The 54,419-nt window shown below is 34.1% G+C and overlaps 6 protein-coding genes across 6 annotated transcripts; 2 read left to right on the forward strand and 4 right to left on the reverse strand.

Moving 5' to 3' along the window:
• Positions 1–6,570: 6,570 nt before the first annotated feature.
• Positions 6,571–12,570, reverse strand: TRIADDRAFT_32131 (uncharacterized protein; the record flags this gene model as incomplete). Its single annotated transcript, XM_002117245.1, has 11 exons — positions 6,571–6,669; positions 6,823–6,873; positions 6,996–7,064; positions 7,134–7,238; positions 7,639–7,723; positions 7,892–7,947; positions 8,089–8,166; positions 8,325–8,371; positions 8,466–8,582; positions 8,744–8,829; positions 12,476–12,570. The coding sequence occupies 11 exons, from the start codon at positions 12,568–12,570 to the stop codon at positions 6,571–6,573; spliced, it is 888 nt and encodes a 295-aa protein (XP_002117281.1).
• A 512-nt stretch (positions 12,571–13,082) lies between these two features.
• TRIADDRAFT_61298 (uncharacterized protein) lies at positions 13,083–16,165 on the forward strand (the record flags this gene model as incomplete). The annotated part of the gene is made up of 7 exons (XM_002117192.1): positions 13,083–13,123; positions 13,361–13,400; positions 13,898–13,993; positions 14,471–14,586; positions 15,056–15,186; positions 15,693–15,891; positions 15,997–16,165. The coding sequence occupies 7 exons, from the start codon at positions 13,083–13,085 to the stop codon at positions 16,163–16,165; spliced, it is 792 nt and encodes a 263-aa protein (XP_002117228.1).
• Positions 16,166–21,904: 5,739 nt separating this feature from the next.
• On the reverse strand, positions 21,905–26,142 carry TRIADDRAFT_32243 (uncharacterized protein; the record flags this gene model as incomplete). The annotated part of the gene is made up of 7 exons (XM_002117246.1): positions 21,905–22,196; positions 22,375–22,480; positions 22,605–22,760; positions 22,868–22,996; positions 23,346–23,534; positions 23,710–24,265; positions 25,828–26,142. The coding sequence occupies 7 exons, from the start codon at positions 26,140–26,142 to the stop codon at positions 21,905–21,907; spliced, it is 1,743 nt and encodes a 580-aa protein (XP_002117282.1).
• Positions 26,143–27,004: 862 nt separating this feature from the next.
• On the reverse strand, positions 27,005–30,649 carry TRIADDRAFT_61300 (uncharacterized protein; the record flags this gene model as incomplete). The annotated part of the gene is made up of 12 exons (XM_002117247.1): positions 27,005–27,120; positions 27,278–27,322; positions 27,494–27,581; positions 27,697–27,779; positions 27,900–27,999; positions 28,090–28,206; positions 28,363–28,443; positions 28,712–28,825; positions 28,923–29,020; positions 29,179–29,253; positions 29,991–30,139; positions 30,612–30,649. 12 exons carry the CDS (start codon positions 30,647–30,649, stop codon positions 27,005–27,007), a joined length of 1,104 nt encoding a protein of 367 aa, XP_002117283.1.
• A 2,440-nt stretch (positions 30,650–33,089) lies between these two features.
• TRIADDRAFT_38408 (expressed hypothetical protein) lies at positions 33,090–36,030 on the forward strand (the record flags this gene model as incomplete). Its single annotated transcript, XM_002117193.1, has 9 exons — positions 33,090–33,203; positions 34,238–34,310; positions 34,512–34,614; positions 34,738–34,831; positions 34,954–35,025; positions 35,283–35,309; positions 35,396–35,469; positions 35,593–35,704; positions 35,825–36,030. 9 exons carry the CDS (start codon positions 33,090–33,092, stop codon positions 35,969–35,971), a joined length of 816 nt encoding a protein of 271 aa, XP_002117229.1. The 3' UTR covers positions 35,972–36,030.
• Positions 36,031–36,939: 909 nt separating this feature from the next.
• On the reverse strand, positions 36,940–38,592 carry TRIADDRAFT_51036 (uncharacterized protein; the record flags this gene model as incomplete). Its single annotated transcript, XM_002117248.1, has 2 exons — positions 36,940–37,101; positions 37,222–38,592. 2 exons carry the CDS (start codon positions 38,590–38,592, stop codon positions 36,940–36,942), a joined length of 1,533 nt encoding a protein of 510 aa, XP_002117284.1.
• Positions 38,593–54,419: the final 15,827 nt, after the last annotated feature.

Genomic DNA, 54,419 nt, shown 5'->3' on the forward strand with positions numbered 1-54,419 from the left:
TTGGGTAGGCATCCATTTCACCATTCCCTCATACTCATCCATATTTGTAGGCACATTGTCAATCAGATTATCACATAAACGGTATCCAAATTAAAGCTTTGAATACGTCCTACATGGTATTTTAATCACTACAAGGCCATACCTTCCTTTGTCGTCTTTGATGTATCCGACTGGTTGAGTCCAAGCTTGGAAAGGCGGCTTACAAATGATAGCCGTATCTCCTATGGAGTGTAGAGTATAGTATACAGACGACGATCCAGTCGATAGGCTGTAGTTTGTAGACTATCTTCTATACAAGATTCCAACAAAATTCAAGTGAAAGACAACAATTTCAAGCTGGAATTCAATCTTTCTCTATCCAATAGACACGATGCGCCAAAGCTTCCAGTAATAATCAATCTATCTCCACCGGCAGCTTGGAAAAAATAAAATGCGACTTTGTTTTCCACTGCTACACTACAAGCTGTAATGTATACTTTAAGCACTGACACGATTGGCGTCGGCAATGGATACCGTACCGTTCCAGTAGTGGAATAAGAGTGGTGCGATCGTTGTACGACGTCAGATCGTAGCATACAGTACTGTACTGTACAGTAAACAGGAGTTTGTATGGTCCATGCTACAGTACTGTGCACTGTACGACCGTGGATTCAAAGTACTGTACAGCGCGTCAGCTCTTGTACCACGTACTGTACTGTCAGAATACGGCGATAGAGAGAGAGTGTATAGGAGAGAATGTTCCCTGTGGTAGAGGATGAAATGCTTGCACTCGCCATACTAACGCCGTAGTTTAGCAGGCCTCCATCATACCTAATCCTAGTGGTAAAGTGGACATTGATCGACTAGAAGCAATTGCTCATCAATTCAAAATAGAGTCATTAATTAATTTATTGTAGATTCAATTTGGCAGTTTGCAAAGGTAAAAAGGGACAAATAGACACTACAGTAATCCACTCAATTGCCAACCTTGAAATTGATTCTCTTCATAGTGAGCCATAATCCACTGGCAGAGGGTTAGTGAGTCACTGAGTGAGTGGGAGGCTCTATCACCATTACCACTATGGTCCTCCCCCCCACCCCCCAGTCTTCAAAATAGTCGATTCGATTAACTTACAAAGATGCAATTATAATTTTGCAATGACAGTCATCAACTATTTTTCCATCGTCAATTTACAATCTTTCATCCTATTTAGCAGTAATGGCTGACTGGTTTGATCCATCATGTTGCCTTGTATCCAAGACAGCCAGCCAGTAAGCCACAGTCAACACAAAGTATAGCTAGGCAATTTTTTTTCTCTCTCCTTCGTTGTAGTTTTTACCGTCTGCTGGATGGACTACATGCGAGTACAAAGGCTTTATTCATGTCTGTAGTCAAAAGGAGCCTGTTCTTTTGGTGCTCAATATGGCCACGAAAGTGCACTGCAATACTATATACTGTCCATTCAATTGAATGTACAGTGGACAGTAGAGCACTAATATCAGCCAGCAAAGTAATCGTACAACGCCGTCGAATTCATCTTACTTCTCAAAACAAATATTATTCTATAGCAATAATCACTATGTACACAAAAATAACTCTTCATTCACAGACTTTAGGGTCTCCTTATAGCTGTAAACGACATTGTCAATGGTATATCGTTCAGTGTACAGTATCACGGTAACTCAATGTCTAGAACAGTTTGTTAGATTATTCTTTAGGGGGGGGGCAACAATGGCTTGCTACCGAGTCAAAAATAAGCGAGTTGAGCGTAAGGACTCGTGTACTAAATAGTAGAGCAATGAAAGAGTATAGTATACCATGCTGTCCTTCAAAAATCGAGCATAGTATCCTATCCTAATCATGAAAGAGTACTTTTTCATCCCTATACACAATGGGATAAAGTAGAAAAGTTTCATTTTCCCCCTAATTGATGCGTTAAAGTCCGATATCAACACAATTTTCCTCATCCTATTTGCTAAGTAGCGGCAATGGATGGATAACTAACATATTGATCACGCTTTGGATGGTTACTATCTAGTTCATAACAGTAATAACGTAGTCAATTTAAAAAGCAAGAGTTGATACGGTAGTAATATTGGGGTTTCCATATTCGCATCCTGAGCTTGCAACAATACACACAAAAATGTTATCGATAAAAATAAAGCCCTAAAACAGATGCGGATATTGTAAAAATGGATTACGGTATCAGCGAATCAAATAAGTGAGAGAAACAATTCAATTATGTAATATCTTGCCAATAGATGTTTAAATTATTTATCCACTAATTGTATATTTAGCTACCGTACAGTGAGATTTAGCTACTGTTTGATTATTATTCTACGCCATAATGCTGTACATGATGAGCATTTTTTCCTTTTTTTTTTGAACCATGTTATGGTATAGCATCACGGATGAGAAAGCCATAGACAGCTTTGAAATTCCATAGAAGAAAAATAGATTATAGTAGACACAAACAATAGTATAGACGGAAGGATAGGTTAAAGCCGACTTTATATATAGAACTGCATATAATAGTCTAGTAGCAATTGAAAAGTTAGCTATGGGTATATCGATAGGTGTATCTTCTATCATCGATTGTATAGTTATACATGCATACAGTATTGTAAACGGGACAATCTCAACGATCAAGAAAGCCAATAATAACAGACTATCCAGTTTTCTATCGTTTATTATTACCGTTAAAATGAATTATTTTTAGCATTATAATTGCTGGAATACACCTGGAATTTTAGGCTTGTGATTTGTAATAGATAATTTCAAATTTGGTTAATACCATTAATACTAAAATTATCCTTAACTTGATTGGGTTATAATGATAAAGATAACAGTAGCGCTTATTAGTAGTGGACCCAGGTTATAAAATGTCAATAAAGGATAGAAAAATGGAAACTTTTCATCGCTGACTTATCTCCTAAGAGTGTCCGATACCTACAAAAGCAATCCCGTAATTCTAAATGTTTATTAGGATTCGTCATAATCAATTTTTTCTTAATCCTATTATCATGTCAATTAAAATCAAGAAAATAATAGCCAATGACTTAACTAGAAGAACAATTCGTATCAATGTTTAGATCCAATAGAATGTTTTAGAAATTATAAGAAAATTAAAATATAATATTTTACCCATATTACACCTTACACCGTCTTAGAAGACATTGATCTACAGTACAACTGTAATGACCAAGAAATTAGAAATCGAAAGATTTTTTTCAATGAAATGAATTATTCCAACAATATGTTTTGTAGATAATATAATCAGGAGTCTCGTTAAAAAGAGAATCAAAATATTAATTGCCACTGCTTAGGCACTATGGAGTAACTTTGTCTAAATACAAAATAAAAAATGAGCTGATTTACATTATTTGCTTTACAGACTAATACCATCTGTACTTAAAAAGTCGTCGAAATAGAAGGAAAAAATTTGAAAAAATGATGGATAAATTGAACTTTTTTATCGCTATTAATATAAAAATTAAAATAGGCTATTTGACCAATAGGAGATAGATCGAGTATATACTTTTAATCTAATATAAACTATTGATGCAATTTATAAAATGATGCTTCCTTTCCTTCATTATTTGCCCTATTACTCCTAGACTGCTGAAAAAATTTTCACTTTGGGGAAGAGGGATGCACCAAATTTTTAGAAATTTTATTCATTTATGCAATTGTACATCTTATAACAAAGAGATTAAAGAAACCGAAATATCCTGTTATTAATGATTGACATCTGCAGCATCAGCTAGCAATAAATGACAGACTGTTAGCGAAAGATATTTTCTTGGTCTATAAATCATTTCAATTGTTCTACGAAATATCCTACTGTTATACATTATGTCTAAATACAGTATACGCGTATATCTGCATAAGTTTAAATGGAAAAGCGATAATTGGTCAACAAAATACGATACCAAAACTTCCTACTATAATTTCATTATGGAAATAAATGACGTAACTTAATACTACAGATGCCAACTGTTCCTTGCCTAATAGAATCCATACCAGTGATAATTGAATCAAGTTTAGAGCATTGACACTATATTCTACATTATTTTCCTCTTTTCCATTCACTTATAGTAGGCCCAATTGGTTGCATAATAGAATTGAACAACTATGGTAATATTCATCTTCTGAATAAGAGTTTTGACTCAATTGTGGAAGTACATGGTAAAGTATATATCTGCATATTTTTAAATACAAAAGCGATAATCAGTCTACAAAATATGACAGTAGAATTTCCTTCTATAAATTTATTATGAAAAATAAGTAACGTGACTCTGTGCTATCGATACTAGTTTTTCTTGCCTGATAGAATCCATATCAGTGATAATTAAATCAAGTAGAGCATTGACACTCCATTCTATATTATTTTCCATCACTTTCCATCCCTTTCCAATTGATTGCGTAATACGCATTATTAAGCATCTATGGTAATATGCATAATCTTCTACTTAAGACGTTCCTGCTCATTTGCTGAAGTTTACGTGATGCATACCCGTAGTTTTTCCAAGCGACTATTTTGATGAAGCAAAGATAATCCTTTGTACATACTACTCTAGACTGGTATGCAAATTGCATACAACAAGATTGATCATGAATAGATTAATAAATTTGTAACGAAAAAAAATGAGTAATAGAATTCGATATACTTCAACCAATTGAAGATCTTAATTGCATCCATATCGAATTATACAGCAACTGCTAGTTGCAATTAGTCTTTAACAGTGAATGAAGTACGATAAATACCCTACTATGGCTCATTTTACTCAAAACAGTGTGTTAGACGTTAAAATAATTAAACGTCAGAAGTGACTAGTTGCTAATTACAACACATGTTTACATCAATAGCTTCGAAATTTTTGTTACGCTGTCCTATCTCACTATATATATACATACTGATATAATCAATAGTTCTTACCAAGCCCAAATGATGTAAATGAGCAAAAATGTTGCAAGCATTTTTACTGTATTGTACAAGATGCACCATTTTGGCAAGAAAGAGGTAATAATATAGTTATAATTGACGAAATTGAAACGATAACCGCCATAGCCTAATAAAGTATCATGAAATAATTGTTATAAAATAATTATTATCATTTTTGACGTCATTTCCTAATAAATGATTTGATAATTTTCTCTTTAGTATTGTCTGTCAATGCCATCTTTTCATACTTATCGTCCAGTTACGTCAAATAGCGATTATGTAATATATAAAATTTATCACTAATCGGTTTATTCGTTTTAATAGACTCATCATAAAATTTATGCATTCGATATACGAAGATGCATAAAAAAGTACGTCATATACTTGTCAATTAAAGAGTTTTCATTTATTATATGAAATTCTACAACTAGCCAATGTATTCACATTAATACAAATTAATCACGAAATTTACAGATCTGATGAGCGAATACAAGCACAAATTACGACATAAATTTATCCATTATCAGAATGATAATTATAACATTGTGAGAGTCTCCATTCGTTCTATAAAAATTTTCATTACTAAGTTGTTTTTTCCATTTTAACACAAGTTGAAGGTGAAATTTATAGATCTGATGAGTCAATGTAGAGAAAAAGTACAGCATAAGGTAGATATGTTATTATTTTGATGATGATGCTAGGTAAGACCCTTCATTTATCTTTTTAGATACTAGACGCATCTGTACTATCGATAAATAATGACCTTATATTCGATAAAAAAAAAAACGCCGTAATCACAACAAAAAGACGATAAACTTTTGTAAGATCGTAAGGAAATTGAAGATACTTACGCGTCTATTGCACACCCTAAGATCGTCGATTTATTGAAAATCTAGTACAAAGCAGTCGCTATTAACTGTTAATAAAATCTTAAGAAATATCAGCTGATATTGCAATAGCCACATTTAGTAACTTAATTGGTTTTTAAACTATTTAAATAATCAAATTCTGTTGCAAAATTATTATAACTCTCTTTTATGATGTAGTAGTGATTTTATTTATTTACTGTTATACCTGTCGTGCAGTATGTCTATGTACAGCATTTACGCTAAATGCTTCAATCTTTTCGAAGCATTTTGCAATACCTTATATAAACATAAGAATAACACTTGTGGTATAGGCATGCATCATGATACTTTAGTCAGGCATTTGAAGACGAGAACAGAGCAATAGACAAAGTAGATAGAATGCATTATACTGTTGACAGGAAAATAATTATACGTATATAATTAATTACTGTTAATAAGCCTCAATACAAGAAATACATTCAAAAACCCTTTATTGATTATACGTATCGATCTGTAATAAGTTTACATAATACGACAAAAACAAATGATCCAAGAGAACGATAGCGATATCGATATTTGATTATAGAGTCTATTTAATCCTTTAACATATCTGAGATAAAAGTATCAGGAAAGATTTGTTACATGACTGTGTTAGCGTAACTGTATTCTCTACATTAAAAATTGTAATTATTATCATCGCCTTCTAAAATCATCCTCACTAACAAGTTATTGCAAACCAAGAATCGGATATATATTTTTGGTTGCTAAAATTTAAAGATTAATATGGATTAATTAAATTAATTTAACTCAGGTTCTTCGCCTAATCGCTTTTTGATCCGTAATAGTAATGTCGTGGTCCATTGGTCAAGGCGTGATATTTTATCATAATCTTTGATCTGTAAAGAGCGGTATTACATTTGACAGTTAGCAGCTTAGCAAAAAGCAATTTATTGATATAAAGTTATCAAGTGTTAAGGATTGTAAGTAGCTGATACGACAAAAAAGCCCTTTTGCATACCATGTTGCGTTAGACAGTAATAATTACTTACGTGATCAGTAAATTCATCAACATTTTCTTCTTCACCAGCACAAATAAGTTTCTTTGATAAATTAGATAACAAAATTAACTATTAGCATAAATCAGGTGGATTAATCCGGGACATTAAAAGACAGAAATTGGTAGCTTTTCTTCATTCCATCATTTTTTGCCGAGCATACCAACCTCAATTAATTTGCATTCTCTAGAGTCTTGAAACGCTGGATACATTCCACAATATTTTTCAGCCGCATGCTATGTAAAATGTAATTTTGAATTTTAACCAGTACGTACAGACAGTAGTTATAACGAATTGCTTCCTACCTTAGCATCCAGAAAATCTTGGCACATATGACATAAGGAGGCTTTGAAGAAGTACTCCTTGCAGCTATATTTTAATAAAGTATTTTCCAGGCTAGCAGCCGCTACCTATGATTGAAACTTGAAATTATTACGATGATATCTAACACAATACATGATATGCCATTTCGACATTCAGAACTAATGATGTCTTGTACAGTAGTTTATGATAATAAATCAACCGTAAATATGCTCAACATTTCTTAAGGTAAGATGAATAATTTAAAAATAAGCCATACAAATCGTAATAATCTTCAAAATTTTATACACTACTACACCAAATAATAACGGATTAATAAACCATGGTTACAATATCTATAAATTATCGTTGATAACGATTAAATTAATTAGCCTTTTATCAAATATCATACTAATTCAATTAGATTTATATCTCAATACAACCACACATCCATTAAAAGTATGTGCGATAACAGGAACTACAGCTTTTTATTATATCAAAATTACTGACCTCTTCGTATATCTCAATAGCCTTTCGATAATCTTCTAATTGAGCTGCATACATAGCTACGCGAAGTAGGCACTTGTTTGCTGAACTAGTCGTTATGATATTTCAACATGGGTATTAATTTATTATAGAATTTACACCGAGTCTTTACTGTACTCAGGCAGTTGTATTAAAAATGCTGTTTGTCTAGTTTTAAACGGTTTTCGATAGGTACATGGTTAGAAACATACATCGCTTGACAACGAGAGATACACACCTGGTTGAATCTTCTCCTCTGTAATAATCTGCTGCTTTTTCATAATTTGCCATTGCCTACGAAAGCATGGTTATTTACTAACAAATCGTATATATTGCGCTATGACATAGATGGTTGATGACTTCGAATTAGCATAAGTTCATATCTATTTTGAAAATTACGTAGCGAAAATAAGTTATGGCAACGCGAAATCAAACCTTGTCTACTTCCGTTAGTTCATTTTCGTAAATCTCAGCAATTGATATGTGATGCTTTGCAGCGATACTGAATCTTCCCTGGATGCCATATAGTGAACAAATATTTATTATACTGCGGGGTATACGATGATATGTTGTACATACTACTGATATTATTTATAATTACTATGATTTGAATGATAATTTTCTTATTGCTTTCGCTTTCTGTTGCAATTATTATAAATAATATTATTTACCATGTCCGTAAAGATTTCGACGGCTTTATTAAGAGATTCGATAGCCTCTGTTGGAAGATAATCAACATAAGATCGTACGTATGTTATGAGAAAGGTATTTGCAATATAGCTGTAGATAACAAATTAGCCAAGCGTACATACTTTCAGGTTCAGATTTCTTAAAACATGTTGCAGCATCTACGAAGAAGGATGCAGCCTCATGCCGACTTTGAAGATGGATTTTGAGCCGTGCAGCTTCGCAAAATGCTCCAGCGGCCTCTGTAAAGGTAATATTACCAAGCACATAGAGGTTATATATCTCTAGTGACTTTAGTGCCATATAGATTCAATCAGGTTGCATAGCAAAATATTGTATTACTGATGTAATTTGATCTAGCAGAAACAATTTAATATAGATGAGCATATTTTGCCAGGCTTACCGCTCCATTTCTTGGCCATTTTGAATGAATTGCCAGCGCGTTGATATAAGTCACAGGCATCTTCCAATTTTGAAGTAGCTCCTCCTCTGTATTTGAAATGAAGTTGAAGACATTAATGATAGAGCCCAGTGAAAAGCAGTAAGCACATATGTTGTATTTTAAAATTAAGATTTATAAGTGGATTTGAAGGATTTAACGGTAAAAATGCTTTTAAAACTGAGAGAATGACAGTTTAACTTTAAGAATAGAGGCTGAGATGGAAAAGCTGATGTAGATGTTTAATTTTCAGCAAATTACATTTCTATAGTTAAGTTTGTAATAATAAATACTGTACCAGTAGTTATTTTAACGCAAAGAATAATATCTATGCTGTGTTGAAGTTAGCAAAACTGTCCTTCTGCCATTGTAGCGAATACGCATAATTTAAATAAGGTATGAGTATAGTAAGTACGCAAATAACGCTCTCAAAGTTTTACCAGCCTATATTTACTTCGTTATACTCGCATAATGCCAATGAAAATGTTATAGCATCATTAATCATTTCACCTTTCATTTATATTTGATGAATAGAGTATCAACCTTTAACAAGCAAGTATACGTGACAATGAATTAAGAAATACTTGTACTGTCAATTGTGCTGCATATATTAACTTGTTAGCAACGGTAAGTTCATATGGGCGGCGAAAACCCAGCGTCGAATCAAGAACTAGACCTATTTGGTCAAATCCTTTCCAAAACTCGACGCTGGTCTCCCAAAATATAAAATTTAAGCAAAACCTTGTGTGTAAATATATTAGATCATTTCGTATTATTCTTTTAATAAAATAAGATTAAAGAGTCTAATGTCATTAAGGAAAATCATCCATTCACAAAATCTACTTGCAATTTTAATTGACAGTGTGGTTGTCCTGTTCAATATCTGAAATTTTCCTCTTGAGCTAATGTTATGTTATGCTTACAAATGCGAAATATTTGTGCAATAATAGTCACGCACAGCATTCGAAAGGGAGTTTTCTAATCTTACATAATAATATATAAGTCCTCAATATCATTAGTAATTAGTAGGATACCTGCTACAAAACACGCAGTTATTCGTCGTTTACACCGTTGCAGTACACTTGTACAGAATCATTTTAATCACGTTAGCCAAAAGCTTACCTATGGCATTAAAATTTAGGAACAATAGCATGATAATTGCACGCATCCAATTAAGAATCAAGAAGAAGGTGGCATTAAAATAAAGCGACAAGCCGGTTACCCCCTGGAGTAAAAGACTATGGCTAATAAACTCTAGTACAAAATTGAGTATCTATCATAATTAATTGGTAAGTTAATGGCAGTCATTAGTCAATCCTAATTACCCTATGTCGTAAGGACATAAAATATCAATATTCAGATTTTATTGAAAAAGTAGCTTAGCGACTCTATCCGGAGCAGAATTGTTGGCATCCCAAGTTAGAAATGTGATTGATCGCTAAGCTTCTTGAACTGTGCCGTCCGTAAACGTAATCATAACTCAAAATATACTATACAACTTGAATATTGTCTTTACTAAAGGAAGATAAACTAGATTGGAGTCTAAGAGGGTGCAATTATTCCATCACTGCGAGGGTATACACTTTAAAAGATCGATTGATGATGATATAGCTAGTTCTATTTTCACGGTCAACAAACAGGGTGTACAGTTGCAAGCTACTTATTATTCGTTGGAGGCAAGACAGTAGAATGAATACAGTAATCAAAAGATTAGGTCGCAAAAAGAAGGACATAAATGGGTTTAAGTTACCTGGTAAACAAGCAATATAATTCAAAATTATTCATCAACATTGAATCCGCAGTGACTTTTTTCAATGCAGTGTGACTACCGTATACGGGACTAAATTACGGTCAATTATAAAACTCTTGATGAAGGGTAACAAGGAATTAAGGTACGTTGACCATCATCTATTCATTGTTAAAGTTGGAAAACTTTTCTACGAATTACCTGGACTACAAAATAGCTTGAAAAGTCCACTAACAATCGCTATTTTAATGATTGCCCGTGAATGCACGTAGTCAATTGTAAATTGGATAATGTACGCTACCCTATGCAATGATAAACGCCTACCAGAAACTAGCGTTATTTGGGTTTTCAAATTGTACGGTAGCTATATGAAATGATCATCTCTAATTCTCAATACAAGGATAAGCTTGATTCCAACATCATAGGCTATATACTACAGCTTCATGAAATTTTATGCCATGATGTCTAGCGAATCTTGTTGTGTTCACAAGCTGAGGATAGTTTTACGATCTATTGTCCTATGTATCGAATGCTTACTTCAATAACGAGAATGAAATTGCCGTCAGTGTTTGTTTTAAAGAGTCTCGATGGAATCGGTAGAAAGACTGTGTAGGGTGGAATAACGTTTTACGATCTATCGTCGTATTTATGGAATACTAATTTTCATAGTAAGAATGAAATGATCGATAGTGTTTATGTTTTCAAGAGCGTAAATGGAATTGGTCGAAAGCCTGCGTCGAGCCAAATGATGATTTACGATCTGTTGTCCTTCTTTTTATCCAATGCTTCTTTCCATAACGAGAATGATGATCGATAGCGCTTATGTTTTAAAGAGTCTCGATGGAATCGGTAGAAAGCTTGTGTAGAAGAGTAGAGCCGAATGATGTTTTACAATCGATCGTCCTATTTATCCAATGCTTATTTCCATCATGAGAATGAAATGATGGATGGTGTTTATGTTTTACAAGAGTCTATATAGAGTCGGCAGAGAGCCTGTGTCGAACAGTAGAGCCGATGTTTACAATCGATCGTCCTATTTAGCTAATGGTTATTTCCATAACAAGAATGAAATCAGCATCGATGGTGTGTACTCGTATGTTGGAAAGGAATGGAAATGGAATCGGTCGAAAGTTTGTGTTGTGCAGTCGAGTCAAATGATGGAAAGTAGCACCCAGTTTAGAAGATTGTTCCATCAGCAATAAGAATCTTAGCGAACGGATGATGATCGTTTTGTAGAGTACAACTCTATTCGAGTCAAGCCGTCAAGTATCCAAGAAAATGGTCATAACTCTATTGCATGGAAGACCATTTCTAAACGACTACAACGACTAGACATTTATGCAATCGTTTCCCGTGTTGTTTTGTTCGATCGCTCGACTAGCTCATCTGCCATTTTATTGGAAAGCAAGTTAGTGACATTGAAAAGACTAGAATCATTCATTACACAATTATGATGGCCGTTGTAGTTACATGAATAATTCAAAATTCAAAATGGATACATGATGAAGAAGATGCTCTCCCGTTGTACATGACTGTAGTTTTGTTTAACTTGTAGTACAGTGAAGAAAGTGCTACGATACCGCTTGTATTTACATAAGAAAAACTAGGAAGAAATGTTGTAAAATGGAATAAATTATGATCATGTTGACGATGTATGACGGTCAGACAAGATACAAGTAGAAATAGACGATTGGAATGCGTTCGATACTATTATCCCTGTTACTTGCATGACTTTTATGTAGAGAGCAATTTATCCTTTCTTTACAAAAGCATCCAATCTACTCATAATCCATCCAAGTTTGACATGATATGAGTAGAAATGAACGTGGAGAAGGAGTTTTTGAATGATGATGATACCTATCTCCATTCGTCTTTGCGTACAACTAGCCAAATAACACGTTCAACACGTATAAATCTCTATCCAATGAACAGTAAGACGCTATCATTACCCGAAAATGCTGCCAAAAAATCCTTGCGAAGACTTCTCTCTCTTTTGAGCTTGAGCAACAAACTCGAAACCCTTTTGCTCATTGACATCAGCCATTTTGGAAAAGATTGCAGTCAAAACCTGTCCACTCTTGTGGTAGTGTTGGAGGTTAATTGGAGTCAGATCCTGGTTTGCTGGTGCTTGATTGCCACCGCTGGAAACGTTATACTGAATCTTGTTTGTATCGCGGTGTATGGGAAGGTGGATAGAGAGAGTACATCACGCGTACTGTAGCACTGGTTAGCTACTGTAGGCTTTGTCGTAATATGGTCGCATTCAGTACTTTATAGCCTATAATAATCCATTTCATTTCTACACCATGTTGATTTAGTACCAACTGCATACAGTGCATGGACCGAGGACGACCGATTGATATTGTAGACAATGTACTGTAGAACAAGAAGGATTGGACGATCCATTGGTCAAGACTACACCGCAGTCAGTAGCGAATGCTCTATACTGTCTCTATAAAATTCAACGACGACGTGGGTCAAGACGAAAAAGCAACATGATTTTGGGGTTAATTTCGTGGAAATCTTGTCCATTTCCTCCTTTAGCCAGGCAAAAAGATGAAAAAGATCAAGCAATATCCCTACTATACGCTGTTTAGGTTATTCTATTGTAGATTGGGCATGTTTTAATGTACCTTAGATACTGTAGAAAGGGTAAAAACAAGACTAAAATGAAGGTTGCTAGCTCTGTTATTAGCCATCGTTGCTAACCAGGTTGCCATGATGTCATATTCTACATCATACCGAAAGACTGATGCTGTCATATTCTATTTTTATAATCTCGTCAAGATCAAGCAATATCCCTACTATACGCTATTTAGGTTATTCTATTGTAGGTTGGGCATGTTTCAATGTACCTTAGATACTGTAGAAAGGGTAAAAACAAGACTAAAATGAAGGTTGCTAGCTCTGTTATTAGTCATCGTTGCTAGCCAGGTTGCCATGATATCCTATTCTACATCATACGGAATTAACTGATGCTGTCATATTCTACAGTATTTTTAGAATCTCGTCTACAGTAGTGGGCAAATGGATGCCAAGCCATCTAGTCCCGATTAATACACCATCGCTAGCGCATGAATGACAGCACTGATCGAAAGGGAATCGATACGATTGATTGATTCTAGTACAAATTATGATGAAATTGGATTGATGAGACTACAATAACTGTTACGGAATGCTCAATGCGATGACATAGAAGTGGATAGAACTTGATATTCAAGCCAAGCTGGTTTGCATAAATTAAATCCAGACTCTAAGGAAGTGTCTACAATACTGTATAACAGCATAATATGCTCTCCATAGGGTCCTTGGAATAGCCGATGGACAGTAAAATGAATATAAACCAGCATACTGGTACTACTATACTGTAGTACTATAGTGTACTGGACTGTAATGATGATGACTGGGCTGGTGCAAAAGTTCTCATACTCACTGCAATTAATTTTGATGCACGACGAGAGCTCCAGGTATGGAGCTCGATTTTAACCAATTGTCTATCCGGGAAGCCAAGGATATCATTGAAAAGCTCAAAAAGGAATGCAATAAACTGGATCAACATTTACAATTGGTAATACATCTACTAGGCGATGCAGTATATCGTGCCATTGCTCTACTCTACTCATCATGACCGTCATATAGCTGTACTCCACAGCCAGTCAGCTACAGCTTACTACCCGGATTTTAGAAATTGCAACAGTGTAACCTTAGTCACTGGTCGATGATCGTATGTTATCCTGCAGAGTAGTCCACAACTGTGCCTTGATGCATCCTTATCAAGGAATAAACTCTAGCTTCGTTGCTATAACTTAATACAACATAGTACTATCACTGATGAAAATAATTGTAAACAAGTCGTCGTAATACGAGTGATTGATTAGCGATGAAATTGCGTTTTGAATAATATGTTGCTGTAATAACGCTTCTAATTTATACCATAATTACAGCTAACTTGGGTAGAAGATTGCTATCAAGAGAAGAAACGAATCATCAGCAAAGAGAACCAATCTCTACATACACAACTTCTATCAAACACTGCAATAAACGATGATGATAATGAAAGGTGCATTATCCCTTGCTTGACGTCAAAAGATATTCAGCCTTTCAATAAACACTAGATAGTTTCGTCAATGTTAATAGTAACTCCTCTATGATAGCAGCTTAAATGAATTCTGTCGTAATATAATATATATACAGTCCATGATACAGTACTGTACATCAAAAATAAGATCAAATTTTTGTTTCCCTTGCAAAATGCATTAACACCTGAAATGGGACATAGCCTACCACTACTGAGTAGTTAGCTGTAGAATGCAACCTTGATACGCGTAGTACTGTTGCAGTCCTTCAACGAAGGTTTGTAATCTCTGCTAGAGTCAAACACTCAATATTAGATGGATACTTGCAAGCGCTAGAAATTTTAATTACAGTTAGGTTATAGTCATCATGTTGGATGCAAATAGATATATCTACACTAGACAATATATCTATGCGGATATCAATTTTAAGATAGGCTATCTATGCGTATATAGGTTGCGTGAAATATATGATGTTATGGTTCGAAATTATCGTCTGGAACAAACGGTATCGGAGATGAAAAAGGTCTTAATTCATTCTCAATTGAGTAAGGAAATTTCATTGTTAGGTCAAGCGATGAAGGAAAGTAAGTAAATAAATAAATACTTTTAATACGACCTCACGTAGAATTTATTGGTCCAATAGTAAATGATTTTCAATCAATAGACACGCTTTGCTGTATATCATTAACATTCCATTCTACATAATCGATATACGTATACTCAATACGGTAATAATATACTCGTATTTCATATTATGAACGCTATTTTTAATAATACACGAGATCAAAGCTGCTAGTTTACAAATGACTTCTTGCTATCATGAATAAATGATGTCATAACTTAGCTTTAGCTTACATGCGGTACATCCTATCAATCCTTAGCTACAGAGACTTTTTCTATGGGGGAAATGAACGCTATGACCTTGTTGCAATCGTGGTATTGGATGATAATAGCATATGATCGTGGCCAACATGACATTGGTCAGTTCGTAGTATAAACGTAGTGAATAGTCTATGGATACTCTGTTCTTATTGCGAGTGTTTTTATGATGTGCGAGATGACTTATGCAAGTGCTATTCGGTTGATTTAGTATCAGATTCACCAAGTGGCAATTCCACTATACAAGACAAATTGTTTTATTACGTCAGCCACCATGTGCAAAGTAAACCTTTACAAAGCGATAGAACGATGCGAAGCGAAACTTCACCCTTTCTTAGCGAGCTGTCTTTCACTACTAGGCGAAATGGAATTTGCATAGGTATAACATTGCGATGCCCAAATTTACCAAGGTAACAAATTAGTATTTATGTATATTATACAGCACTTGATACATTTACTCGAAAACAAGAGGTGATACAAGACAACTAATACTAACTCATCTTTTCGTATTATAGACAGGCAATAACTGCTGATCATGAAGGATTTATATCTGTATCTTCTGACCTTCCTGTACCAAATATTGGCGAACAAGGAAAGGCATATTTATTAGCAGGAAAAAATCCGGCAACCTTTATACAAGACATTATCTGGGATTGGATTGATAAAGTGAAAATGACTACTTAAATAATTAATTGAACAAATAGCCTTCTGTTGATCTCCAACCTATACTTTACTTATCATGACGAAGGAATGTAGTCTACTCGTTGGATTGAAACATAAGTTGATTATCTTCCAGTGCAACATAAAACGGTATGCAGTTTTATTCTCTTCGATATACCGATTCTTGCATGCCTTCTAACGGAAGACAAAGGTATAAAGCATGTATGTAACAATACCAGATAGGCCACGAGTTATTTTTGTGCTCATGGCTGATACATGTATCATGATGCAGAGTTAAAACAGAGAATAAGAAAAAATATCATAACAAGTACAATTGTACATCAGGTTTACATTGCTAATGTGATAACGTCAAGGTAAAGGAAATATACCATTATTACGGCATTGCTATTAGAGATTTGCTAAATCGTCATGCATTGAGAGGAATTGATGTCAATATATGGAGTATATTCGTATGTATAACATAATTAGAGTTGTACCATGGACTACTAGTTATAGTCCATGGTTGTACATAGGTGTGCATAGATACACAACTCTTTTAATAATTTCGACAATAAAATGACTTCATTTCCTTTGCTTTATAGAAACACTACACAATATTATATAAAATAAAAAATTAAACTCAAAATTCAGTTGGTCAATTGATAACTGCATTTCATTACGTGAGATTTCAATACGTATAGTCACTCCATTACAGTATATGAGTATTAATACGTACACCTCTCCTTATCTAATTACAATATAGTCATAAATTGAACAACATTGGAAAATATTAAATGCTGAAGGAATGTTTGATTCATAAACTTATTGCACAGGATTCCATCAATTAAACATATTTAAAGTAGCATTTGCATAAATATCACTATAAACATTATATCATTCAGGGTCATCATACTTTACATAAGGTACCTCTGTACCTCATAACGGGATACTCAAACTAAAGATACGCAATACAACGTTCAGCAGTCGTAATCGTCGTCTTCATCATAACCGGTGTTGCTAGTAAGCCCAGGAAGCACCATATGTAGCGGCTCTTCTCTAGAAACATTATTACATAATTTGAGAGTGTTTACTAACTAGTGTACAAGCATGCCAACCATATAAAGTCTAAAGTCTAATTGAAAAGACGGAACATGCTATAATACGTATTTGCTAATTACTCACTCAGCATCGTAATCATCATCATCTTCAACCTTTCTTTCATTTAATGCCACTGGAAATTCATCGGTTTTCCCCTTTCTACTAATATGTATTTTAGGTTTCGCTGTGGGTTTTGCAAAAGTTTCAGTTTGTTTACTATCGGCTACTGGCCAGTCATCAACCTCACTTCCATCCTATAATAATTTATGAAGATACGAAAGTCACTAAAGAATTCATATCAATCATCATTAGGTGCACTACAGTAGCCAACTCATGAAACTTAAAACCTCAATTCAAAAAACGCTTTCTATTTACAGTGTAGTTTGGAAAATTTTTTTCTTTACGAGGTCTACCACGCTTTTTCGGTTGTTGATATTCGCCCTGAGAACTCTGCTGAGAAGGAAGTTTACGTTTCTTTGTATTTTCTTGCGAATTTGCAGAAATTTTCTTGGCAGTTGTTATGGGTGCTTTCCTAGTAGCATTACATTCAAAAACGTAAAATACTTCAAACCTCAGTTTGTATCATAACTTATTAATGGCTTTAAGTGTATAGTAGCCATTAATCGGTCCATTCAAGCATTAGAAAAATTGCGCTATTTTGAGATCCTTCAACAGTATCTCCAAACCTTATCGTAAAAGATTTCCTAGATTTATTAGCATCTACGTTTCCGTTATCGCTTGCTAACGACGGAACATTTGCTACGAATTTTTGTCCAAAATGGAATTTAGTGTAAGATTCTACACATTGTTTCCTGCGTGATAAATTGAGAAACAAAGATTTCATTTTCGATATATCCTCTAAATACCTCGGAGAAAAGGGGAAAATGTGTATCCACACATGTATACTGCTTATAACAACGACAAATTATTACTATAATAAGACATACACATGCGAGGCGGTTAACATCCTGACCGAAAATCCTTCAGTACAGGACTCCAGCAGATCTCGTGCCATCATATCAAGTGCTTTAGCTAATAATATAATCAAGTTTCAAGATACAAGATAAATACAATTATTTGATCAATCATTTAAATGTATTGATAAGAGAGAAATGGTTATGATCCAATTGGTATATCTACGTAAGCAGTAGTACACAAGACATTCTTCCAAAATATCAAATATTTGACTTTAATAACTGGGTAGTATACTGTATGAAATACTATAGTTTAGCGAAGGCAAAGGTCTCGCTTTAGCATACCTATTAGTACAGGTACCGAATTGGCAATTTTTGGTATATCCTCATTGCTCTGCATCATTCTTTTGATTTTAGCCTGTAAAGATATGAATATAATATTTATCATTGGTCCATTATATTTCGTCTTCCAATCTAGATAGCAATGTAGATGGATATTTACTGAAGTTAACTTGATATACTATCGATTAGCGCATATCATCTATCGTCGTTGCGCTTCTTACTACGCTGTCCACTTTCGATAAAAGTATCAAGTTGCAGCCATGCAATTGAGATAATCTGATGTAGCGATTCTTTTTTTCATCTAGCAAGTATTGTAATTAATACTGTTTATCATCAATTTATGGATTACATGGTATTAACGAGAAGAGTGTCATGATGTTAAAATTTTAATTGAATTAAGACTGGTGATTACGTCTGTTCGACATTTAGAGGGTAAATGTTTGCAAGGCAAGAACAACATCTTGCATACGAGCATACCCCTGTAGCATTGACTAATAGGAGCTTTGCATACCAAAGTGACCCTTCACTTGATGATGATATTGCAATAGGGTGATGATATGTGAAGATTAGAACATTCCCTTTGGATATTGCGTTGAAGCAACTGTATTTGTACATTGCTGTACTGGATAGCATTACATTTATGCCATCTTGACTGTAGTAGCCGTCTTGTTGGTCAACTCCTTACTGTATGACTTTATTGTTGCTGGCGTATTCAAATTTCAATATCATTTCTCCGGGTAGCATTCAGCAGTAGTAAAGTATTGTAATCGTACTTGATCCTATCAGTTTAGCAACTCGATACTCGACATTTCCATTTTCAATTCGAAATTTCTCCGGTGAATCGGGATACCCCAAAATTACAAATAAAGAAAGATCTCTGATAACCTACTACATAATCTATTTATAAAGCTCCAACTCGAGCCATAGAAAAGCATGTATTCCGTTGATGTTGCAATAGTATCGGCGAGCATACAACGTCTATTATTCAATTGATTGAATTAATTGTAATCTAAGCTATTCTATCCCATGGTATTATTGACTACTTCAAGGCTAGTTACTCGCTAACATTAGCAGTTGCTAAATAGGGCAAGCCTGTACAAGTAATAGCTGACGAAGGCCATTTCCTGCTGTCACTGATGATTGTGGGCCAGACGAATGAATTAATCAATATGACACAGTAGAGTATCGTATACGTTTCCTGCGACGTCGACAGCTGCAAATGGTATGCTACACCTGTCATTGCTTGACTGCATCATACAATTTTAAAGGGTAAAATTGCCTTTTACCAGCTTTTTTCCATGGTAAACCTATCCAGTATCCTCTATACTTCATTGTAGACACTATATGTAGACTAGGAGAGTGGCAAACTCATTGATATCCTAAGCGACTATCCACGTCTTTCATCCTCATCCTACTTCAGTCCACAGTCGTACAAGTCGTCATTGCTTACCGAGGAGAAATGAGAGCCAGACTTTTTCTTGGGCGGCATTTTCAAAGATTAGACGTACAAGACAAGGATCAATTTTCTTCAATACTTTCCTTCAGCAATAGAATAGAGTAGGATTAAATAATAATTCATCGATTACCCTGGCGTGGCAACTTTCCAAATCAATTTTGAAAGAGTGAAAGTTGGCCAAGGAACAACATGGAGATTGGGGCGAGCAAAACTCACCACAGTACTGTGTGCAATACGGTAGGCTGCAATTATGGGATGACTATGGATATCCACCGATGGGACACCGACTTGTATGCCAATGGCCCTTCTCGCCTATCGATGACGAATCTTGCCAAATTGTTGGTGTATTCTAATGCTTTCTACCCATGTTTGGGGTATCGAGCTGTAAGCAAGTACGGTAAAAATACAAGTGGGATGATGACGAAACAGCATCGCTGAGCCGTCATGGTACTGTACACTGTACACTGTGCACTGTACACTGTACAGTGTGGTGGATGATACATGATTAGAAGCAATTTCGCACTTTGCATCTGCTTGTATGGGCTATTTGCAGCATTTGGTACACAGTATAGCGGTAGTGGACCAGCGACTACTGTAGTGTACAGGGTACAGTGTACAGTGTACAGTACATTGTACCGAACCTCTGACAGGCCTAGTATTGACTATTGACTATGGCGGCTTGACTTGTACTGTACTGTACAGTACTGTATATGGGTTGCCCGTACCGGTACGCACTGCGTCCATGAACCACTGTGTGTACTATAGAGGTACAGTACTGTAGGTGACTGCGTACTGTGAATAGAGAAGAGAGAGAGAGACACGCCCCCGAAACTGTGGTTAAAAACACGTCTTTGGGGCTTGCACGTTGACGGAACGGACAGACGGACTCAACTGGCAAAGATCATCGTTAGATCAATGTGGAAGGGAAAATGAACAAAATGGAAGATTCATTAGCCAAATTGAATAAAATACGTAGAAGAAAAGCTCACGTTTAATTAAAAGACCAGTGTTGCAATGGGACTGTACAATTCCAGTCAGAATGCATTGAACTCGTTGTAGACTTTGCTTACTGCCGTTTCAGTAAAGTACTTACGCGTATTCGACGAGTTCGATGCATTGTGAATGGCAAGTTGCAGCATTGGTCAAGACACATCATCTAGACAACTGCTCTGTCATTCGCTGCACTGTAGGTGAAATTTTCAGCGCATAACCAACGATCATCATCGGATTTGTACAGACTAGAATTCTACCGACATTTTGTTTCGATTTATCGATAAACATACGAAAACACAGTGGATGTCTAATCCTGTGAAAGCAGTATTTAAGCCATCTCATGGTTCAAGTAGTTTTAGACTAAAATTTCAACTAGGTCACGCATCACTATCATAACACAATAATTCATTCATTTACCAGGAAAGATATCCAAAATGCTTTTTACGAGTATATCTCTACCAATAACAATATCAATATGCAATAACTGACTACATCATAATCTAGATCTCCCATTTTGAGCTTGATTACAGCACTGAAGGTTTTGCCAGTCAATGTTCTCACGTCAGCATCGAAATCGATCGACGGATTAAACTGAAATAAATGATATCATACGGCAGAAGAAGCTTTGTCAATAGAATCTTCTTAGTTTGATAGCTTACTACAGTTTTATTCAAATTTCCAAGAAGATGCAGCGTTTTAGATATCAGGCTTAATAAAAATCAATGCTAATGATTACAAACAAAGCAATTTAATTAAAGTACTGTATACGCTGACAGAAGTCAGCCAATGCAGTCTTGCAAGACAACCAGCCACACCAAATCAGGTCTTATACGATATAGCTTAGGAATATCCTTCGACTTGTGAAGCGTAATGTGTCATATATCTGAATCTTAGACTTCACGAAAATGCACAACATAATGCATGCATACAGACTACAGTAATAAAACTACTTTAAGAAATTTAACGGTAAATAACGCACTGAATTAAAGCAGACATAACGAATAATAGTATTAGCATAGGTTTAATACCGCTAGCATTATTTGTACACGGAGATGTATTGCTGGCTTTTAAAAACGATATTCTACCGTCAAGGCGAGTGATTAGAGGACTTCTAGCTTGTATATAAGCAATGGAGGCATCTCGTGTCAAAAGAGTTCCTTCTCTGTGAATCACCTGTTTGTCTCGAAATACACTAAAACCTCCAAATCCTCTGCCGATATAAGACGGAGCTAGTACTTTATACATTTTATTCCTAATGAATTGATAGAAGATTGATATTAGTACAAACTAGCTGTTATGATGATACATGCAAAAGATGTCCATAGCGGTATGAAAGAAAGTAGAGTCTACCAATTTAAATAAGAATAATTCTTTCCTGAACGGTTTTCACCAGTAGATAAACAGTAAATAAACTACACTAACAGACTCACTTGTCCATTGGAACAAATCTTGGCACTTTACACTGAGTACAAATCACTTCTACTGAATGGACTCTTTCATTGGAAGGTTTAGCTAGATTGTATACCACCCTAAGTCCTAGACAATGAATAAGAAAAGTTTTAAAATCTTTCCTGTCACTGTTTATGTCGTACGGTGCTATAGAAGATTACGTTAAACCTTCAGATTATTAAATGAATTCAATATTGCAATTTTTATTTACCTGAAACTTGAAGGAATAGGCTTGATGGCTTCGATTTGTTATAATTGGCTACACCAAGTTCTAATGCCTTTATCAATATCGAGCCTGGCATGGTTAACTCATCGATAACGTTATCATATTTAGTAATAGCGTGCATATTGGAAATAGTAATAATGCCTAGAATAAGAGCAAAAGTGTAAGGATTAGCATATTCTTAGCATAAATATCATTGCGTAATTTAGGAGTAGTATTTCTTAAATCATCATTTGCATAGCTACTTTTACCTGGAGGCTTGTTATCGATAGATGCTAGAATATCACCGGCCTGTAGGATTGCAATCGATGCGTTGGCCCATTGGGAGCTATCGGGAAATCTTTGAATCTCTTGCACCATAGCATCAGTGAGTAAATTACCTATAGGGAGAGAGCGAAATACACTGTTCAATCATATTATTTTTAACTAGACCAGATTGACGGATTACTCAGCTACAACTATAGTTTTATAAAAATCTTTCTTAATATCGATTTGATGAATACTATTGATTTTCCGTCCATTTGGAAATAATTAAAGTCAAAGATTGGGTAATATTTAATAATAATTAATGCAAAATGTCCTATAGTAATATATATTAATTGAAACCTAAAAGAGTTAGCAAAGATAGTTTAAATACATGAAATTGCTAATGCATCCTAAAGATTGAAACTATTAGTAAAGTAAATATTGACTATACATTTTCATTGGCGGTAAAAGTAATTAACTAACCCATATTGCATTCGTATAAACCACACGTAGCTCTGCTACCATCAATATAGACATGAGATCTTCCCAATTCCTGCGCCGCAAATGCGCTGATTCCAGGCTGCCATCGTTTTACCTCTTGTTCCAAGGCTGTATCTTGTACAACGCTCTTGTCTAACAATATTGGTTTACCATTAAAGCTTGTCAGGACACCTGTAATTAATTCAGTTTTAAAAGACGATACCAATCACCTTAAAAGGATTCTTTGTTTATAGAAAGTAAACTATAAGCTATACTTTCTCACGATTTCTTTCTAGTTTATTGGATAACTAACATATGTAGTTCATAGGATGAATTAATGAACATGTTCTATAGAGGAAATGCTTACCACCATCATCAAATGTCAATTCTAACCGGCCAAGATATCGACCGAATTCATAAGCTTGTACTACTGGAACTATTTTATTACTTTCTGTAGCACATTCTGACTTAACAACGGTTGGATAGGGACCAGCGGGCTTATGATTAGTTGGTGGCTTGCCAGTATACAAAAAGGTGTGAGTATGAGCTCCAACAACGGCATCGATGCCGCATACTTTAGCAGCTATTTGCTGGTCAATATCGTAACCAGAATGGCCAACGGCAACAATTTTATTGATTCCTTGATTTTGTAACTCAGAAACGGCATCAGTAATAGCTTTTATTTCATCGGTAAATATCAAGGTAGGTCCAGGTCTGGAAAAATTGGGAGTATTTCTTGTTGTATAACCTACAAATCCAATCTTTTCACCTCCCATCGTCAATATAGTATACTTGGTAAATAATTTACCGAAATCAGGATTTTTAGTGGCATCAATATTTGCGCTTATAACTGGAAAATTAACGCCTTTCAAAAACTCGCTAAGTTTTCCCAAACCAGCATCAAATTCATGATTGCCTAATGCCTACAAAGAAAACTGGATTATTAATAACATGCTGTGGGTCCTAGTAATGTTCATACTTATCATATACGCATATAATTAAAGTGGCGCATTATGATAAATTGATCGACAAATGCCAATACACAAATATCTAATGACATAGATATCATTAAAAATTTTCTGTAGGAAGTTCTCCGTACAACTACTGTACGTGGCCTACACAATGAGAAGATGTACCGTATATGATTAACAACTTAGCAGGCATTATTAGTTAATCTGTAGTTTATATCTACTAATAATTAATTTGTTAAAATCTTAAAGCAACATTTTCATTCGCAATATTAATTTCCCTAATGTGAACAAAAGCAATTACAGTTATCCTAGATTGTTTGTACTGTAGGTCAGTTGTACGTTTCGGTCTTCTTTATAGGGTGGAGAAATTTTTACGGAAAGTGGTGGGGTATGGTGAAATTTTTTCTTCAGTAGTCCCTGGTTATCCTCGATTTCAAGCGTGGCATAAAATAAGGGACGAATCGTTTAATATTGATATAAAATTGAATAATTTATATTTAAGGATATCAAATACTTTGCATAGCCATCTAGCGAAAAGTGATAAAACTGATTATAAGTAGTAATTATAGCTATTTATTTCAATAGCAAATTAAAGGGAAACTGTTGTATAACTCAATTAAAAAAAGAAAATTTGATTCAGATCGATAGCATTTGTAATGCGTGAGATTATTAAATGCCGAATTTATGCAGTATAAACTTAATTTCGAAAAACACATTTTGACTATATTCGGAAGTTACTAAGGTACTAAGAATAGACTTAGTAGATGAACTCATTTGAACATTTGTGCCCATATTGAATTTCCTCCAAAACTCCTTTCCTTAGCGAATACTTCTCGCTAGTTGGCCCAGCGATACAAAAGTAGATTAATTTTTGTTCAGAAATAACAATTTTTATCCAATTGCTATAGCTGGATCAGGGCGAATACCGATAGAACGAAGATATACAATTTTTATCTCTTTTATAACTTCAATACTGCAAAATAGGGAGATTTCCTTCGAAATCTAGCCTGATAGATCATCACGATTTTATCAGCATAGTTTAACAATGTTCCATCATGGTGCCATCCACTAGCAGTAAAAACAAATATTTCAATACTAATGTAGTGTATGACATAGTCATACTCCACTAGTGTAATTGAGGAAAAATTTAGAATTACTTTTAAATTCAAGAAAGAATCAAGAATGACTTTCTTTAGGTACGTCCATATATATTTTTGGACAATGATTTAGCTGAAATCGTCAGTTTATTATCTAATTTCTATTAATATTTATTTGACGAAGTAAAGCGTGATCATGACTACTTAATGGATATAGTTGCAAAGTTTGCAATATTAATGTTGAAAATCAAATTTGTAGTGACTTATGAAGAAAATTAATTGGCTCTAATTTAAGCTAAGCTTAGTGATGCCAATTTAATTACCAATTAATGAGCTTGAAATATCCAAAGAAAATCGAGAAATTTACTGTAGATTGAAAACTTAGAAAATATAAAGTAAACTCATTTTGCTTCTTACCATCACGTCATACTTTAATAAATTCATAAAATTGCGACTGGCATTGCCTTTGTATACGTGGTACCACATTGTACCATGAAACATATCGCCAGCATCAACAAATACGGTGTTAGCAACCTGACTTCTGATCTCCGTTACTTTTGTCATCATTCGTGCAGATCCGCCATAGCAATTACCAGCTGATGAATCTTGCGCTGAACAAGCACCATTTGGTCCAAATTGTTCAAATCGAGTGTGGATATCATTTGTATGCAATATTGTAACATCATAAGCGCTACTGAACGAGATTATCGTGCAAATGAGTATCACAATCATCGCCATGTTCTCGCTTTTAAAAGTTGATGGCACTTTCAATACGACTAAGAAAAACTATAATAAAGGTTAATTCGTAGCAACTATATCTTAAATAAAATCTTTTAACAGGTATTTACTTTAATAATGTAAATTAGCCTTGACAATCTTGAGGAATCATTGTTTGCATTCTATAGAACTATCACCCAATCCGTAAGTAGCATGTTGTTTATTATTGGTAAGAGGAGGTTAGTTTATGAATCTAAATGAATCTGGTAGCCAGCTGTTACAGTATATTATTATTATAATTCGTTACGGTCAGTAGACTGTTTTATAACTGAAACATTATCCTGAGCTGAATTTATTAACTTAATAGTGGACAGTCTGAAATATTTAAACAGCAGCTAGTATGATATAGCACAATAACATCCGTTGTAGCAACTGTCCTGCAATATTATCATAATTATAATCGATGGAATTTATTTATAAGTAGAATAATCTTGTACGTCTATAGCAATGCTAACTTTCAGGTCAGTAATATTGTTTGGGCATATACATTTTATTTCAAGTTCATCTTACAGTTATTCGTCATATTACATTGTTATTGTACAGGGTAATTTAGGATCTCATGTTGAAAGATAGTTCAGGTGTTAATAAATTGTATAAAAACCGAATGAATTCATTACAATGTCGGTCATGGATACTCCAGTAATTATATATCATCTATGTTATATAATATTAGTATTTAGTGAAGTTGAAACAGATTTATACAAAAATGATCATTTTTAAAAAATCATTAAAATATACAAACTGGCGATCGCTAGTGAGCAGTAAAGTTTAAAGCTATTTTGGTATGAGGGCGAAGAAGAAATTTAAAATTATCTATCTAACTGTGAAATACATTTCTGCCTCTGGCGCCTTGACTGCTGTGACTACCACGCTGTCCCCAACTTTTATTCTGATTTCTGTTTTGCTGACCAGTATGACCGTGCTGCCAACCCCCTATGAAAATATTAAATGCAAATACATACATAACCATTTTCTTAAACTCGATTTTATGTCGACTTATATCTTCGATAAAGGTAATGATTAGATTGTGTAAAATAACTATATCGATTTCATATCCAAAGCAATTGCTATTTTAAAATTATCAGCTTACTTCCTTGAACTCTGCCTCTTCCACCACCACTAGCACCTCCGCCTCCTAGCACAAATATCATAATTTGTTAGTAAAAACACTAGATAAAATTGATTCATCATTAAAATAATATTTTCTGAATATTAGTGTGAGAGATCTTATTCAGGGGATGATATACAGGGTTTTATGTGGAGATTCTGTTTCCAGTATAATTATATTATTGTAATGCCATTATACCCCTGCGATTAGACGGTTCGGTTCTCTCTCTAAATTGAGGCATATCGGCTGCTGCATCGTAATCTACTCGGCCACCTCGGTCTGGAACCTGTAAAATTAATTATAGGTAAAACATTTAAACTTTTTCGATGTCGTTTAAGCGACTAGTAATATTTAAATATAACATATTAATTTTCAAGTATTAACGGGACTAGCAATTTTACCTTTCCAATAACCACTTTGTTTACTTCAGTTTCGGTGATTGCTCGAGCAATACCGCTGCAGGTTTTACTAACTCTTAATAAATCTACAAAACGATGGAGCCATCAATTTATAATAATATAAACTGTTCATTTTGTTATTCTATTCTTTGCTAATCTCAGTTTGATTAAAACTTGTTTACAATGTATGTAAGCTATTTGCATACCTGTTCTTGCAGAAAAAAGATTAGCAATGCCAATATTACTTTCGGGTGTTAGATTTTGTCGCTGTGACGCATAAACTTCGGTAATTTCAGCTTCTTTTTCCTGATTGTAGGTAATTGGCATAAACTTCAAGTGTTATTGCCGTTCGTATAACAGTTTTATTGCGTATTATGACTTGTAAACACTCACTACCTTAATACGATCTGCCCAATAAAAAGATTGAATAGTTACGTCTAATCTAGTTAGCAGCATTTGCTTTCTCATGGTATACTGCTTTATTAGTTCTTCGCTGATTTCATTTAATTCAGTCTAAAATTAAAAAACAGAGAATTTATTAAAAATTAAAGCACACATAGACTAGAGATAATTTCAAGTTTGTGAATAGAATCATTGGAAATTGCAAGGAGAAAACGTCCGACGTATCATTATTAAATACTGGAAAAATTATGTCGACAATTGCGTTACCAGTTGCTGCTTTGTAAGACCCTTCGTTAACAAAGGTTTGCCTAATGTATTGGCAGGTAGTTCATTTAACAATAATTTGACCTAGTTACAGAGCAATCAATTAAGGCATAACTTTAATGAGCGTCTTTAAAAGGCGAACATGATACAAATACCGATCGTAGTATGTATATATGCGATTTAAAAATTACCTTCCTAACACTTATGATACCGTACGTATAATTTTCGATAGCTTACTGTACTGACTATATGATATAGCAGAGATGAAATTATCAGATGTTATCCTACTACCCATCGCATACTAGCAAGATCCTAAATTTCTACCTTCGTGCTATCTGGTGATTGATCTTACCTTCCCTAGTATTGCATTAAATATATCATTCACGGTGTCACCGGCTGGTGAAATGCCTAGGACCCTACAAATACGTTGCAATTCCCGCTGCGCTATACCCGTTACCTCTCTCCCCTAAGTAGCGAAAAGTTAATGCCTAATTACAACAGTATCATGTTATAAGCTACTGGGACTTCTCTAAAAAGTACGCGAGCATATCGATTAAGCATACAGGAGATTCAGGATTGGTAGTTTCTGTGCTTTGCTGTTGTTGAAGAGGTGATTGATGCTGAATTATGATGGCAGCGTGCAATTCGGTACATAGATATTCTGTGATAGTAAATATAATCAAAGGTAGTTACCACGATTCAACTATAATTGGCACTAAACGACCAACAATTATACCACTATTAATTACATCATTATAATTGGCACCTAGCGGCTAACAATTATTGGTGGAACAAAAATTAGCCAGTTCTTTGTTTTACCTAATAGAAACATTCGTTGCTTTAATGTGGCAAAAATATCTTCTTCTTCTTGCATTAGAACATCATAGTTACATTCTATTAAAAGGGATAGATTTTTCTGATTATCTTTCTAGGCAAACCATTATAATCAAAACCATGTCCATTTTACATTTAGCGGTCCAATGACATACATATTTCTGATAGAAAAACTAGTAGGTAATTACATAGCACTGCCGATATATCGGAAAATCCGTGAGAAATTTTAGGATGTTATGAGCTGATTGTAGTGACTATCTGATGGATACCTTTACTTAGCAAATAGGCGTTATCAATACTTAAATAAATACCTAATAGGGTTAAAAGTTGATGATAGGATCGCGATGTTGCTGTATAGTCATCATCTATTCAATTACAAGAAATTGATTTTGGATTCCGATAAATGTTAGCATTTGGTCAATCCTTTCACTACAATTCTGACTATAATATTATTAGCTGGAGCAAGTGTAATCATAAAGTTTCTAGTTCCATTTCGGTGCTTTCATTATTTTACATCACTATGATACATAATTGTTCATGAATGCATATTTTACTTTACAATATATCCTAATCATAAGTTAATGCCTATAATTTTGTTGCCAATGTTACCAACAACATTTTAATAAGGCATGCGACTGTAAGTCTAATATTGTGATATCATGGCATCGTAGCAAAGTTATCAACGATACACGGTAATTATAGACGAAAGTTGCAGCTGCTTAATGCGATTTCTTTTGGCGTTGATATCCAGCTTAATAGAACTAATTCATAATCTCTATACAGTACTACAGACTTACCATCAGGTGGATTGATCGTACAATGTAGGTCAAGAGCTTTTATTAATGATGTGGCAAGCCAGTGCAAGAGTTCAACAAAATTTTGAGACTCTAATCCAGTTCTCATTGCATCTCGAAAGGTCTGACGATGTAACATTGGGCCATCGTACCTATCATTCCAATTGAAGTCGCATCAATAGTTAATCAAATTGGCCATTTTCATGACAACATTACTTCCAAAACAGCTGAAAAGCAATCAAACTACAGTCCATCCATTACTATCCACTACGTCATCCAATCCGTCAAATCAGCTCAAGTCTAGAGCCACTAAATCATTCAATCGCAATCTATTTAGACATGGATACTGTACGAAACCCAATAGGCAGTTGATTGGCCTTTACTATGTCTCTGACTTAAAATACAACGTATAAAATGCAGTCTTTACGCCTAACTCATTGGAATACTTTGTGTTGATTTTAAAGCGATAAAATCAACTTTAACCGTGGATGAAATGACCAATATCATGATAGAGTAGTTGCGTTTACTGGCCATTTATAATTCTACAGTAGAGTACAGTAAGAAAGCAGTCGATTGACTATGATAAACTTGCATGATCAAGTACAGCAGCAAGATTAATCATACCCTAAATCATCCAAAGACTGCAGTAAGCCAGCTTCCATCTTGTTTAGCAACAGTGTAGCATTCCCCTCCAATGGCTGAAAATGATACGTTGCCAGCCAGTACTATAGAGAACAGTAGGTGAGCTCTTTTTGCTTGACTTGACCAGAGAACGAATGCTCCTATACTGGGCACAGTGGTCACACTGGTTGACTAATTTTGTGCTAAGCTTTGACACTGAGTCTTTTCCTGACCGGCAAAAGTCAACGGGTCCAGAATCTGTACAAATGAATCGTGGATGCTACAAGGTACCTTGATAAGGCTGCTTTCAGCAGATGCTTGTTAGCTAGGATGACTATGTAGAAAGAGAGCACCTCGATCAATCTAGAAAGTAGTGATATAATTGATTCCAGCCGACAAAGTTCGATGGAAACTACTCTAGGGATTTTCGATCGAAAAGGATTTGGACAGCCAGGCCCGATTTGGCCCGCTAACGCATTTCTTGGATTACTGTACAGTAGAGAGACACAGCGAGGTTTGCGTGTGTTGTTCAATCGACATGGACTACTGGAAAGACGGAACATGCGTTGCTGTATCGCTCCAGCTGCTCAACTCAGAACGGTGGCGCAGCAGATGCAGGCTGCCATACAATTGTATGTCCGCTCTTGGCTGTCAGTGTAGTACTGTATAAGTAAGATTATATCAAAATTGTGGCAACATTGAGATGAAATCTCCCCATTCCAGCCGATAATGTGCTGTAGAAAGTACTGTAGGCAGTTTCGATCGAAAAGGATTTGGACAGCCAAGCCCGATTTGGCCCGCTAACGCATTTCTGGATTACTGTACAGTACAGTAGAGAGACACAGTGAGGTTTGCGTGTGTCGTTCAATTGACATGGACTACTGGAAAGACGGAACATGCGTTACTGTATCGCTCCAGCTGCTCAACTCAGAACGGTGGCACAGCAGATGCAGGCTGCCATACAATTGTATGTCCGCTCTTGGCTGTCAGTACACGTACAGTACGAGTAAAATTATATCAAAATTGTAGCAACATTGAGAAGAAATCTCCCCATTCCAGCCGATAATGTGCTGTATAAAGTACTGTAGGCAGTTTCGATCGAAAAAGGATTTGGACAGCCAAGCCCGCTACGACGAATTTCTGGACAGAGACACAGTGAGGTTTGCGTGTGTCAGTTCGATCGACATGGACTACTGGAAAGACGGAAGACGCGTTGTTGTCCGCTCCAGCTGCTCAACTCAGTAAGGTGGCACAGCAGATGCCGGCCGCCATACAATTGTATGTCCGTTCTCGGCTATCAGAGTAGTACTGCCATAGGTAAGATTCTGTAGAAATTGCAACAACATTGAAAAGAAACCTCCCCATTCCAGCCGATAAAGGGCTATATAAACTACCGTAGGGAGTTTCCATCGAAAAAGGATTTGGACAGCCAGGCCCGATTTTGGCCCGCTGACGAATTTCTGGATTACTGTACAGAGAGACAGAGTGATGTCTGCGTGTGTCGTGCAATCGACATGGACTACTGGAAAGACGGAAGACGCGTTGTTGTACCGCTCCAGCCGCTCAACTCACTACGGTGTCGAATTAGATGCAAGCCGTGATACAATTGTATGCCCGTTCTTGGCTGTCAGTGCAGTATAGGCAAGATTGTATAGAAATTGCAGCAACGTTGAAAAGAAATCTCCTCCTTTCCAGCCGATAAAATGCTATATAAACTACTGTAGGGAGATTCGATCCAAAAAGGATTTTGACAGCCAGGCCCGATTTGGTTCGCTGATGAATTTCTGGATTACTGTACAGAGAGACAGAGTGACGTCTGCGTGTGTCGTTCATTCGACATGGACTACTGGAAAGACGGAAAACGCGTTGTCGTCCCGCTCCAACCGCTCAACTGAGTAGGGGTGGAACAGCAGATGACGGCCGCCATACAATTGTATGGCCGTTCTTGGCTGTCAGTGCAGTATAGGCAAGATTGTATAGAAATTGCAACAACGTTGAAAAGAAATTTCCTCCTTTCCAGCCAATAAAATGCCATATAAACTACTGTAGGGAGTTTCGATCCAAAAAGGACTTTGACAGCCAGGCCCGATTTGGTTCGCTGATGAATTTCTGGATTACTGTACTGTACAGAGAGACAGAGTGACGTCTGCGTGTGTCGTTCATTCGACATGGACTACTGGAAAGACGGAAAACGCGTTGTCGTCCCGCTCCAACCGCTCAACTGAGTAGGGGTGGCACAGCAGATGCTGGCCGCCATACAATTGTATGGCCGTTCTTGGCTGTCAGTGCAGTATAGGCAAGATTGTATAGATATTGCAGCAACGTTGAAAGAAATCGTCCATTGTCATCAAGACGGTGACACAATCGACTGACTATCGCTATAGTAAAGCATAAAATCCGTGGTAACGGTAGACTACTGACTGCATGTTGAGCTGGTTTTAGTCCATGATACAGCAGAAAATAGTTTAAGGCAAATTGGTCATGGCTCCTGACAACTTTTCCAACGTTTTGCAAAATTTTAATACTTTAAACAAGGAATGGCACTCTGCCCGTCCTGATCTGGCTAAATGTGGTAGCCTTCTTACGCAACTAAAGGTAATGGCTGAGACAGTGGAATTTTTATTGCTGTAAATTGTGTACAATGTTGAATCTAAAGTGAGCGGTGAAAAAGCGACAGCAGAGAAAGGACAGCATGTTTTTACAGGCAGCCAAGCGACGCCGATTGAATCATGTCTTTCTAGTAATGGAATCAATTTAGATGGAAGTGATGTCTTAGATGGCATGAGAATCCTGTAAGGATGGAGAAATAGGGGGATAATAGCCGATAAAGTGAAGTTGAATCTTCTTGATGGATACCTGTAACGCACTATCAAACTAGTGAATAGTAATGAATTATGGAGTCATCATCATTCATTGATTGTACTGCACTTTGTTAGATTGTCTGTAGTTTTTCCCGGCCAATGTGAATCTGAGACATCATCCATTTCCTAACTGATTCGTCAATGTCACTTGTCGATAACAAGTCATCCATCAACGATATATATTAATCTAGTTATAGTGCACTTGATCGATTTGTAGATGACAAGAAGTTTTACTCCATACCACTTTCATTACGCATTCTATAAACGATCATCAAACCAGTCACGAAATAAATAAAGCATAATGCAGTAATGATGAGATTTGGATAAATATCTTACAATCATCTCTCAAATTAAAGTCGGAAGATATTCTAACTTATAGCGTTCCTTTTGAAAGTTCTATGTTCAACATTCATCTTGCTCTAAAACTGATGCATAGAATTTTTAGCTCAAGATAGTCAGCAAAACTGAACGTACATCGTACAATCGTACGTATACGTTACTACAACCTGACTGGCAGGGCGTAGATGGATCATTCAATAGACATCGACCCTTTTATCCTAAGGCCAAGATATTGCGAGATTTATCACATTCAATTAATTGTACGACCTCGATTATAGTCAAGACTTGAGTTTACTTTATAATGAGATCAGGTTGATATGAATAGTTTAAAATTTAAAACGCAAAATCAATCCAGTAGTTACCAATAAAATTAATGACAAATATAAGTGATTGAATCGTAGATTTGTTGCTCTCTGTTCTTATTGATAGATTGCACTGGCCACCACTTCACTGCTACCGACGGATAAAATTGGACAGGATACCGACACTCTGGTTGTCGCTCGTAAGTTATTGCTGTTTGGCCGATAATTATATACTGTATGTCGCAGTAGAGACTTTAGTAGGAGTTATCATTCCTTTCTTGTTGTATACTACTAGATATTTGTATGGTATTCTAGAATAATATGGCATTTAATGTACCGACCAAGATAATATCCGATCTCTAGTATGACTATTTGAACAAATTGATTCTTCATTGATTTAGGGGGTACTTTGGAAATTGGGGCGCAATGGAGTATCGCTAAGAAAGATATTCAATCATTTCAACGATATATGACCCAATTGAAGCCTTATTATATTGATTATAGGTCAGAAATAGTAGGATTGTTGCTGGATTTACGTTTTATTTTCATGATAGCCCATTAGTGATATCTTTTAGATATGCTCTTGCTAATGTGCCATTTTTAATTCAACCTTTGCATCTTTTACAGTGATATTCTCCCGGAATCGCCGTATATGTATCAATTACTCGGTCTAAATTTGCTGGCTTTGCTAGCTGAAAATAGATTAGCCGAATTTCACATAGTGAGTTGTTAATTATCATTTGCTATTCCGCAGCATTGAGTAAGATTATCGTCGATAGCGTTTACGTCGAAACAGCCAACAATAGAATCAGTTCTTACCGGGATTTACTCATTGATTTTTAGGAATTAGAACTATTACCTCCTTCAGAAATTTATAGTAACATCTATATTAAACATCCAACAACAATTGAACAGGTGGGATCACGTAGTTGTATAACAAAAATCCTGTAATAATTATATAGATATAATTGGTTTTAGTTTGATGACTGGAAATGATAAGTCAGCTAAAACGCTCTTGTGATACAAGTAACCATGCATAGATATTTGCCACTATATTTTAGTCATACTAAGTCGAGCAACTTAAATGTTTTTTAGTTAAAACTTTGAGATTTTCAATTTGTAAATTGTTTTCACCACTTTCTATATTGACTGGCTGCAATGATGTTAAATAGTACCTAATGGAAGGCAGCTATAATAAGGTAACCCGTGTACTATTGCGTCTCTGTACAATAAGTTGCATCATTGAAAAAATGGTAGTTAATTTATAGATTCTGTGCTCATTTAGGTTTTCCTTGCTCGCGGAAATGTGCCTGCTGAAAGTTATAACTTTTTTATGGATATCCTAGTCAACACAATGAGGTGTGACGTTGCTAGACTTTGAAATTCTTTGCTACTTGCTTTATCGTGCATCACATTTATAGTAAGCATATCGGAGCGGATTGATAATTGGTTTAATGTTTATAAATGCTTTTACTTACGAAGGGACTCTATTGCTGACTGCGCTGAGAAGGCTTATAAAACGTTACTATTTAAAGAGGCAGGTAGAATATTTTTTTTCGATAATCAGAGGGAGTTAGAAGAATATACAGAAAAGGTGATTCGAATTTATATCTTACATAACATGCAAAGTAGCCTATACTTTATTACTATTACTGTATACATCTGGTACCTGCTTGTAAGTGTAACTATTATCATTTCTATGATTGTAAAACAGAGAGGCTGGAAAACTGACCCCAGTAAAACATATTATACTTTACGTGAAAATGACGAAAACCATGAAGCGGATGTCTTTACGGTCAATACTAATAAGATATCTGGATATCTACTTGAATATGCTCGCGAAATGGAAAAGATTGTTTAGGATATTTTACATTATCGCACAATGTACATCCATGTTCCCTTTTTTTATATAATATTGCGATTTAGTACCCGGTAGTCTACTTTCTGTTTTGTACTTTCAATTTTAATAAGAATCTTCGGTCAGATGGTCGCTAAATTTGTGGTCTCATATGCAAGTTTCTTGTCTATCTGTGTCAAGCATCACGTTGAGCAGTTAATTTAAACGTTAACGGTTAATTGTAGTCTAACAATTACGTATTTGTAGTTATACCTACAAGATATCGCAAGTATAATTTACATATCTATTCCTATTAGCTTGTTTATATGCTCTTTAAAATGTTTTTGTACGTGCAGCAAGTCACGTGAAATCATAACATAAAAATAAAATTTAATATCTTCAACATAAATGATAGAACTTGGAATATAGCTACTTGAACCAACTGTCGTCACTGACTTTTCTGCATTTTAATGTAACATCCTTGGTCTAATAAGTAAACTTTAAATCGTCCCCAAACTTTAAGAAATCATTTAAAGCTTATCTTATTATGACATTCCATTTATGCAATTACAATCTGTTTTTTTAATTTCTTGAAATTAGTTTGTAGAATAATGTCCAATTTACGTACAATATTAGGTAATGAAAAATTTCGAAATCCAAGATTTATTAGGATAGAATATCGATAGGGATACTTATTTTTTTAACTGTTAAAATCTGATCTACTTCACTCAAGTATTAATCGGGCTAAATAGGATACAAGTAAGTGATCTCCCTATTCACTTATATCAGTATAAATTTACAGTAAGATAATTTCCAAATTAAAGTTAACATTTACAAAGTGTTTGTTAACGCAGTCTTAATCTTTAATACAATACCATTGCAAACTTGCCATATTATACAATAATATTAAAAATTCTTTCTAGAAGTAATATTCCAATAACTATTCATCACAAATACCCTATAGAATACTATACTCTAACGGAAATATAGCACTAGGTTTTTTTGGGTGGCTTTGTCGGGCCTTTAATGAATATCGGTTTTATATTTTTAGGTTTATATGAACTATAAGGAGATACTGGATGGCCAACTATCAAAATTGGATTTTTTTTAATCCATAGTCTCCATGTAGATTTATGAAATCCGCGAACGTCAAGCTAAGAAACAATAAAACAGAAATTAGACAGATAATACGTCAACCTTCATAACGAACAATCACTTTAAAATTTGAATTCGATTATGTATCAAGTAGAAATAAAAGAGTAACTGCTACTTACGTCCCATAATTTCCAACATTTTGCAATTTGCAACCAGGTTTCGTAATCCGAGAGTTTAGTCATTTGAATGTATACAACATACGTTACATCAGTAGTATTTGGTACAAAATCGTGATGGCAAGGGGATATGGCGTGATTTAATACGACAGCGTTCTGAACTAACTTATGCATTAATTTTTCATAATTCTTCTGGCGCAGATCTTCAATACCTCTTAAGACCGCGTTGGCATCCGTATTCAGTTTATGAGCTGTGAAATAGGCATCCTGAAAGTAATTATTCATGTTGACACCTTGGGATCCAAAGTGGAATGTTCTTGAGATATCAGGAATTACACATTCACGCCCTTTTCGCATAGTAGGAGTCCGCATCCACATGTCCCAATCGAAAAAGGCTTCTGGTCCGGGCCAATGAGGTTCCAGTTCTTCTTTAAATAAGCTCCTTTTTAACATCCACCCTAACCCAGGCATAGTTTCAACACGATACAATCGGGTAGGATCATTAGAAGAGTGCTTATAACCTTGATCGTTCCAAGCGGATATGCAATAAATATCTTTGTCGTCAATTAAGGGCAGCGTTTGACTAAAATAACTAAAAAAATCTACGGACACATCTAAATCCTCTTCTAATACAATCAAATATTTAGCTTCAGGATGTAAGTCAAAAGCAGCAGATAAGCTGGCTTTATAGTGCTGGGCAATTCGTCCATTACGCTTACTCACGGGCTTATGTTGTACAGCGCGAATGCCAAATAAATTGCATACGGCTAATGGCTCGTCAAAAAAGCCGTCTATAAAGACAGTAATAAGAGATTTGGTAGCACCCTTCGCTGATAATAACGATTGTAACATTCGAAACAAATAATACGGTCGATTACTAGCAATAACAGCTACAGGCACATTGGCAACTCGATTATTTAGTAACGAAGGTGAAGCAATATCAATCGGCTGAGGATTACTACAAGCACATAACCGTCCATAGCCTTCGTATCTATTACATAATGTAGCTCTTCGCCGGTTTTCATCATTCTTCGGCCAATTACATCTTCTTTCTTGATTCGTTTTTAACTGAATTTGAGCAGAGATTTTACATGGCTTGGCCCATTCATCTAATTTCGGTGAAAGAGCGCGTGCTTCAGCATAGTGGACCCCATTTTTAGCGATTATCATTGTCCACATATCTCTCCATTTAATCGTTAACGCATATTTACTACCTAGCATAGCTAGTGCTTGTCGAGCATGCTTTCGGATGCTAAATGTGCCTTCATCTAAGATAGTAAAGCATAAAATTCTGTCATCGGATACCATATCGATAAATTGGATCATCAAGTTGTCCGCTTTGCCAGCATAAGTATCGAATCTTCGAGCAGCCATAACAGCACCATTATATTGATTAATGGCAAGAATATGAATTCCTCGCTCCTTTTCCGAAGTAGCTTGCAAGACGACAGTACCATCAATAGCGACAGAAGCATTTTTTCGACTAGATAGTACCTATAAAATTGGAGAAAGACAGTCATTATTATTAATATTCTATATTAAAATAAATTCAACAGTTTCGAATTCATCCATGATCAAAGATTGCATGTCTTTACTGTATTTAGTTAATATGCCTTGAAGGTAAAAGATTGAATTCAAACTGAAGGCAATATGATCACGTCATCAGTAAATCGATGCCACCCATAATGCAGTCTAAAAACTGGCGTACTGCAATCAGTTTCATTCATTATTATCAAGTTGTCGTTGATTCCAATTCAATTTACCTCGATAAAAACCGCAGTTTTGGCTGTATCGGATTTCTGCTTATTGTAGCCATCAGCTGATTGGCGATTTCCTACATGATCATAGGAATAATCGGTATTCGGCCTATTCTGTAATAGCTCACTAAGTACAAGCCATACATTGACTACAATTGTAATCAAGACAACTAAGAATAAGATAATTTTAATAAAAGTCCATAAACCGCGCTTTCGCGATATCCATTTTAAATGCGATCGTGAAGATTTGATACGATTGGGGGGGCACATCATAATTTTCCTCGTGATTTCCTACTGGAAGACATACTATGATAATCTAATCGATCATTTAAACAAACGATGGCATCTCCTATGCCACAACCATAGTCATGAAGATAAGGTTGCTATCAGGATGCTTTATTTCTTCTTCTACAGCTAGATCAATACCAACTGGAATAACCTTCTCATTAATAAGATGATTCGCCTTTCTTCGTCAACGATTAGCAATCGCCATAAACGTTCGAAAGTATTCCTGCAGATCTGCAGCTGTTACTGACTTCCTGTATTGTATAGTCACCGTTTGGTACAGTATTACAGTTTTGTAGTGTACAGTGTACAGTCCCTAAAAACTTCTTGACATTGTACAGTAGATGTACTGTACACTGTAGAGTGCATACTGTATAATAGTGTATATGTTAATAGATTGACAGCCGAGTGATTCAATGGCCCCAAAACAGTTGAGTTTGAACAAGGCCAAACTCATTTTTGGGGGACGTTTTTGACTATATTAGGGTCTTTGGATGCATTTTCATTTTGTATCTGGTCATTTCCAGGAATGGCCGTCTTCGTTTTCGATGCAGTCTACGCGTACAGTGCAGTACACTACTGTAGATCACGAGCGCAAGGGTTCAGCGTCTTTAATTTCGTTTTAGATACTTTGACCTGGGAAAAATGGAACTAAAACTAACGGGCGAATGCAGTTTACTGCAGTATACCGACATCTGGCTAATCTTTGAGTTCACTGTAGTATATAGAAATGGTTGTACAGCATAGATAGCAATACTTTTCATTTATACTTTTATTAAAATATCATCATTATATATATGTTTTATATATATGTCATATATCTATCAATATATATGTTATATATACGTATATATATATTAAAATAATCTTGTGCCGCGTGCGTAACCCTTTATTTAGACCAATCAGAACGTACGATAGGCGATGACGTAAGCATTAACTAGCCAATGAATACGCTTGAAGCCGACATAGGAGTTCAGTTGCAGGCTTGCAGCTATCCACTCCAGCGAAAGGTAAGCCCGGTTATCCCAATTTTCCTGCTCAGAATAAGCATACTCTTCTTCCAGAATAATTTGTGTGCTACACTATCGATGAACTCTCAACGACCACCTCCATCTACACTTATAGTGATGCACCTATATTTGATTCTACTGATAGCTATATTTGATATAGTTCGGTTACTTTGAATGGATCTTATCGTCAAGCTCATATAAGATGATTGCTAACTACTATATTAGCTATTGTCGATGACTTATAGTAGCCAGTTGAGTAATCATAGTACAAGATTTATGTAGCTAGAAAAATTGTAGTTGTTAAGATGCCCCTCGAAGAAAGGGCCTAGACGTTAATAGAAGAGCACTGACATCTTAAGTAGGAGATTTAGATTATAGAAATAATGATGTATTATTAGAGAAAAGTATTTTGTTTGATGACTCATGTCTGATTGTAGATTAATCAAGTTGTCATAAATGGATTAACGAAATGTTTATAAAAAACTGCAGAGATGAACCCACGGAGGAGAAGAAACTGTACTTCGCTTTGAGCTCGGAATACTTTCGATTTTAGACTAGATTCTTGTAGTAATTAACTATTGCCCTACTACTGCTGGTAGCACCAGTCGTCGCTGCTGATATTGCAGCACTACCCAACATGCTTCCAGCGCCAACTGTAGAAGCTCAACCAAAAGACTACACTGCTTCATGCATTTTTTAGCATTTAAAGCCCTTTCGCCTTCTAATAAAATAGGATGAGCTCTATAGTTCTGAACTAAAGGCTACACCTCCAGCTAAAATACTACTACTTACTGCTATCAAGCGCAATCCGACACCAATTTGCATATCTGACGTAGTACCCAAAATATGATTTGTATATTTTCTCATCTCGTTCTCCTGATTATCTATGTTATTGTTTCATGTAACATGAATATCTGTCAATATTAGCAAAACTTTAACTTCAGTTCTGAAGTTCTTAAAAAGGAATTTCACAGTAAATTATATAATAACGATTTAGATCATTTACTCACACACTAGATTTAATGATCCTTAATATATACACGGTAAAATTCTCAGTTTGCTATTATATGGCTTCATGGCTAGTAATGTACGCGAAAAATTGTTGCCATATGCTGCCTTCAGAAACCAAAGAAATTGCTATAAACGAGACAGGAAGTTGGCGTTTAGTGGTTATTACTTGACCGTACAGCAAAATGTACTTGGGCGCCTTTGATTTCGGGTAATTTACATAGATTGTCAAAAAATCATCCTTACTATATATTAAAATGATTTGTTCGGATTTTGCACGTGATGCGTATTCGCAAAAAAAAGATGTTGATAGCTTAAAGGACTCAATATATAGGCATGGATTAATTATATACTATAGATATTCAATGATGAATAAGGATATAGGTAACTATCGCTCATAGTGCGGGTACAATCTAATTGATCTAGTTGATAATTATAATTTAATTCATTTATTTTGCCATTTCATGCACGGAAAGTAAGAGTAACAAACTATGCCCATCAGACATCACTCTAGAACTATTAAATCTGAAATTTTTAATCGGTAGATTGAGACTCATTTTAAGAATTAATTATTGGATATTCAGTATCATTAAAAAATTGCTAAGTATTTAGATCTGTCGGCCAAGAATTATTCTCAGTCCAATGTCAAAATATGGCTAACAATTTGGTAAGCAAGGTGTTTTTGAAGCTTTATCATAAGAGCAAAGGCATCTCCGTGAAGGATTCGTCACTAGAGAATGAAGAGTCTAGAGTTTCATTTTTAAAGTTTTTATTGGCTTAAGAATGTTCAAAACGTATGATAATAGTTTCAGCGTAAACGGAAGTATCTCGATTCTATTAGCGCTGAAAATACGTCTATAAACCCCAAATTAAATTGTTTTGAATAATTTCCTTGATTGATTTATAATCCTATTTCTACTAAATTTCCACATTAAGAATAAGGCTAACCCAAGAGTAATGCTTATACTTAGACATATAAAGGCAATATTTGATTTTAAATTACCAAGTGAATGTTGAGTTGGTAAATTTAAACTATCCTCACTTAGTTTGAAAGATCGAGAAGAAAACCACCTAAGATACAATGAAATCACTCCAGCAGCCAAAGCAGTATAATGTTGTAAGCATCCATCTTTGGTAAAGAATAAAATAATAGTATAATTAAATTGGGTAAATTAAACTTATCAATATAAAAACCGGAAGCATGTCAACTCCACTTCTATTTACTGTAAGTTACGCTAGTAAATTTCATATATTACTGTCACAACCGAAATCGCAACATAAAAATTAACAGGATTCTTTCCTCTAAAGTAGTCTCAACTATCTAAGCAACTGACTTGAAGCTCTCTTTAATCTACCAAACTTAGATTTGAGTCTTAGATGATAGAATACTCACGCTAAGAATCAAAACTATGTTCTAAAAGCTATTTATTAAAATGACCGATTGAACTCACAACTCCCTCAATTAAGAACTTTGAGGCTTTTATATAGCCTCACAAACTTCCTTGGTGCAAAACAATAGTAAATTTATAGCCAAGTCTACATGCTGAATATAGCAAGAATCACAATACACTTTCTATAACAATTGACAGCAGTTAATTAATGGCTAGTTGTTAACATTTGATTCATTACTCAACGAAATTATATCATCGATGACTCTATAATTAATTAATTGTCAAAATTACCTTCTAATTTTTGCTCGGTTCTTTTTAATCTTTTCCTATGTGGATTAGATTCTTCATTTTCGTTCCTTTAGAAGATAGTAAGACTTATTTCAATCAAACAATACAAACTAACACAATTTACGCTACAGTTAGGTAGGGAGATACCATGATGCATCCAGTATCCGCAGTATTTCAAGTCATACAAGTGTGCTCTAGTTCAATTCGTGGAATTATAGTGCTAGTACTACTCCTTTATAGCTCAGAAAGTGTACTTACTTCTTCAATTAAGTTACCAAATATTACAATAAATAAATAAATATATACACAGCCAAAAAATTAATCTAATAGAAGTAAATTGAAGTACTGGTAGTTACGCAGCACAGAGACTGTGACAATTTATTAAATGATGAATAAATCTATTTTCTAGGCAAGATTAACGCAGAGGTTGACTTGATCTCAGTAAGATCTAAACACGACTAAATACAGAATTATTTAAATACAAATTAAAGCATGATATTTTAAGTCTGTAATAATGTCTATTCAGGCACCTTGAATCTGTAACCGTATACTTACATCTCGGATTTCTAAATGATCTACTATAAATTACTTGCAAGCAACATTGCTACTTTCAAGATTTATTGTTAATGTCTGGCTGTATGTGATCGATAATATTAGTATTCTAACACTCAAACATTTTATTTGCATTACTGTAGCTGAGAATGGATGCTAATAGAAATGTGTAATTAATTGGTTCAACTTAAACGGTTTAATTGTTAGTTACGTAGGTCTAATCAACAAACTGTTTTTTGAGATAACTGATCGTATTAATCACGACAATAGCATCAAATATTAATAATTCAGTCAATTTATTAATTGCAATTTAACTTACTTGGGCTTATTTGGATCCAGATAAATATATGGGCCACGATAATATCGAAAACATCCATCTTGAGATTGCCATTTTAGTATCATAGCAATAAATGTCTGGTTAATAAATTGCTGAAAGCCAGGTACCCCTGCGCACGTATAAATTTGTTCCAGAAATAAGTCTTGTTTAATTTGCTTCGATAAACCTTCTTTTAAGTTCTCTATCATGCCGTCCCATATTCGAGAGCAAAGCTGATGCTGCAATTTTAATAATCCTCCGTATTTTTGCAATTTTTTGTCCAAAATAGTAATACAACCAAATTGTTTCGCCAATAACATTGCCAATACTTGGTGGGTTAAAGTGTAATCATTGCTATTTAATGATCGAATAAAATCGATACATTCATCTGAAAGAATGCATATGATCATTAATTTTGTAACTGATTAAGAAATCAAATCTTGCATCTATATCTAATATTAAAATCTGTAGAATTAAAAATCGACGAAATACTCTGTAATTTTGCGACAAAGCATAAAGAATGTAGGAAAAATTTAGGTTTCTACCGTAAAATCTATGCTACTCTATCAATTTATTTCGATCTAAAGCAGTGATAGCACTTAATAAAATATGATCAGTAATTTAATCTGAGTATCTATAACGCAGCACATATAGCTTGTAAGCAGATGGATGAATGCAATAATGATCGTTTTAGAGATATTAATGTGATGTAAACCTGAGACAGTATCTGCACAATATAAATTATCTATCCAAAATAAATATGGCATGCTTGTCATTCAGTCTGGGTTGGCTAAAAAGAAGCACTAAGTTCGTATATCTTATGAAGTGTAGCATTCAATGATATAAAACTAGAGCTTGTATAATATGTTAACTACTTGCATGCTAATATTGAAATACTACATGAAATGCATTCACCTCTTAGTTATTAATCCTAATATAATTTGTATTAAAGTAAAGCTCAGTTACCTGTAAATGTGCATATAGGGTGCTCTTTGACTCCCATTATGTCTAGCATATAACGATCCATACTTTTGATTTGATTCCTATCGATTTTATGAGCAATGTTCTGATGATAATTTAGTTCAATCAGTTGATGAGGAATTGGGATAGAGTTTTCGAACATTTTAGAGAACGCTTTGTAAGTAGGATCTGCTTTCTTCAACTTGGATGTTATGTCCTCAATTACCTTATCTGCTGTAGTAAATAACTCTCGGAGTCTTGTAATTTGTTCTTCAGTAAGAATAGATTTGCCTTCATCTGCTTCTTTCAGAGTGACTTTGACATATTCTGTAATAGCAATAGAATAAAAAATAATTGAAGACTCATTAAGTCAATCTTTATCTAGATTATTTACTTCAACTGACTGTGATCTAAATGATTTAGTTATCTTACCCTCAGATGATATGGTAGAAAATCAATTTTATACCAAAAGTGAGACGATATTTTACTCAGAAAGTACAATCATTTGGTGAAATGCCTAGACATTCTTATTGATGATGAGGCAATAATTCAATAGCGATAATAATTAAGGGAATTACTACATTTTTCCGTGATAACATGAATCTTTTTCTATGCTAATGAATGGGAAACTCTTTTGGTGACAAATGCCGATGAAATATTATCCAAGTATGTGCAGTGTAAACTGGTACTATTCTACATGAATATACTACCATTCGGCGGTGGTTAACAGTCTTATGCTAACGCAGTAAGAGACACAAATTTCTGTATTACCTCACTAATTATTGTTAGTTCTAGGATTATTAAGCAATAGCTTGATGGAAAGGTATACTTAAATATCCGAAAGTAATAAAATCTATTTCAGACTTTATATATATGGCATTTTTTGGCGTTAATAAATATTTTTTCAAGACATTTACAGTTTGAGTTACAATGCAAATCAAATTCAAAACTTCTCCAGCTCATAATCTTTTCTAGTTTAAAATTTAAATAACAAAATAGATATCAAAGCTACAAACCTTTGGAGGTATAAAGTCCATAAATGGAATCCATTATAATTTTGTCTCGGTTTTTAGTGTAAAATGATATAATACCTCTCCATGATTCAATTAAATCATCAACTGTGACAGTTGGATAAGAATATTCTTGATTAGTGACAAAGTAAAGCTTTGTGATGAATATTAGAATAGTAAGACTAGCTTGAAAAATGTGAGCCATTTCAATTTCAATATTTCAGTATTACTTTGTCATCTAATTCATCTTTTTACATTCGGAAATACTCTAGTTGCATGCTTTGGTTATAAGTTATGATAAAGAGCAAGTATTATTAATAACTTTACTCAAGATTTGGCGGAAAGAAGATCAACCAAAGAGTTGAAATGATGTTCAGTAACTATTTTTGTTAATAGTTACATGCTATGATTCATAAATATTAATAATTTATTCTTACTGCGTTACAATGGAATCACTTTTATAATGTTAAAACTAATTACATTTACTTCGTATTTTATACTCAGCAAATAAAATATATGCAAGAAAATAAAGATAATTATTTTATAAATAAATATTTACATTATATAAATAAGATCTGATTGGATTTACGCAATTAATCTAATTGTATTAACGAATATAGTTAATCGTGATTCATGTATTTTAATCATTTGACTTTGACTACATGAATATGAATTACTTAATGTCGTTTAATTAAACTTTAATCTGATATGCTTGTTTAGTGTATTTTACATATTTTGCAACATTTTTCTATTACTGGAGTAAATGAGTTGATAAATGATTATGTAATAAGTTATTAGTACTGTAGTCATAATTTAGGTTGGTGTACGTCTAATTTTTTGTGCAATATTACAGCTTATTTATGATAGCGACTAACTGAATTCAGATGCAGTTAAAGTGCACTGGAAGCACATTTAATAGACAAAGTTGACATTACAAAGAGTGAAAATTGTCACAAAATGGTCACATTTTTAATTATTACCATACTTATTGATGTGACTTGCAGTAACTCATAATTTCTAGAAGAAAGAAATTTATATGCTATAAAGTAATGTTAACAAGTGTCCTATGTAATGAAATGAAATATGTAGATATCAAGCTACAAGAACTTCTAAAAAACTTTGATGCTACTCCTTAACACTCTGATCGACTTAGCGAAACTTTGACACTACATAAAATTGGGGAAACAACCGATCAACAATTTATTAAGAAAACGTGGGAGAGATAGATCAAGCAACCTTCCAAATACTTAATTCTAAGTATTATAAGTAAAGAAATAAAAAAACGACAGAACTGAAACCGTCAACAACCAAACAACCTAACAAAAAGAAGGACGTTTTAACTTACAACAGTTCGACCTTGAAGGCTTTTAAAATTCAACAAGTTCTTCAAAAGAATCTTCTTTAATCTCTACTCTAAATTTTCTGATTGCACTATCATTTATAGGCTTCGCAGAGCACTTGATGTTTTAGCATGAAGTTGTATGGTAACTGTACAATTATCGCCGCTGTGGTATTTAAAACTAAATATTTAATAACCAATCACTCTTAAGATCCATTTTGGAAAACTGCTTTGCACCACATAAGAAAACAAAAATCATTCAAAATTCAGAAACAATCTACCCTATAATTCCCTTACAAAAAACTGTAAAACCAACAAACTAACTATAAAATACATCAAGCTTCAGTTCTAACATTATACATTATAAAAGTCTAAAAATTAACCTATGAACATCATGATTTAGTCATAAAAATAACAGTCTAACTACTTTACAATCAACACAACCTCTACCATTTGCCATCTTATTTTCTATTTTCTCAACTAAACTTTCCTGTTGTAACTTTCATATCACGTTATAAAATTCCAAAGTTTCAAATTCATAACGAAAAGTTTAAATTTCAAAAATCAACTCTTACAACATTTTCTAAAAATTAAAATCCTAAAATTATATCGAACATAGATCAGACCGGTTCCGGAATCTGAATCCAAAAAGTCCGAATTTTATAAAGATCACATAATCGCATATCATAAAATTTTCTATGATAACATGACTACTTTTCTGACATTAGTATTGACAGTTGATGTTTTAGCATGAAGTTGTACGGTAACTGTACGATTACAACCTACATTACAGTACTTTATTCTCATGCTATAAATCCCCTTTCTCTATTGATAGGGCTTTGTTACTAAGTCAAATTCATTTACAATTTTAAAAGACTATCAAACGCCCTTTCGTTAGATTAGGCGATTGCTCTTAGGTTATTCCTATAGTAATCTATATAATATATTGTAAAATAGTGAAGAAGAAAAGATGGCGATATCATGATTTGGCATTGTAAAATTTAAAGATACTATCACTTTGTAGGTAATTTTCTATAGTAAAGTAATAATAGTTATATACTAAAACCTATAAAGGACTCTGCTTATAGTCCTTTACTACAAGTCAATGCGAGAGGTAATTATATAAGGAGAACGGCTGATATTGTTTACAAAAAAGAAAGTTCAGTCAAATCATATTTTGCGATTCGCTTCTACATTCAGCTATCAATACATCAATAATAAATCTTTTATTGAAATTATAATTATAAATTGACTGAAGTAATATACAAGATTTGCACTAGTTATACACTACTAAGAGAGCAATTTTGAAGAAATAAGTCCGGTAATTAAAAACGAATCATTACTAAAATTACTTTTTATTGGACTATATATATTTGTGCTCATCATTCTGCCCTTAATGCATTTATTGACAATTACTACCAAAATAGCTAACTTTTAGATGTAAAGTACTGATGTAATGATGTAACTAACTTTTAGATGTTAACTGCAGTGGATAAAGATATTGCTCTGTAACCCAATCGTAATAAATTTGGTATTGCTTTTGGGATACTATCTACACAAATTTAGTTATTTTATTGCACATTCGTTACTTCACTGATATATTGTTGCCCTTCTAGTCTTTTTCGCTAGGTTAGGGGTAATTATATCAGATACTCTGGCTAGTTGCAATGCACTAAAATACACAATCTAAAATTACTAATAAGTTATCTATATTAGTCTCTGAAGCTTCCAGTCTAACTTGCATAAAATCACTCCTAATTTTAACAGCTTATTACATTGTTATAGTAATTAACTTGATTACAGCAATCTCCAATCCGCTATCGTTTTTAGAGTAAGAACGAATTGGAGGAATTATAACAAAATCTGTTCTATAAGCTGTAATTAAAGTGTAGATCACACAAATAATTTTATAATTGCAGATGCATTACCGATTGAGATACCACGTAATAATACAATAAGCTTTAACAGACAAGGAAAACTTCTTACAACAGCAGATCTTCAAAAAGAAGATCTAAGAACAACAATAACAGAAAAGCGTAGCTGCTTAAATACATTGTCTAACTTGTTTATAGCATAACGACCGCGAATAATATCGCTTAATACTTCCAGATTTTAGTATGAGAATAAGATTCTATGATTACCATTACTGTTTATTCTACTAAACTAAAATCAACATACCTGAATTATCACAAACATTACTTATATATACCTATTATTGTCAGCAGCACTAAATTTTGGTATTATTTTTAAGTTATATCCAATTTTCTTCTATATATCACGTTGACAATGATAACTTATCTAAGAGCTTCACTATAGGAATTTTACGGGGTACCTATTACGAAATAACATCGTGAATGCCATATCGACGAACAATATACCATTTACTGATCGTGAGCAGTAGACCATCCTAAAATATCAAAACTACTTAAAGTATTTCGCAATCCCATTGCTGGTGATACTTAAACTATTACATTATAATTATCTAAAAATATTGTATGTAGTTTTGATATTTTAGGATGGTCTAGTGTGCAGTTAAGAGCCTACTTTAGTGGAATAACTTCCGGTAATTTGAGAAAATGATAGCAAGAGTATTTTCTTCCATCCTATCGGTTTAATTGTTTTGAAAGAAATCAATATCTACTGTATAGATTATAACGATAAATAGTATATTATTTATCTATGAAATGACACAGATCATAACTTACTTTTAGACCGTTATAATTTTGCAATTGTCATTCTGCCAGGTATTAACAAATTGGATTTATAATAAAGTGCAAATTAGTCAGTATTTTTAGAGCTATTTTACGGTGTTTGCAAAAAGAACTTTTTTGTATTAGTATCGAATTCCCTTCTACAAGCTAGTATTAAAAGTCTTTGGTTTGTAGTATTCGCACTATATTAGGCTAGATTACTATTAAAGCTATCCGCATCATCAGTCTAAAATAATCATAGGAATGAATCAGACTGGAGAAGAACAATGCATTGAATTTACAAGCTAGTGAGGATATTATTGTGACTATATTAGTTATTTTTGTTAGAACGTATTGTAAAAATAAAATTTAACTTAGAAATAATTTAGTGTGAATTAAAAGTAGTCTTTTGTAGTCATTAAGTCATATTTTACGATTATGATAAGGTGAACATGTTACTTTTGCCTACTATAGAAATACAGTAATTGTAGAATTTTCGTTGCTATAAAAATTCTTATATGATGCTATTCGAAAGCTCTTGCTTATAATCTCCAGGTTGCTAAATTGTAAAGCATTTAAGCAACTTTACCTTTCTTGTAGAGATAGAAGTAGTTCATCCGGATGAATAGATAGTTTTAAGAAAATTTACTTTTACTAACTGAGAAAATTTTATCCGTCAGAGCTTGCTGCAGTACTAGTGAGTAAATTCGATGCTGATAAATTATAAAGTCCGTTATATTTCGAGGCTTCCTTGAGCATACATTGTTATTAAACAAGCAGTTCTCGTTAAAAAATGTATCACTGGTACTTTCAGAAATTTGAATTTGAACCTTTTATTATAGCTATTCATGCCTGTTAATCATTCAGTAATAATGTCGTCAAATTTCGCAATATTGTAATGTTTCCTTTGATGAAAATTCATTGCGAATTAACAGATATTTTGTTAACTCTTGCGAAATAGGATGCATTATAGGTGCTTAGATTCTCGCTCTTCAGCAATTATTATAATAAAACGATATTTTTAGATTAGCCTTGATCTAATTCTATAGTGAAACAATACCAAGTATCGATTGACTAACATAAACTAGAAGACGGGATATGAGTAATTTACCTTAACTTTGCACTCCTACATACTCACCAAGGTGATTGTGATATATACCGATCACGAAGTTCCAAATTTTAGAAAAATTGTGGCTTTATTGAATCTTATACAAAGATTAACTACACACAGCTCTACTCTAGTCGAATCCTACTACAAAAGAGTTCTAGCATGAACTAACAGAATAATCTAAAGTTGTATGCTTTTATACTTTTCGTAGCATTCGCAGCTACAATCCGCATGGCAACCTTTTACCTTATTTTACACATAGTGTCTTATGATAAATATAGAAGTTACGCTACCGTACAGTATACTAAACATGGCTAACAGTCTACAATCACAATACTAAGTTATATAACAGTGATTTATGCAAGTAGCGTTACTTATTTAGCGAAGAGTAGCTACTATTTAATATGTATGGCAGCATATTATCAGTTCATGAACTAATATGGTTAATTTAATAATCATTTTATAGGAGTAAATTTAAATCTATGATTAAGAAGTTGTAGTAAAGTAGAGTTGATATGAATGCAAGTGCATATTGATCGTCAATGATTGGCGACTGCTAAAAAGATAAGAACTAGATTTTTAAATTCAAAGCTTGCACTGAATGTTATAAGGGGAATAGAAACTACGCTAAAATTCTAAGATTAATCTACTAGCTATTATCAGACTAAAGTAATTAAGATAAATTAAATTTGTGTGCTTTTTAGTTGAGTATTTAAGAAAGAAAAGGCAATTTGTTTATCCAGAAGAATCTTCTTGGCCTTTAAAAAATTCTGATGGAAAAGTTATATTGTTTTGTCTATTTGTAGCTAGCTGCTATATTTGATGTTTCTATGGTAAGCCTATAATAGGGGAAAAGTAGCTACTTAACTATTACCAGGATATCATTGAGAAAGTAAAAAATTCTCACGTGTTAGGTTTACAGATTTAGATTTTAAAAGATATTTTTACTCTTACCAGATGTATTCAGAAAATGTAATTTCTCATGATCTATATGTGGTCCCTCAAATAAAGGCGGTATCTAGATAGTATAATGTAAAATATTTACTACAAGTGGTGCCGTAATTATTTGATTATCATATTACGGCTTGTTAGTGCAATTACTCACCTTTACAAGCTGCTTCATCCAAATCATTCCTATCATCTGATACTATATATAGATTTTCACATACTTTTGTTGAATGAACTACACGGAATAAAATTTATTCGGAATCAGCCTTAAATTTTTTATAAAATCCAAAGATATAAGTCTCCTTTAACATATGATATTTTAGCTAATCATAGAGACAACAGTTGATATAAAGTCTCTCCTATTGCAATAATGACATAATTTTGATGAATTTAAAGGTTTACGAGATATCCTCCTAAGAGAACTTTCATTCTCCGCTTCGTTTGTGTATGTAATTTCGCACTTATTACCATTAGTGTTAGTGGATCCGGTGGTGTGGAGACTATTATGACATTCCCTTCCTGGATAGTAAAGTTCTTCATAATTGCTAAATTGATCATATTTAGTCCTGCTAGCTGTATCTTGATGGCTTGCTATTGTTGTGGTATACTGTTGCAATGGCTATCCATTGCAAAGAAAAAGTATAATCATTTGCTTTGCTTAAACAAATCGATTTAAATGCTCTTCAATAAATTACCACTTCAGGGCGAATATTGTCTAATTTGGAATTCTGTGATTCCATCAAAGCTCCTATAAATGGAATAAAATTGAGTTGTCTGATCGAATTAATTAAGCATTAAGTAAAAATTTCTTTAGTGCTAACGTCAGTCAATTTATTGCTTCGAAAACAAGATTCACAATTTAAATCACTATTTTACCTAATTTTCTTGTTAATACTTCTAATGGATACTTTTTCGTTGATGATTTAAAGCACCTTTAAGAATTTCACATCAGTAACAAAAATATATTGAGATTCAAGTAAATTAATTTCCCAAGGATATTAATAAGGTTGGTAAAGCAGAGAATTTATTTTTCCTGACTAACCATGTTTTATATTTTTTGCAAAGTGCAACTCCTATCAAAGCCAAAAATAAGAATAGAACGCCAAAACTGATAGCTAACGGTACCAGTACCGTTAAAAGGTTTGCCCCTGGAGTATGGGTTGTACACATAATCCCTATTTTGATCAAATAAATCCTTATTCAAAATTATGGAAATTAAGAGCATATTTAAGCAATGATTATAGATATAAATGCAAGAATTTATGTTTATAGACAAGAAATTATTGCAAGCAGCATATTACGAACATTAGTAATTTAAAATAGCAAGCCTCGTATAAAGCTGCGGTATCATAAGTGTAATTAAAGATTATACGTCTATCAACCTGGAATATGACTGATAGATTGACTATATTCCTTGAATTCGCCCCTATTGTTCTTTACTTTCACGACTATTCGATAAAAATACGTAGCATTTGATACAAAAGTATCAATAACTAAATTATTTTTGCCAGGTAAGGGTGTGAAATAAATTTTTTGAGTTCGGGTAGATTCTGTTTCCAAACCATACTCCATTGAAACTATCATTTTACTATTATTTGGCATATTTTCGAACGTCCAAGCCAAATTGATTGCTGTACAGTTTTCATCCTCTACAACTAATTTCTTAATGACTATTTCTTGGCTACTTTGGTTCAACAGCACTGAAATAAGAATAAAAAATAAGTAAGAAATATTTGTGTCTTTCAGCATCATTTAGATAGCATATTTCTATCTTAAATTACTACTAGCACTATTCTCAGTTACTTATGCTAGTAAGAAATATAAATCGTCTAATACCGAGTAGAGTAGTCCCAAATCAGTTTAAGAATACAATCATAGAATTACACGAAAATAGGTCAATTGAACGTTGGATTGCGAGACTGCATAAATATCTATTTGTAAAAGATAACTATAGCACGTATCGTAACAATTTTATTGAGATGTTTACATTAAGGTTCAGAGATATAACCGGCCAATACGCGTATTGGCCGCGTATTGGCCCGGGCATTACGCGTAATGGCCAATATTACCGGGCAATACGCGTATTGGCTAACTTCGGGTTTTGGCCGTAACCTATAGATTGGGCCAAGAATGTGGGTACATTGAGATTTTTATTCTGATGCTTTAATTAGAAGCACGACTTATGAATAGAACTAATCTTGCGACTTAATTGGCAAAATATGGTTGTGTAGCTGAAAGAATCATTCTATATCTAATTGCTTATAAATGATGGGTTTAACAGCAATAATTTAAACAGTCAGATTGAAACTAGGTAGTCCTTGGTAGTTGTATACGTAATAAAGTGGAGTTTACAAGAAACTGTAGTTCTTTTTTTATTATTTTTGAGACAATCTATCAAATAAAGTAATGTATTAAACTATTTTATTGGTAAATAAATTAAATCACATCAATAGAATAAGACAAAGAATGGATTATAACTGAAATATCATCATTACGATCTAACTTTAGAATGCATAAGGGTATAAATAATACAATAGTG

The sequence above is a fragment of the Trichoplax adhaerens genome, genomic scaffold, assembly GCF_000150275.1.
Source record: "Trichoplax adhaerens TRIADscaffold_22 genomic scaffold, whole genome shotgun sequence".
NCBI classification, from domain to species: domain Eukaryota; kingdom Metazoa; phylum Placozoa; class Uniplacotomia; order Trichoplacea; family Trichoplacidae; genus Trichoplax; species Trichoplax adhaerens.